This window comes from Coloeus monedula (assembly GCF_965178545.1).
Source record: "Coloeus monedula genome assembly, chromosome: W".
NCBI classification, from domain to species: Eukaryota; Metazoa; Chordata; class Aves; order Passeriformes; family Corvidae; genus Coloeus; species Coloeus monedula.
The window spans coordinates 3119745-3191833 of NC_138821.1; the positions used below are offsets into that span (position 1 = coordinate 3119745).

Sequence of the window (72089 nt, forward strand, 5' to 3'; positions counted from 1 at the left end):
AAATTGGTATGTGTTCTTATATGCAAAATGTAATAAGGATGAGTTTGGTTCTGAATCGCACACCACAAGGTCTTCAACAATGAGAAAAGAGCAGCATTATTAACTTCCTTCAAAAGTGAGCAATTAAGGAATTGTATAATGTCTGCAACATAAGCAGAATCAGTAACCAGATTCAATGGTACATGAGAAAAATGCTGAAATGCCATGGCCACAGCTCTTAATTCAACAAGCTGGGCAGAGCCTGACTCATGGCCTTCCAGTGTCTGCCACCCAGGCTCATCCTTCCAGGTGACAATGGCCTTTCCTGTTTTCCCTGATCTATCAGTAAAAACAGTGAGTCCTTGTAACGGCACACAATTGTTCTTAGGTCGTAAAGACAAGCTGGTGGATTTTGCCAATTGCAGCAATTTATGGCTGGGCAGGTGGTAAGCAATCTGCCCTGAAAAGTTTTGCAGTGCACTCTGTAAAGGAGCACTGTTTGCAAAACTGCATTCAAAATATTCTTGTTGAATGGTAAGTATGATTTTTACAGGGTCTTTGGTCATCAACTGCAGGCATCTCTGCCGGCACTTGACAATCAGTTGGGCAATGAGCTCAAACAGCGTAGGTGCTGTTTTCTTAGGTTGGTGAGGCAAAAAGACCCATTCTAAAATTTGCAAAGGGTCAGGCCATTGATCATTCCATTGTCCAATGATGCCTGTAGGATGGAAATCTGGGGTAACAAGAAACACAATGATATCAATGGTGAGGTCCACCCTGTAGACCTGACGGTTGTAAATAGCTTGTTGCACCTCTTCCAGCGCTTGTTCTGCTTCAGGGGTTAACTTCCTCGGTGAATGTGAGAAATGAGACAACTCTTAAAAAGATTAATTTATTGAAAACAGAAAAATTGAAAAATTACAGAAATTAAAAAAATATATAAAAATTTGGGATCCTATGGCTCGGTAGATGGTATGCCCCAGGAGCGCAGGGATATGAGATCTTCTGGCTGAGACAGCACTAGACCTCAGGTAGAGAAAAAAAACTTGCAGTGCTGGGTTGACTTTAAAAAATTACTAAAAGCCCCTTAAAAGGGGTAAGGCTTTTAATGCCCAGCACTGACGTCTCCCACAGCTAGTCTGGAGAGAGCAAGAGGGGAAGAGAGAAGAGAGCCCACCTCTTTGCTTCGTCCTTTTTATAGTTTTTGCTCCGCCCCCAGTCCGCCCACAGCCCGCCCCTTCGGTCCAAGGCGATTGGTGCTTTCCCTTTGATGGATCATCTCCGTCCACCAATGGCTCATCGTTGTCAAGGGGGGTGGTATCAGTTAGAGATAAGGGAATACAATGCCTTCATTAAAATTCAGGTATTCAGGTTGCCATGGAACTTGCCTGCAGAGTAATGGCTCTGTAGCTAAAAATAGCTGCTGGCTATTAAGACTGGGTGGGGGGTTTGGCCTTGGAATCAAAATGCAAGTGAAACACCTACAAAAAGTATTAAAATACATCCAACACACCTCAGAACACTTGTAAAAGTATACAGTAAACACAGGAAAGGTAACTCTTATGGTGTACTAGTGGTTTGTAGCTTCAAAAGGGGCAAGTTTGTGATTTTTAACGGAAAATTTTAACTGGGAAGGGTGCAACTCTATTAAACTTTAAACAAATGGAAACACTGATAATGGAACTGGATTTTTGTACCTGGGCTGATGGGTTAATTGTAACATTCAATTTAAAAATAATTAACTCAAAATTAATTATTTAAAGCACTTAATATGCAAAGACCAAGCACAAATAGGGATTTCATGTATGACAAGTCCCCCCTTTTTCTCTTATGCTCGCATCTTTGGTCTTTGCATTTAAGTGAAGGTGGGTAGCTTCTTCAGGGATGGATTCAAGCTGTTTAAAACTGTCCCACACTTGCTTGGCAATTTTTCTTTCCTTTTTGGTTTTCTTATTATTATTGATATACATAATCTTTTGAGTGGATGGTGGATCCTGCTGTTGTCCTTGGAGTTCTTGGATCAGTGGCATGCTTTGGACGACAGTGGTGATTAAACGGATGAAACAAGGGATTAAACAAGGGAGAAAAATAAGTCCTGTAAGGGAAAGTCCAACAATAATTAAAGCTTTCTTCCACCATTGTTCTTGGAAAATATTTTCCCACCATTCAGAAGTGATCAAGGGCTGCTATTTCTGCACTGGAACATGGGCTAGTTTCCTGATGTTTTGGGTAATCTTGGTGATGGCTTCACCGTGATCATCAATGTGGATGCAGCAGTCTGAGGTGTTAAACTTGCCACATACTCCACCTTCTTCTGCTAGTAAATAGTCCAATGCCAGCCGATTTTGGTACACGGCTGTTCGAGTTTGCCCTTGCTGTGTGTTAAGCAGTTCAAGAGCAAGGGAGGTCTCATTGGTGATTACCTCAATTAGTGCTTGCAGTCTGATGATCCGGTTTAGCATGTAGATGGGAGTTTGGTACCCCCAGCTCTCATCCTGTGCCCATGTAGCAGGTCCATAAGTCTCTAGGATCCTCTCGGCTGGCCATTCTTCCTCTCCCCATCTCTGGGTCCCCCCTATTACATGTCTTTTGGTACGGGAAAGTTCGTCATAAAGGGAGATTCCAAGGTGGGCTCCAGCGTTTTCAGCAAGTAGGAAGAAGTTTGGCTGAATGGCTCCAAGAGTGCAGCTCCCTTTCCAGCGAGGTGGTAAGCTGGAGTAAGCTCGGTTACCACAGATCCAATAGAGGTCTTGTGGTGCTTCCCAGAAGTGGGGTTGTATACTTGCTGCTGTGATCCAGTATTTGGAAATTTGTGGCAGGACAGAGTATGGATTTCCTTGATCCCAACATTGCCAGAGTTTTTTAACGGGATTAAAAATGCAATTTTTGTTTTTAATCTTTTCTGCAGAGCAGAATACATCTGGTTCTTGGGGTATCCACCAGTGTTTTTGCCCATCAGTTACCAGGTACCTTTTGCATATTGTCTCACCAACTTCTTCTAAGAATTTTCTTCCTTTCCTCCAGATGCATTCTTCTCCAATAACAGAATTGCTTAGCAGCCAGGTTTCATTATCATGTCGGGTTGTGGGGGAAAGATTACTCAGTTGGAGTAAATCGTGGGGTCCAAGACTGACTCCCCGCCAAGGCCAACTTTCCGATTCTAAAGTTCCTCCACACACCCAGCAATTTGTTAAATTTAGCTGTTTTCCAATCCTTTCTGCCAGGTCAATAAATAAGTTTTTCCTTGACATTAAAGGATTGTTTTCTTTTTGCTTTTCTTTTTCTTCTATGACCACCTCTTGGATCAGGTCAGTGTCATAGGTCTTTCTTTTTAACAAATCTTCTGTCCTGGTTATGTATTTAAAATTGAAACAGAGCCAATTGTCTTGGGAGGGGCACTCTCCCTTCTGCTTATGTGTTTGGGTGCCAATGTTTTTGCCAATCCAATACTTGTGACCTTTTTCTGAGCAGATACCCAGCTCTGTTATGTTGTAACAAGATGGATTAACATAAGTATGTGCTCGGAAAAAGTGTCGAATTTGGAATGAGCTTCCTTCTGCCTGATACACCGTCTTTTTACATTTGTTACAGCGGCTGTCGGCTGCTTGTGTGAAGAGAAGCCAGAGGACCCAGAGACAGATGACATTTAGTAGCAGGATGTTGCTCACTTTCCCCTTTAGGCAGACCCGGAAGCAGTTGTTAGCCTTTGGGTTGCCCCTGCTGGTGGGGCTTGTCATCTTTGCTTCTTTTGTCCTTTCTTTAGGCTTCTCACCTTCAGATGGTTCTTCTTCAGTGATTTCAGGCTTCTGGAAACTCGTGGTTATTTTGGGGTTGGCCTTGTCAAAGATTAGAGTTATCATGCCCATAAATTTGGAGTCTGATTGGACTGTTATTGAAAGAGAATGCTGGCTTCAAATGGACCCTTACTATACAGCTGATGTGACAATATGGTTGTGTGAAGGCAGAGTCTGTAAAAGGGAATAACAAGGAACAAAATTAACAGATAAACATTTTCAACTTAACAACTTGTAGCTAGCACTTATTACCGAGGTATAACAGGGGATAAACTGCACTTATTAACGGGGTATAACTGGGAATAAACTGGGAGTACAGGGTTTTATTAACTTGGACTGAGGGATGCTGAGTGGAGCTTTTAAACAGGGTGTTCAGTTTGATGGTTTGTCCGGAGGTTTCTTTTCTTCAATTGGTGCTGCTACCGGACCCTTCACTCTCTTGACATGCGTCCAGCCCTTTTCAAATGTTTGGACAGCTGTTTCGGTGGTTAGCTGGACCTGAAATGGACCTTCCCAAGATGGGGTTAATGACTTTTCTTTCCAGGATTTTATTAACACCCAGTCACCTGGATTAATGTGATGTAAATTAAAATCAAGTGGGGGTGTTTGTGGAAGAAAACCTCTTTCCCTTAGCAACCCCAGATTTTTGGCAATTAACTGTACATATTGTTGTACATTGGTGTTTCCACACTCTTTTGCATTCAGCTCTTGTGGTGTAGCAAGGTAGGGCAATCCATACAACATCTCGTATGGTGAACAACCCAAATCAGATCTTGGCTGCGTTCTAATTCTAAGAAGAGCGAGTGGAAGGCATTTTACCCAGGTCCATTTTGTTTCCAGCATTAATTTTGTGAGGGTGTTCTTGATTGTCTGGTTCATCCGTTCCACTCTCCCAGAGCTTTGTGGATGCCACGGGGTGTGTAATCTCCAATTTGTTCCTAATTGCTGAGCTAATTGTTGTACAATTTGGGAGGTAAAATGTGTACCTCGATCTATGTGGTGGACTATCCCGTACCGTGGGATAATTTGCTCGAGGATCACCTTACTCACTGTCTGGGCTGTAGCGTTGACAGTTGGAATAGCTTCCACCCAGTGAGTAAGGTGATCAACAATTACCAATAGGTATTTCCACCTCTGGACAGAAGGCATTTCTGTAAAGTCAATTTGAATGTTTTGGAAAGGCCTGATTGCTAATTCAATTCCTCCGCCAGTGTTCTTTTTCATTACCTTTTTGTTAACTTTTTGACAGATTACGCAGTCCTGTGTTATTTGGTTGGCTATTTCATAAACACCAATGCATCCAAAAGTTCTGAGGTAGTGGTCCGCCAGAGCCTTTGAACCCCAGTGATTGGTTTGGTGGATATTTTGTAGAATTTCTCAGGTTAAATTTTTGTTTAGAATTTGGCGTTTATCTGGTAAATACCAGCGGCCTTGAGAATCCTCATTAGCTCCAATTAAAACTAATTTTTGTTTTTCCTGATCAGTAAAAATGGGTGTGGGTAAAGTGTTAGTTTGTGGAATAGTGTCAGTTGTGGTGGTGTTGGTTGGAAGTTGGTTCACTTCCATCACTTTTACCTCTTCTTCCACTGCTGCTTCTTTTGCTGCCAAGTCTGCTAGGCTGTTTCCTCGAGCTTCTTTTGTGGTTCCTGATTGATGGCCTGGAATATGCACCACTGAGATCACCTGAGGCAGTTGTAGTGCTTTTAGAATTTTTAGAATCAATTCCTTATGTAGGATATCTTTTCCTTTGGTGTTTAGGAACCCCCTTTCGGACCAGATTTTTCCAAAGGTGTGGACTACGCCATAGGCATATCTCGAGTCGGTGTAAATGGTCCCAATGCTTCCGGCTAGTCGGTGGAGTGCTTTTTCTAGGGCATAGAGCTCACAGACTTGAGCTGACCAGGTTGATGGTAATTTGCCCTTTTCTAGCATGCACATTTGGTGTCCATCAACCACTGAATAGCCAGAGCATCGTTTTCCATCCACCACTCAAGATGACCCATCAATGAAGAGGATTTCCCCTTCATTGAGGGGACAGTCCACTAGGTCCTCTCTAACTTTTGTCTGGATGTCAATTATATCAATGCAATTGTGTTCTATTTCATTTTCTGAAGGGGTCCCATAAAGAAATTGGGCTGGATTTTGGTGTGCACATACAACTAGCCTTAGGTGGTCTGAGTGCATGAGAATGGCTTCATATTTGACCATCCTTGGGTCAGTTAACCACTCTGCAGCCCTGTGTGCTAAGATGGTTTTTATTGAGTGTGGTGTATGTACTGTCAAATCTCCACCAAAAATGAGGTTTTGGCTCTCCAAAACCAGAACGGCTGCTGCGGCGACGGACTGGATGCAGACTAGCCATCCTCTGGACACTGGATCTAGTAATTTGGAAAGGAAAGCAACTGGTTTCCTGACTCCACCCCACTCCTGGGTCAAGACGCCATAGGCAATTCCCTTCTCCACATTAACAAATAGATCGAAGGGTTTTTCTAGCGAAGGGAGGCTTAAAACGGGTGCTTTTGTTAATTTCTCTTTTAATTTTTGTAATTTCTGTGTGTCTGAGTTATCCCAATTAAAAGGTTCCTCTTCCATTAATTTCTCATATAAAAATTTGGCAGATTGTAAATACTGATCGATCCACAGTCTGCAGTATCCAAATAGGCCTAATAATTGCCGAATTTCTCGTTTTGAAGTTGGAGGCGGTAGATTTAGGATCCCTTCTACTCTTTCGGCACTGAGTTTTTTTGTGCCATGGCCAATTAAGTGTCCCAAATACTTCACCTCCTGTAGCACGAATTGTAATTTAGGTTTTGACACCCTCAGCCCATTCCTCCCTAGAAAATTCAGTAACTGAATTGTAGCAGTTCTTATCATAGACTCCTGTTCCCCAGAGAGGAGCAGGTCGTCTACATACTGAGTTACCTGAACCCCTTCAGGTGGAGAAAAGGAACTTAACAAATCTTCTAGCGCTTGGCCAAAGAGTGTGGGTGCCTCGGTGTAACCTTGAGGCAGGCGAGTCCAGCGCAGCTGCTGCTTCCGTCCAGTGTCCGGATCCTCCCAGGTAAATGCAAAGATGTCTCTGCAATGAGAATCTAGAGGACATGACCAGAAAGCATCCTTAAGGTCAATAACAGAGAACCAGGCATGTGTTGGGGGTACCCGACTCAGGAGTGTATAGGGGTCCTGCACCAACGGATACCTGGTTTGGACTCTCTTATTCACCTCACGCAGATCTTGTACCAGCCGGAATGACTTATCTGGTTTCTGGACAGCCAAAATTGGAGTGTTGTAGGTGGACTTGCAGGTCTCGAGAATTCCATCTCGTAGTAAGTCCATGATAACAGGCTTCAGGCCCTTTCTTTTGTCCTTGGAGAGGGGATATTGTGGTACGCGTACTGGCTGGCTGTTTGGGAGCAACTCAATTGTTAGAGGTGTGATGTCCATTTTTCCCCGGTTGCCAGGTCTGGCCCACACTACCAGGTCAATGTGTTGCTCATCTACTAAAGACAAAACAAACAATTTAGTAGTCATTTTTCCACCTTGCGGTACCACTCCCACTCTCAGAGGTATTTGGAAGTCACGTCCTAAAAGATTGATCCCAGCTTGAGGTAGATATAGAATGTCTCCTGTATGGATGTGCCCTTGTATGGAAAAGGTTACATTTTTAATTACAGGAACAGGGAAACTTTCACCATTAGCACCACATATGTCTAATGTTTCTTGAGAAATAAAACATCCTGGAGGTATTTTAGTGACACAGGTTCTTTCAGCACCTGTGTCCACTAAAAACTCCACTTGTTGTCTCTGGGGTCCAACTTCTAATTTTATCAAGGGCTCTTTAAGATGTTTTTGCCCCAGAGAATAGAGCCCCTGACCCCTTCAATTGTTCAAAATTTGTCCCTCCATTTGGAGGACTCCTTGGTCTCTCTGCCTTTTAAAACAGTACCAGTGCCCGTGGCCTTGTTTATTACAGTATGTGCAGATTAACCTCTTAGGTCCTTGAACAATTGAGGTAGATTGTAGGGTTGGTTGTATATTGCAGGTGCAAACTTGTGGCTGTTGGTGAGAGCAAATTTGGGTTTGCTGTTGTGGGATGCCCCCTTGGAAAGTTCTTTGTGTAGGAGGGTTGTGGATTGCGGTATTAGTGCTGTTATTCATTATTTGGCTTTTGGCCTTCATCCTCTCTTCATCTCTCCTAACAAAGACCTTTTGGGCTTCCTCCAGTAATTCATCCAGTTCCCTCTCTGGCTATTTTTCTAATTTTTCCAATTTTCTCCTGATGTCAGGCCAGGAGTGAAGCACAAAATGTACTTTTAGCATAGTTTTGCCTCCTTCACTGTCTAAATCAATGACAGAATAAAGTTGGATGTTGTTCCTTAACCGAGCCATCCAAGCTGTTGGGGACTCATCCTTTTCTTGTTCCCCACAAAATGCCTTTTTCATATTATTAACTCGGGGAACAGCTTCTCTGATACCTTTTACAATTAGATTTCTGTAATCTTTTATATTCCTCCTGCCCTCTTCAGAATTTGGATTCCATTCTGGATCTGTCAGTGGTAGTTTTTGTTCTCCAATTGGGCCCTGATTAGAATTATTTTCTCTGTCCCAGACTGTCACTCCTGCGGCTCTAATCAATTTTCGTTCTTCAATGGTAAATAAGGAATGTAGGATGGATTGTATTTCTCCCCAATTATAAATATTAGGGCCGAGGAATTGATCAAATTGATCAGCTAGTCCAATGGGATCAGTCATTAGACTTTTCATTTCTTTTTTAAATTCTCGTACCTCAGATGAAGCCAGAGGTACAACATAACCAATTCCTCCTTGAGCATTTCCCATGGGTACCTCTCTAAGAGGTAAAATTTTAGACTCATGGGGAGTGCTAAGGCAGGTGGGACAGTCAGGTGTTTTAAATGATTTCTTTCTAGTGCAAGATGCTGGGCCATCCTGACTAGAAGAAATCTTTTGTCCGGTTGTCTTTTTGTGAGAGCAGGAAGGAACAGAAATCTCTTTTTCAATTTCATTCTCACTTTCTGAGTCCCTTTCAGTTGGGTGACTTGATGAAGGAAGGACCCTCCTTTCTGGAGGATTTACTGGAGGAAGGTAGTCTAGGGGGTCCCACTTTGGTTGATTTAGTTTTTCTTTTTGTTTTGGTGCTTCTGCAATGGAAAAAATTTGGTTTGAATTTTTATTAAGTCCAATTGAAATAGATTTTGTTTCCTCTTCCAATTCTCTTTTTTTGTCTTGTTCTTCATTTTGTTTTTGCCAGTAATTTAACCAAATTTTAGCATAGTCTAATTCATCAGAATGTTTTGGAGCTTTGTAATTGTAGTGGTTTGGTCCAAAATACTCATTACTGCTTATCTTCTGTGAGATAAGAATTAGGAGAAATGCAAAGCAGGAACCAAACTTGAAAGAATATAAAGGAGTTTATTAACAGACCTAAAAGAGGGAGAAAAAAATTATACCATATCTTCAGAACTCTCCTCCCCCCACCTTCCTCCCTTCTCCCACTGACAATGTAAAAAGACAACCCTTAAGATGTTCAGTCTGTTTACCACTTCCATAATAACCTTGTTCAGTCCATTTAGAAAGAGAAGTCTCTTCTTGCTCATGCTATGAAAACATTATCACAACGAGACAGCCGCCCACTTCCAAATATTGTTCAGTCCATTTAGGAAGAGGAGTCTCTCTGCCTGCGTGTGAGTCCTTTCCCCCGACTTGCAGCTTTTCCCGCAACTGCTTTCGAGGGTCCACTCTTGAAGTTTCTTGGGGTACAATTTTAAGGTTGAGCCGTTCAGAAACAAAAACAGAGGCCCTTCTCCTTCCCTGGGAGCAAAGGGTCTTCATCATCTTCATCATTAAGACTATCTCTGGGAGCATCTCTAGGTACTGAGGTTTTCTCCTTTCCCGTTTGGAGCAAAAGTCCTCATCTGGTTCATCTCTAGGGACTGAGGTTTTCTCCTTTCCCGTTTAGAGCAAAAGTCCTCATCTGGTTCATCTCTCCCTGTCCAAACTTCTCATGAAATTACAGCTGCGTCAGCATCTGCCTATCTCGGCGCAGGTGCTTTTGCTTACGAGTTGAACACTCCACCCCCCATATCTTCATGAAATTACAACGGGATACTCTGATATATCATAGCTTCACAACAGAATTTCAGCTTTAAGCATCTCCTCTCTCTCTCTTCCCTCAGGTTTTCAGCTCTTCACAGCAGTAAAAGGGTTAATCTCACCTCGGCCTTGCAGCTTTGCAGCTGGAATGTTGAATTTTTCTTATCGCAGTGGAGAGGGGGGAGAGCCGAGCCGCTCCGGCTGCCCACGGCAAGGCAGTGGGGGGGGTTCCACGGCTGGAACAGGTCCATGGCTCCAGGATGGCCGTGGCCCGGCCCGGCCTGGCCCAAGCAGGGCCTGGCCGGGCCCGCTGGCCCCCACACGGGGCCTGCAGCCACCTGTCCCAGCACCGGAAACGAGAGAGAGCTTGGGGGGGAGTTTGCCTATTCTTAAATGTGGATCACAGAGGTGTTCACAACTTTAAGTGGCTTAGAGAATTGTCCATATTCAAACTGGCCAGCTGATAGGTTCTATCAGTTCCCAGAGGAAACTGTAAGCACCCCTTAGCAAGGACGTCCCTTCCGCTACTATGCTTGCTAACCTATGACATTAATGTACATAAGAATGCAAAGCTTCACAAAGCCACTTTTCAGAAGACCCATGCTTGGGCCATTTAAGCCCATCTTTGTTAATTTTATGTTTTGGCCACTTAAAAACACAGTATCTAATCATTTGGCATTGGTCTTTTTCTTTAGTTAAAAGATTTTTTTCCCACTTTAGGAGCATTTGTCCTAATGGACTCTCTGGGAAGATTTGATATTTCTTCATTGGGTCTTTTCTTTTGCTATTTGCTTGTCCCATTTTGTTACTGGGGAACAAACAAGTAGCTTGTGCAGAAGAGGATTTTTTTTTTTAATTATATTAAATAAACCAAAGTATTATATTGTATAAAACAACCAAAATACTGTAAAATAAGATAATATTATGAAATAGCTTAAAATCACTACACTATCACAATATAAAATTATAACGGTAGTAGATTTATAACCATAAAATACAATACAACTAATGTAGAGAAAAGTAAGTAGGGATAGTAGATGTAAGAGAATTAATGATGGTGAATCTGTGGGAAAATTGAATATGGTAGGCAGTGAGAAAAACAAATATGGTGTACAAAAAAATTAATTTTAATTAAAATAAGAATAATTAATATGCATTTAAATTGTTTAAAGTATTATTGGAATTTAGACAGCTTTATATATATATAAGAGACAAAAGTTGTCCTAATTAGCAAAGGAGAGGCAAATTTAAAATATTTATAATCGAATTAAAGAAAAAAGATTATAATGAATAACACAAAGAATAATCCAAAATACCAAAGTGGTATCTTATTATTAAAGCAGATAAAGCAAATTACAACTATAATCCAATAACTCAAACAATCTGAACTAACAGAGAGTATAAAGGTGCTAGATAGCACTGACTAAAAGAGTCAAACTAAAACAAGTTCACACATTCACTAAGAACAACAAAAGGTGCAGTTCAGATTACAAGGACACAAAATGGCGGCCGCTGCCGCTGAAAATTGAAATTTCAAAATGGCGGCCGCTGCCGCTGAAAATACAAAATGGCGGCCGTTCGCGCCGAAATTCAAGATTACAAAATGGCGGGCGCCCCCGCCGAAAAGAAAGAAAAGAAGGGGTTTAAAATGAGGTTTCTCCTCGGTTCTAGACCCGAGGAGACTGAGACACTGAAAAAACTGAATTTGGGGCTGCGCGCACCCCTAAAACGTGGAAACCTCCCCCAAAAAAGGCTGACCACCACACTCGATCTTATCCTCTGTGTCTCTAAAGGGTGATCCCTCTTGGTGCCCCTTAAAAATGAATCCTTTCAAGCACACTCACACACACACTGGGGCGGCCAAACCCACACTCACTCTCACAAAAGGAATTCCACCCGGAGGTTTCCCCAAAAGCTAGTAGCCCTTAAAAAGGGTAAGTCCTAACTAAATTCCCCTTTAAGAAGGGTTCAAGCCTTACCTCCAAGTCCTTCTCCACCGGAGGTGTCCTTTCTCCACTGCAGTAATCCTCGTGGCAGCCCGGAAAATCCAAGGGAAAAAAAACCAAAAAAATCGCAAAAATTCAAAAATAATAAAATTAACCAAATACCCTGGATTTTAGGGCAAAAAGAAGGATCCCGGACGAGTCCCCAAAAGAGTTGTGAGAAATGAGACAACTCTTAAAAAGATTAATTTATTGAAAACAGAAAAATTGAAAAATTACAGAAATTTAAAAATATATAAAAATTTGGGATCCTATGGCTCGGTAGATGGTATGCCCCAGGAGCGCAGGGATATGAGATCTTCTGGCTGAGACAGCACTAGACCTCAGGTAGAGAAAAAAAACTTGCAGTGCTGGGTTGACTTTAAAAAATTACTAAAAGCCCCTTAAAAGGGGTAAGGCTTTTAATGCCCAGCACTGACGTCTCCCACAGCTAGTCTGGAGAGAGCAAGAGGGGAAGAGAGAAGAGAGCCCACCTCTTTGCTTCGTCCTTTTTATAGTTTTTGCTCCGCCCCCAGTCCGCCCACAGCCCGCCCCTTCGGTCCAAGGCGATTGGTGCTTTCCCTTTGATGGATCATCTCCGTCCACCAATGGCTCATCGTTGTCAAGGGGGGTGGTATCAGTTAGAGATAAGGGAATACAATGCCTTCATTAAAATTCAGGTATTCAGGTTGCCATGGAACTTGCCTGCAGAGTAATGGCTCTGTAGCTAAAAATAGCTGCTGGCTATTAAGACTGGGTGGGGGGTTTGGCCTTGGAATCAAAATGCAAGTGAAACACCTACAAAAAGTATTAAAATACATCCAACACACCTCAGAACACTTGTAAAAGTATACAGTAAACACAGGAAAGGTAACTCTTATGGTGTACTAGTGGTTTGTAGCTTCAAAAGGGGCAAGTTTGTGATTTTTAACTGGGAAAATTTTAACTGGGAAGGGTGCAACTCTATTAATAAACTTTAAACAAATGGAAACACTGATAATGGAACTGGATTTTTGTACCTGGGCTGATGGGTTAATTGTAACATTCAATTTAAAAATAATTAACTCAAAATTAATTATTTAAAGCACTTAATATGCAAAGACCAAGCACAAATAGGGATTTCATGTATGACAGTGAAGTTAATTCTGGCTCCCCTTTAAGGATATTAAACATTGGGGATAATTGTGCTGTAGTCAACCCTAAATAGGGTTGTAGCCAATTTATGGTACCCAAAAGTTTCTGTGCATCATTCAAAGTCTGAATTAATTTTTCAAATTGAACATTTTGTGGCTGTATTGTTTGCTCAAATATTTTTACTCCCGGATATCTCCAAGGTGGTTGCTGTTGCACCTTTTCTGGAGCTATCTGCAAGCCATAATTTTGTAGCACTTTGAGCAAATGTGGTTGGATTTGTAACAAATCCTCTTTTGTGGGCGTTGCTACCAGGATATCATCTATATAATGATAGATATATGCTCCAGGGAATTGTTCCCTAATTCTTGACAAGACTTGTGCAACATACCATTGGCAAATGGTTGAGCTCTTTTTCATGCCCTGTGACAAGACTTTCCATTGATATTGTTTCACAGGTTCAGCATTATTAACACATGGCACTGTAAATGCAAATTTTGGAATATCCTTTGGATGCAGTGGAATGGTGAAAAAACAGTCTTTCAGATCAACAATTAATATATCCCATTCAGCAGGTATCATTGTGGGGGATGCCATTCCAGGCTGCAAAGCACCCATACTCTGTATCACTGCATTAATTCAACGTTAATCATGGAGCAATCTTCATTTCCCTGATTTCTTTTTGATTACAAAGACAGGTGTACTCCAGGGGCTTGTAGATGGTTCAATGTGCCCCTGTTGTAATTGTTCTTGAACCAATTCATGAAGGGCGTCTAATTTCTCTTTTGTCAGGGGCCACTGGTTTTCCCAGATAGGTCAGTCTGTGAGCCACTGCAAAGGCAGCGTAGGGTACTTTGCGCCCTTCCGCACAGAGGCCCCCTTTAAAAATTTGTCCCCATTCTCACCCTCCAAGCTGCTAGAACATCCCGTCCCCACAGATTGAGAGGTGCCACAGTGACATAGGGACAGACAGTAGCTGTCTGTCCCTCTGAGGTTTTGATTAATACAGGATTGGCACTCAAGCAGCTTTGTGCAGCGCCCCCAAGGCTGGCAACAGCAGACCCTACCAGCATCGTGAGCCACGAGGGCGGCCATGCAGAAGTAGAGACGATGGTAACATCGGCCCCTGTGTCTATGAGTTCCTTGAGTCTTATTTGTGACGGAGTCACATCTTGCATAGTCAAAGTACAAACCATTTGTGGTCTCTTGTCTGATATGTCTTGAGTCCAATATACTTCAGGTGGTCCCATTGATCCGAAGCCTTGATTCCCTCATAGTCTGGAGTCTGGTTTTGGGACACAAGACTTAAAAGGAACAAGTTGAGCAATACGAGTCTGAGCAGGTATAGTAACAGGAGAGGTGGGTGTGGACACCATTGCATGTATTTGTCCCGTGTAATCAGCATCCACGACCCCTGGATGTACAAAAATACCTTGCAATCTTGCACTTGATCTTCCTATTAGCAAAGCACTTAGACCCCGTCCTATGGGTCCATGCACCTTTGGGGGACTTTATGTACCTTCAATGAGTTTAAAGTTACTGTGTTGGTGGTGGAAACATCCATGCCGGCTGATCCTCATGTCCTTCCAACGAGCTGGTCTCATAGGCTTGTGGCGCTCGTCCTCCTGTTTCCCTGCTCTCTGAGAGGATGTCCATTTGCATGGAATGTGAATTTACATCGCTTTACACGATGTCCTGGCTTTCCGCATCTCTTACACTTTTCTGCAGGGTTTTTTAGTGCCTGATTATTGTGGGGATAATCAGTTTTGTTGTGACCTTGCTGTCCACAGTGAAAACAATGACGTGTTACCTTGGCTACAGCTGCAATAGACTCTGCTAGCATAGTTATTTGGTGGGAGGCACTTCCCACTTTAGCACAAGTATTTATCATCTCCTCTAAGGTAGGGTTTTCTTTTGGTAAAAAGTCTATGGCCTTTCTACATTCATCGTTTGCATTGTCTCTGGCCAATTGCAGTATCAATAGATTTTTTGCATAGTAATCTGCTACCTGGTTCTCCATGGCATCTCTCAAGCATTTTATGAATTACATAAATGGCTCCTGAGGTGCTTGATCATTGCATACCACAGTGTAGTTGTAGACAGGTGTGCAACTTTCAAGAGAGCCTTCATACCTATGTCTTGAGCCTGGGCTAAGACAAAAGGATTCAGGTGAGCCTGCAGCTGTGGATTATCAACACGGGGTAGCCCCATCAGCTGAACCAGGCCTGCTCTGAATCAGGGGTCATCCTGTGATATCTCAAGATTGGCTAGAGACCTCTCCTCTGCAAGTCACTGCCATGTCGTCTCAAACATCATATATTGAGTTGGAGAACAAATTAGTCTGGCTATCTGTTTCACATCAAAGGGAGTAATCTCCTCTGCAGCTAAAAATTAAAGCATCTTCTGTACAGCAGGGGATCTCAAGCCATGCTGTGCAGACAACTTACGCAGATCTGAAAGGACTTGCCAATTAAAAGGTGATATTGGTCAGGCATCTGACCTCCTCCTCTGATAACAGAGAATGCTGCAGGCATTCCGTCAGATCTCAATTGCTTATTCCCCATAGTAGATTGCATGGGTCCTACTATACAGTCAGCCATTTCAAGATCTCAGTTAGTAATTGCTAGTGTTTTCATATGTTTCCAAAAACTCACTGGGTCATAGGCAGATATAGTGACTGAAGCCGGTTGTATAGTAAATACATCTTCCGGAGGGTTAGTTGGTGGATGGCAGTCGGGTCCCCCCATGTGTGGGTCCCACAGGTCTATGAGAGAGGGGGGGTTACTGGGCCGTTTCGGTCGCTCTGGCGCTGTGAACAGCAACCGTGGAGGTGCGGGGCTACCCGCTCTGGGGACTGGCAGAACTGCACGTCCATTTTCGGAAGGCAGCTGCGGGGACACATGACAACTTCTGGAGGACTGTATGGGCGGAAGTCTATTTGAATACTGCGCATGCGCGGCCATGCAGTGAGGGCAGGGGGTGGGTGGGACCTGTAACGGCCGTGCCTCTGATAATGGCAGCTGCAGCGGGTGATGCAGTGGTAGAGGCATGTCCAGGACATTTGGACCAGGAGGATCTGCAGGTATGAGCTCATCTTCGCTGTCGATCCAAGAATGATTAGGCAGGGGTGAATAAAGCGGATTCGTGGGAACGGGAGGGTCGGGACGATCTGTGCTAAGGTTGATCCCTCCTCTAGCACCACCCCGCCCAGGTGCACGGTCGCCATCTTTACCGAGTCAGCCCGGCGCGGAGCCGCCATTACCGAGGCAGTCCGGCGCGCCGCCATTACGGTCGTAATCTCGCGGGGGGAGGCGCTGATGCGGTGGGCAACGAAAAAGCCGCTGGCAAAATCGGAGCCTTGCAAAGCGTTTGCTGGGGGGGGGGGGTGCAGCCCGCCTCCTCCACCTGCTCGTCTGTTCCGCTCCGAACCTCTGCATCCGCAGGGGTTTGATTTTCCACATCCCATTCCTTTTTTAGTGTTCTTAAAGTGTCCAAGACCACCTGCCAAGTTATCATGACAGATTTGTCTGTTTCGTCTCCCCAAGAACCAGATTCAAGGATAAGTAGTCCCACTCGCTCCCAGGTTGTCACACTAAAGTCATTTTCAGAGTTTGCTTCTATACCTTGGCCTTTGCACCATAGGAGCAGAGCCTTTAACTGGTGCTTATCATATTTAATACCCCATTTAGCTAGCAATGATGTCCAAATATTTACAATAAGTCTCTCTTCCTGAGATACTTGGGATCCCATTTTTATCCTCTCAGCAGCTCACCTTTAAAACAGGTTAAGTAGTAGCAGCCCCGGCTTATCACAGCTTTCCAGCCGTTCTCATCTGCTGAATGTCCATCTCCAGCCACTTGATCGTGGCTTGGCTGCGTGATACAGCCGTAGAGTTGGTGTTCCATGTCGGTCGGGATCACCAGATGTCGCAGTTGAGACGGACGTGACACTCACGAATAATGCACACCAACTCCGTTCAGAAGGCAAAAGGACATAAAAGGACATTTTATTCTACAAATTCTCCATTTATATAGTCTCTTAGCACTCATGCTGTGACCTCATAGGCTTCTACATTAAAACCTCTTAAAACTTATTGTTAGGTTGCAACCACCACCCATCAGAAAAACAAATCTAAGCTAAAAACAACACCCCTCAGACAGCTGCGTGTTTTCTTCCCCTTGTTTTGGTTTCTTGCTTCTGTTGATGCTAAAGTTCTCATGGGTACAAGCTGAATTCTGAAGAGTACAGAGCAATTGTGCTCAAATCAATGTCTGTGAAACTTTCTGACCAGCTGTCAGTTTCTACACTAGTATTCCCTTTTGTCCTTATTCCTGTCTAGTAGTAGTCTGTTTTAAGTCTTATGTCTGTTAGTTTTGTGTCTATTAAATAAATAATTAATTCTATAATAGACTGAATCAGCCATTATTAAAGAATTTGTGAACGAGACTGGGTTTTGGGGTGCTGGCCACCTCAATAAAGCTACTGCCTGCTGCTGGAGGCCTGGGCAAAAGGCAAGGACTTATCTAAACTCCCACATCCATTCATAACATGGATAAAAAGTAAAACTTGTGGGTTGAGATAAGAACAGTTTAATAATTGAAACAAAGTAAATTATAATAATATTACTAATAATACTAATGATAATACACTATCATAATAATGATATGATAATAACATGATGATAACACAATAACATGATGATAACAATTATATGGTAATAATAACTATAATAATAATATTTTTATTTAAAAGGAGAGAGATAGAGAGAAAACACAAGAAAAACAAGTGATACACAACATAATTAGCCATTACCCACTGCCAATGCCCAACCAGTCCCGTAGCAGTAATCGGCAACTCCCAGGCAACTCCACCCACTTTGTATACTGAGTATGATGTTCTATGGTATGGAATATAGCTTTGGCTAGCTTGGGTCAGCTGTCCTGGCTATGCTCCCTCAATAGCTTCTTGTGCACCTGCTTGATGGCAGGGCATGGTGATGCCTAAAGATCTTTAGCTTTTTCATATATTTGTAACTTTGTAGATTTTAATATATAGTTGTATAGTTTCTAGCACTTTCTTACCCTTTCTCACACTTTAGAACAGCAGTTAACCCTTTATGTCTGTGCCGGTTTGGACAAATTTGGAAATATATCCTCTGAGAGAAGGCAGGTTACAACCATCCCTTCCCCACCAGGTTTGGGAAAAAAAGAAATTTTTCCTCGGAGGATAGTGAAAGAGATAAAACTATTTATTTAACAAACACACAGAAAAAGGATAATAATGCTAAATAATAGAACCTCTCATTGTAGAGAGAAAAACCTGGGAAAATTTCAGTGTCCTTCTATAGGTAGCCTCCCCCTCCTCCTCGGAGCTGGGTTGTGGTGATGGGCCCACCTCTAGGGCCTCCACCTCGGTGGAAAACGTCCCGATGTGTTCTGATGTTGAAACAGTCCAAAAAAGAAGAAAGAAAAAAAAACCCCACCAAAGTCCCAGGAAAACAAAAGTTCAACTCTGTCTCTCTCCGGAGAAAAAGTAGCTGAAAGCTGGCTGAAAAAGCAAGCAGAGTGCTTCCTCCTGCTCCTCTCCCCACAGCAGAATGCCAGAGCCATCTCTATCTCTGTGTGTCCTTGAAACACTGCTTTGAAAGTTCTGCTCAGTCTTTTTGTCTTCCCCCTCTCAGGCTCAGTTTAAAGGCATAGGAAGGCACAAAATTAATTTCTGGTTATAGGGCAGCAATATGGGATACACATCATAAAGTCACCCCAAGACATTGTCGCATTCTTGAAGTTCTGTTAAGTCTTATATTCAAGAAAAGAATTTCTAACAAGGACTCTCTGTTTTGCACCAGGACTTGAGAGACATAACAAGAAATAGGGCAAAGAACCCCCTGGAGAGTCTCCAAGGGGAAGACCCAAGGGTGGGTTACCAGGGCAACTGTTCTCCTATTGGATGTACCTGCTAGATATACTAATTAATTAGTCTTATAAAAATTGTGAAGATCTCATGCTGCGTGTGCACATAGCTTTATTTGTACACCTGAAAACTTTCATTAAAGAACTGCTCTTTATATTACCACTTTTAATATTGTTTGGAAAATTTTTCTTTCCATTCTAGGCAACAACAGGAAACTGAAACATCCTTGACTTAAGAGTAAGCACTGATGCGGAAAAACTGAAACATCATTGCGTTATAGAATCGTACCAACATAAAATCATTTAGATTGGAAATTACCTCTAAGATCATCAAGTCCAGCCATTAACCTAACACTGCCAAGACCTGTGATACATGAAGGAACGAGACCCATCAACAGCAGAGATGCAGGTGAATCTAAGGTTTATTCAGAAGCATCAGTATATATATCCTTACTTCTAAGAGCTTTGTTGGTTACAGTTTACAGACGTGATCACAGTCTTACAATAAATCTGTCTTCTTGACATTTTCCATTGTTGTCTCCAAGACCATGGTAAAAGTAGCATGAAGAGTGTGTGTAAAGCGTGTGTGTCTTATGTTGAGTAGAAGTAGAAACTCGTTCGTTCGATTCTATCTCAGGTGCATGCTGGGTCAGAGAGACCTTTCGCTGGTACTGCTGGCGCTGCTGCTGTCATTCTCTGTTTAACTCTTTCCTTATACCAACACCTGTTAACCCAACAACTCCCCCTTTTTTATTTTTTTGAGTAATGGACAAAGCAAGTGCAACCATAGCTTGTTTTTCTGTGCCTTTGACTGCTCTGATTATGTTGAAAAGGACAAGACAGAAAATTAAAAAACATATCACTGCTAGACAACCTAATCCAATAAAAACCCAAACTTGTAAATTTATTCCTGAAAACCAATTTTTTTTATTTATCCAAGTAAGATCATTTTTTAAGTCTGTCAGTACCTTTTACTCCTCTAGAGTTTGCAAATCTCTAAGTTGATCTTTTAACTGAGTGTGAAGTGAGTGGATATCTTGTCTTAGGGCTTTATCAAAGGCTCCTTGGAGGTGGTTTTTGATTGTTTCCCAATTTTGTTCCGTTTCATTCCACGGAAGAGGAGTAACACATAAAGAGTTATGTATGTATTCCCAATCGCAATATAAAGATCAGTGGGTTTTTTGAGCCTCAACCCTTTCGCTGATCCACAAAAGAGCACTTTCCAAGGCATCTAATCTGGTCATTATTTCTTTGTCAATTTGCTCTTGTGTTTGTAATTCTTTTGTAATATTGGTTAGAGCTTGTCCCACGGTGTAGGCAGTTTGAATGGAATTAGTTAAAGCTGCAACAACTGCAGAGGCTGTGGTTAAAATTATTACAGCAGAAATGATGGCAAAGATCAGCCAACCGAGAAATTTGCAAACTCGTTTCTTACTCTTTTGGATTTCCTCCTGGAGTAATCAAGCCAATTGTGAGAGTCCGTCTTGTCCTTCCCAAGTCCTAGTCAGATTTGCAGGTACCTAAATCTCCAGTCTTCTCTTAAATGGAAGAAGAACAGAAAAGTTATTCATATCTTCATTGGTTACACATGATTTAAAGACAAAAGAATTAGCAGACAGAAAATACAAGCCATTCCTATGATCAATTGAAAAATTATTCACTAAAGCAAAAACATATGGATGTGAAGTACAAGTCATTAGTGATTGTTTCTTTAGCAATGTTAAATTTGCAATGGTAGCATTCTTATTCAAATTCACCTGGTATATGGTATTACCAAAGGCAGGTAACAGCATTTTCCACAGATGTTTATGAACATGTGATTATTATCTAGGTAATATTGAATCAATGGTCTGGCCATTCCAATATCATGCCAAACAATGCTGCGGTTTGCCTTTTGGAAGGGAAGAATGGTTTTATTTGTCCCCTTTTCTCTAAGGATACTATGTGGTCCTCAGTCAATTATTTTCCCATATTGTAAGAGTTGTTGTTGTGGTTGTTGTCCTAAACATGATGTCCATTCCAAACGTCGTAAATTGGAAATGGACGTAAAACGACATTTGGGATAATGAGGTGGGGTGGCATCCACAGCATTGTTAGAGATAGACAGAATGGTCGGCAATGCAATAGCAGTTAAATTTTTTCCATAGGATTCATATATCAAGTGCAATTGCATAGAAAAATTGGCACAAGGTAAAGGTAAAAAGGTACTCATTTGATTCCACATTAAACAAATAGGCAGTAAATCAGTAACATAAGAAGCATTAGTAATATGTGTATTTACAACATCCTGATATAGGGGAGGAAGCCAAGTTCCTCCTATCCATTCTGTTCCATTGTTGCTGAGGGGAGGTTCTGGATCCCACCAGGTCAGAGGCCAAAACAGCAGTGGGTCGAAAATGTGTGCCCAGTAGATTCTTCCTTCCACCATTTGATGGCAATATAGCAGAAGAAAGATGACAGAACTCATTGTTATCATCCTTGGCTGGGTTTGATGTATCTCGCTGGAAGCCAATATGGTCCCGTGGGCAAAGAAACACATCCATAACCTCTCCCCTAAGCTAACAGTGGAACTGGACCTTTCCACTGACCACTGTGTATATCCTTGTATGTGACTTCTGGGTGAACTCCTTCTCCATCAGTTGTTTGACCTAGGCGCCTTTGATGTGTCATGAGGTCACCCCTTGTGGAAAGATTCAAAAAATTTAAAACATAGGTTGCTTTATCAAGCTGCTCCTGAGGGACCATGCCTATGGGATTCCCCCTTTTTTGTTTTTGTAGCATGTCTTTCAATGTGTAATGGGCCCTCTCCACTATGGCTTGGCCTGTTGGAGAATGGGCAATACCTGTAACATGTTTGATCCCCCAAGTGTGGAGAAAATCTTGTGTTTTTCGAGATGTGTATGCAGGTCCATTATCTGTTTTTATCTGTTGAGAAATGCCCATAGTAGCGAAGGCACACAGCCAATGTGGGGTGGCATCTCTAGATTTTTCAGCTTTGTGAGCTGTTGCTACTATGAAACCTGAAAAAGTATCATTGGAAACATGCACATATTTAAAAATCCCAAAACTCAATATGTGGGTAACATCTGTTTGCCAAATATCATTAGGTTTTAACCCTCATGGGTTTGTACCCAATGTTTGTGGTAAGGAAAAGGTTTGCTGGCATTGTGAACAAGCATTCACTGTATTTCGAGCTTGTGGCAAGGTTAAGCCAGATTGTTTTGCCAGTGCTAGGGCATTTTGATGGTAGAAATCATGAGAAAATTTTGTCTGCCCTAATTTCTGTGGTATAGTGACTGTCATGGCAAGAGCATCTGCTCTCGCATTATCTTCCACTATAGGTCCGGGCAGGGTGGTGTGTGACCTAAGGTGGTGTTCATGAGACCTGTGAAGTAAAAGGTTATACAAGGTGTTTAATAACACAAAAAGATTTTTGTTAGAGACTTCCTTCAGGAATGAATGTTCTGTTCTCTCAACGATTCCTGTAACATAAAGCGAATCACAAACAATGTTAATAGGTTCCTGTGAAAAAAGACAAAATGCTTCTACCACAGCTGCCAGTTCAACTAGATGGGTAGATCCACGTTGGAAAGTTATTGAGTGTTCCCATTGTCCTGTATAATTTTTCCACAGGGTTACATCTTTGTGTGTTTTTCCCGATCCATCAGTGAAAACAGTTTTTGCATCAGGAATAGGTGGTTTTGATTGTAGACGTCTTGGTTGGAATGGAAGTTCTTTGAAAGATTGAAACAATGCATGTTGAGGCATTGTGTGAATAAACTGTCCATTATAGTCTGCAAGGGCAATCTGAAATGACAGCGAGTCCCTGAAAAGATTTTCTAATTCTGCTGCAGTAATAGGGAGGTGTATCATTGCTGGGTCATATCCTGTCAGGTTCTGACATCGGAGTCGTCCCATCAACAGCAGTCAAATAAGCATTTCGAGTTGAGTGGTTATAGTTTTTGAAAAGGTATGTGGCAAGAAAATCCATTCTAATAACCAGAGACGACGCTCTTGCACATCACATTGGCCAATAAGAGCATAGGGTTGGAAAGACTGCAGAATCAGGAACAGCCTCAAAGGCAAATATGGGTTTTGACATGTGGCAAAGGACTTGTTGATTTTATCACTTACAGTCTCTAAAGCCTTTTGGGCAGTTTTTGTCAATTGCCATGGGGAAGAGAGGTCTGGGTCCCCTTTTAGCAACTGAAATAAAGGAGATAATTCTTCTGTTGTAATTCCCAGTAGAGGGCGAATCCAATTAATGGTTCCCAGTAACTTTTGCAAGTCATTCAACGTGCGTATATTAGTTTTCAAAGTTACTGGCTGTGGAGTGACTGTTGTTTCAAGTAGTTTAAAACCCAAGTATTTCCAAGGGGGTTCTGTTTGAATTTTGTCTGTGGCTATGCACAGACCTCTGCTGGTGAGTTATTTTTAAAGCTGCAAGGCAATCACGCAACAGTGTCGTGCTGTTGGAGGCAATTAAAATATCGTCCATATAGTGATACAGCAAAACAGATGGCTATTTTTGCCGTATTGGCTGTATTGCTGAATGAATGACAAATTGGCAAATGGTTGGACTGTTTTTCATACCCTGGGGTAGGACAACCCAGTGGTATCATTCCATGCGGGTTTCATGACTGGCAGATGGTAAAGAAAAGGCAAATTTAGGTGCATCATCAGGATGTAGTGAAATTGTGAAGAAACAGTCTTTAAAATCAATCATTGCCAATTCCCAATGTTCGGGAATCATCATGTGTGGATACAAAAATGCTGCTAACAAGAAATTTTCCTGCTTCTTTCTAGGCCCGGGAGATACTTTTCTTTCTCACAAAGATATTTGCAGAGTTCTGTAAACTATGAACACCTGCAACCTTGTAGAACTATGTTTATGGTACAGTAGAAAAATATTTTGACAATGGATGTTTTAGGATTCTAGCCAATCACCCCAGGGGGTGGCTGATCCTTTGTCCAATTAGACTATGAAGAAAAAAGTCTATAAAAGAGTTTATAAAATAATTAAATAAATCAATCTTGCTGCACAATTTCTGCCTGCTGGATCTCTCTCCTTCTCCCTACCACTGCGGGACGCAGTGATAATTGGTGCACCCGATGTGATCTGCATGCTGCGACGTGTCCTGCACATTTATCTAGAGCCACATTTATCTAGAGGTACGCTGTTGTTCCCCCCCTCCCCAGATCGGGATGTCTGATGGGACTGAGAGAATGGCAAACAGCGGCTTAAAAACCGACGTTGTGTTAACAATCTGGAGAGGTGCTTTCAGTTTAATGAAAACCTCCATTCCTGAGAACTCACTTTGTGAGTTATTAGATTGGGCTGCCCTACATACAGCGTCTCCCCAAATGCAGACACTGCCCTGGATTTTGGGCTGTGGCAGGAACTCGGCTCTGCGCTCTGGTGCGAGTTTCCGCCTGGGGATCCGCCAGTGCTGGAATTACTACGCACGTGGCGGGGTTTATTTAATCTGCTAATAGACTATAATTGTGGCAGCAGAGCTGGCTCACCTGTTTCGGTGGCGAGTGACGGAGAGATATCCGAAGGAGACCCCACTGACCTGGCTCTAGGGGCGTGTGGTGGCAGATCCAAAAAACCCCCCTGGCTCCACGGGTGGAGAATGCCCCGGAGCCTGCACCAGGTTGCCCTGCGCTGCCGTGGAACCCCTCACCTCCTGAGGACGCCATGCCGGCGGAGCAACTGGCGGGGGTGTCAGGGCAGCAGGATGGCGTGCAGCCCACCCTGCCGTTTGGCTCAGTGGCAGCCACCGCTTTTTCGGGGCCGCAGTTCAGTGGGCTGGTGTCTTGGACGCCTGTGGCGGCTCCTAGCCTGTCTGCACAGGCACCTGCCGCGCCGAGAATGCCCGGATGGACGCCTTTGGCTGGCATAGCGCGGGACAGTGCTGTGGAAAAGCAGAACCAAGCAATCGACCTTCTAATAAGGCACCTGCCTTTGTTGACAGAATTGCCGAATATATCACGGCAGCTATTGGAACTGCTCAGCTTGCAAAGGCAGTTGTTGCAGCTGCCAGAGACATCCCGCTGTGTGGGGCCCGTGCCACCCGCGCCCCCCCCGTGAGAGGCGCAGCGAACACGCAAGTGGCGTGGCCGGCTGCTGCAAACCCAGAACCCGCGGCGGCAGTGGCGGCGGTCCCGGCGTTATCCGCTGGCACAGTGCCGGTGCTCCAGCTGCCAACGGAGCTGAGACCAGCGACAGAAGCAGCCGACACGGCGGCCATGCCCCGGCCGGCGACGGCTCCGGGTGCGACCGCAGCGCAGGGGCCGGCAGCGGCTCCGGGCGCGATAGCAGCACCGGAGATGGCTGCAAGAGCTCCAGCGCCAGATCAGTCGAAACCGGCCGAGATCGCATCCCGGAAAGAGGCTGCGGTTCAAACCACAGCACAGCCAACTGCAGCCTGTGATGTCAGTTTCTCTTCTGGTCAGTCCATTCCTCCCCGCCCACCTCTCTTCATTCACAGCTCCTCAAAGCTGCTCATACCTGACGATTCATCGTTGGGCAGTGAGGCAGAGGAGGCTTTGGCCCCGGGGCGTAAAGCTGCCGTAGCCGGGCAGCGAAAGAAAAGGCTGCTTCAGTCTCGCCCCTGGACCTTCCCGGACTGCACTGTGACAGTGCATCCAACCCACTACAATCGTTTCTGGGAATCTTTTAAAATGCGGGCTCTGGAGGGGGGCGACTGGGATTTATTGGAAGCTCTGGGGATGCCAAAGAGATTTGAGGATTCTGGGAGTAATCGGGAAGCTGCTACACTGCATCCACAGGCTGTGCCAGTGGTTCAGGGTGATAGTGACTCCCCGAAAGGGGAGATCCAAACTTTCCCAGTGTATAAGGCTCTCCCAAACTCAGGTCAGCATGACAAGCACTAGGTAATTGCCTGGAAGGTTGCACAGGATCTGAAATCCAAGGTTGCACAATATGGGCTCGGTTCTGCTGAGGTTATGCAAATAATAAGGGTGATAAATACAGATTTGCTCGCTCCATTTGATATCAGGCACTTAGGTCAAATCCTATTTCAACCTGTACAATGTGCAGTTTTCGAGAATACCTGGAGAAAGCTGGCCGACAAGGCTGCATTAGCGAATATGCAGCTCCCTGCTGACACAATCCTAGATGTGCAGTGGGAACGGATGCTCTTATGGGGACTGGTCCCTTCTCTGATCCCAATCTACAGGGTACCTTTCCCTCTAGCATCCTGCAGCAAGCTCAACAGGTCGGCATGGCTGCCCTGTTGAAAACCATAGAGCTATCTGCTCCTAGAAAGCGATATACTAAAATAATTCAAGGGAGATCAGAGTCATACCTCTCTTTCATAGAAAAAGTAGCTACTTCTCTCGAGAAGTAGGTTGACGATAACGGGTTAAGGCACTTGTTGTTAAGGCAGTTAGTGAGAGATAACATGCACGAGGAGTGCAGAAAAATCATAGATGCCTTTCCAGGAGAACCTGAGCTCACAGACATGGTCGAGGCCTGCTCTAAGGTGGGATCTGGAAACCAGAAAAGGTCGGCTTTGGCTGTGCTTCTGCAGCCTGTTCATGCATCTTCTGATCGTGAACCAAAGCAACCCAAACACATGAAAAAACAGAAGCGGCCTAAGCCGAGCCAAAAAGAGAACACTCCGATCCCCCAGTGCAAGAGGTGTGGCAGACCAGGGCATTGCTCGGGCTACTGTAGATCCCAGACTCATGCCGATGGTCGGCCTTTGTGGGGAAACTTCCGCCGGGGTGCAAGAAGGGGGAATTACTCTCCGATGCAGTCGCTCCCCCAGAGGGTGGCACAGGTACAGGCAGAGGCCTACTCAGCCACCCTAGAAACGGCACCCAGGGATCAGATGGTTTTGACGTCCACACCACAGCCGCAGTCATCTTAGACTCTAGCGGTATTTATAAGGTTGCCTTGGATGCATATGGACCCTTAGCCCAGGGATCCAGCGCGATGCTGGTGGGAAAACCTGATGTTACCCATCAAGGAATCTTAGTGCATTCAGGAGTTATTGATGCTGACTTTAAAGGTCAGATTTGCACTATGGTCTCCACACAAAAAACCCCCATCACTATTCCTGAAAAGACCTGCCTTGCTAAATTAGTACCTTTTAAGTCTTGTGTCCCCAGGATAGAACAACAAACTCATGGAGATAGTGGCAGTGGATCTACGGGACTTCCGCAGGCCTTCTGGACTGCAGACATCTCTGACCAAAGGCCACAGATGACATGTACCCTGATCCTACCGAATGCCCATTCGCCCCAGACTCAGCTTCGAGGCTTGATTGATACGGGTGCTGATGTAACTATCATCTCCTTCTCTTCGTGGCGTCTCTCATGGCCTTTAGCACCGGTGGGATCGGCCATCGCAGGATTAGGAGGAACCACACAGAGCTATTTAAGTGAATGGCCTGTGATGGTGAAGGACCCAGAGGGGCACACAGCTACAATTAGGCCTTATGTTACTACCTTTGGGGACGGGATGTGTTGGCAGCTTGGGGCATACGGATTGGGACAAATTTTTAGCAGGGGTCACTGTGTGTAAGGGCGCACAGTATCCTACACTGCCTTTGCGGTGGTTGACTAACACACCAATCTTTGAGCTGCAGTGGCCCCTACCAAAGGAGAAGTTAGACGCTCTTCATCAGCTAGTTCAGGAACAGTTAAACAGGGACACACTGAGCCTTCTACTAGTCCCTGGAATACTCCTGTTTTTGTAATTAAGAAGAAATCAGGGAAATGGAGATTATTGCAGGATCTCCGAAAAGTTAATGCAGTAATGGAAGTTATGGGGGCATTGCAGCCAGGCATGCCCTCTCCCACCATGATTCCTATGAGGTGGGACATCCTGATCATGTATTTGAAGGATTGTTTGTTCACAATTCCTTTGCATCCTGATGACAAACCAAAATTTGCCTTTTCTGTGCCTGCCGTTAACAATGCTGAACCTGCTAAGAGATACCAATGGAAGGTCCTCCCTCAAGGGATGAGGAACAGCCCAATTATCTGTCAGTGGTATGTCACCCAAGCTTTATCCAGAGTTCGCAAGCAGTTTCCTGATGCATGCTGCTACCATTACATGGATGATATCCTGGTGGCAGCATCCACCCAGGACAACCTGCTGAGAATACAGCCTCAGCTGCTCGCTGCTCTGCATGCCTATGGATTAGAGGTAGCTCCGGAGAAAGTTCAACAGCATCCTCCTTGGAAATATGTAGGAGTAAAAATTTTGGACCAAACTATCCAATGCCAAGAGGTGCAATTCTCAGATTCTATTAAAACCTTGAATGATGCCCAGAAACTGCTGGGTGTCATCAATTGGGTACGACCTTATCTAGGTCTAACTGCAAAGCAACTTTCCCCACTTTTTAATATATTAAAGGGGGACCCCGATCTGAATTCACCTCGGGAGTTGACTCCGAAAGCGCGACGAGCGCTGCAGGAGGTCCAACAGGCTGTTTCCGCTCGTCAGGTTTATCAAGTAGACCCCTCCATTGCTATCACTATTTTCATTACTATTCCAGACCTCCATCCTGCAGGTATCATTGGCCAGTGGAATGCACAATGGCCTGATCCTTTGCATATCCTAGAATGGGTCTTTTTGCCTCATCAGCCGAAAAGGACTGTGACCACAGTGTTTGGTCGCATCTCTAATAATCAAATGCCGTCAACGGTGTTTGCAACTGATGGCTGCGGATCCTGCAGTAATTATCATTCCGATCTCAAAGGAATACTTTGAATGGAGCTTTATCCATAGTGCTCCTTTACAAAGTGTGCTGCAAAACTTTTCAGGGCAGATCACTTACCATCTGCCCAGCCATAAATTACTGCAGTTGGCAAAATCGACCATACCTTCCTTGTGGCCGAGAAATAGTCGAGTGCCGATGCAAGGACCCACCATCTTTACGGATGGTTCTGGGAAAACTGGGAAAGCCATTGTTACCTGGAAGGAGGGATCTGAATGGCAGGTGCTGAAGGGCCATGAGTCAGGCTCTGCTCAGTTAGTTGAATTAAGGGCTGTTGTTACAGCGGGGATTACTGTAAGACGCATATATCAAACCAGGAGTCCCGTGGAAAAGAAATATATATGGACAGATTCTTGGTAGATGTTTCAGAGATGTTTATTTCTCCAGCCGCATGGCCAGGGCTCTGCCGAGGAACTCTCACAGTTCTGGGCCGAGCGTCCTTGCCCGCGCAGGGAAACACAAAACCAACCAGTGGGGAACGAGGCTGACCAGGGGCTTGGGAACCCTGTGCCTCCCCTCAGGGCCCCTCTCCCATGGCTACATGGCGGGGGGAGGAGACCCCGACAGGCTGTTACCATGGCTTTTCAATGATTCTCACAGGAACCTTTGAATTTGGTTACTGATTCTGCTTACATAGCAGATATAACGCAATGCTTAGATTGTTCACTTCTGAAGGAGGTGAACAATGCGGCTCTATTTTCACTGTTGCAAACCTTGTGGTCTTCAATTCAGGCTCGAGTGCATCTGTATTACATTCTGCACATTCAAAGCCACACCGATTTACCAGATTTTCTAACAGAAGGCAGTGTCAGGGCTGACATGCTGGCCAACCCTGCATGGGTAGGGCCTCAGCCTGACAAAATTGCACAAGCCAAGGCATCGCACAGTTTCTTCCATCAAATTGCACATACCCTGCAGAAGCAGTTTCATTTAATGCCAACCAAAGCGCGTGACATTGTCAGCGCTTGTGCTGACTGTCATGGACTCGCTGCACCTTTGCCAGCAGGGGTAAACCCCAGAGGGCTAAAAGCCTTGCAGATTTGGCAAACAGCTGTAACACACATCCCTGAATTTGGTCAGCTTAAATATGTGCACATGTCTATTGACACTTTCTCCTCAGCTATGTGGGCTTCTGCTCACACTGGAGAGAAGGGCCGTGATGTCATTGCCCATTGGAAATTGGCTTTCTCGGTCCTGGGCATGCCAGCTACTGTGAAGACCAATAATGATCCTGCCTACGGCTCGGAGAAGACGTGGCAGTTTTTACGCCTATGGGGTGTAGACCATACCTTTGGTATCCCACATTCTCCTACTGGCCAAGCCATTGTCGAACGTGCTCATGGTACCTTGAAGCGTGTTTTGGACAAACAGAAAAGGGGAATGCATGGAGAAACCCCACAAAGCCGACTAGCAAAAGCTTTGTATACAATTAATCACCTTACAGTACCACAAAATTCAAATAATCCTGTTATTCTGAATCATTTTCTCTCATTACAGTCTGCAGGCGACACATAACTGTCCCGGGCAAAAGTCTGGGTACGGAATTTACTCACTAACCAGTGGGAAGGCCCACATGAGCTTATCGTTTGGGGTCGTGGGTATGCTTCCGTTTCCACAGATACTGGGGTATGGTGGCTACCTGCAAAATGCGTTCGCCCTGACCTATGGCACCAGAGGCAGAACAGGCAACCTCCAAATGATGACCAGAACGCCAACCATCCAAATGGCGACCAGAATGTAGATCATCAGCTTAATGACTCTTCTGATCATGACCAGGATGTCAACCATCAGGCGGATGGTCCTTCCATAAGCAATTACTGGGGTGGTCCTTCCACAAGCAGAGACTGAACCTTAAATTTCTTGTTATGGAGTCAGATAGTAAAGCCTTAAGGACATATTTAGAATGAATAACTGATGTAAATTTCTATTTAGGATTAATAGTGGAATTGTTATCTTATAAAACAAAAAGGGGGAATTTTGGATACAAAAATGCTGTTAGCAAGAAATTTTCCTGCTTCTTTCTAGGCCCGTGAGATACTTTTCTCTCTCATGAAGATATTTGCAGAGTTCTGTAAACTATGAACACCTGCAACCTTGTAGAACTATGTTTATGGTACAGTAGAAAAATATTTTGACAATGGATGTTTTAGGATTCTAGCCAATCACCCCAGGGGGTGGCTGATCCTTTGTCCAATTAGACTATGAAGAAAAAAAGTCTATAAAAGAGTTTATAAAATAATTAAATAAATCAATCTTGCTGCACAATTCCTGCCTGCTGGATCTCTCTCCTCCTCCCTACCACTGCAGGATGCAGTGATAATCATGGGGTTAGGTATTCCTGGTTGTAATGACCCCATAGGTGACATGACTGCATTGACTGCCCTGAGATCCTGTATAAATCTCCACTTGCCCGATTTCTTAGGAATAACGAAGATAAGTGTGTTCCACGGGCTGGTGGAAGGGACTATGTGACCCAATTGTAGTTCCTGTACAAGGATTCGGGCTTGGTGAAGCCGCTCACTTCTTAAGGGCCACTGGTCTTTTCATACCAGCTTATCAGTAAGCCAGGTAAGTTTCAGAAGTGTCATTTCATCAGTGGCCTCTATCAAAAATGTGTTGAAATGATCAAGCCGCATTGAGTCAGTAAATCTCACCCCCACAAACTGTCTGGGATCGGGAGTACATACGGTCACAAGGTGGCTGTCTTGCCTTCTGGTCCAACGATGTGTAGTTCTCTGGCTGATTGCCACAGTATTTGATGTCCGCTGACTCCAGAGACAATTGCCCTAGAGGGTGCCAAGGGCCAGTCAGGAGGCCACTCCTTCTGCCCTATGATGGATACATCGGCTCCAGTATCAACCAATCCAGTAAAAGACTTAGAGTCTATTTGGGAGGTGAGTAATGGCTGTTGTGTTCCAATTACTTTGGACCAAAAGATCTGAGGAACACCTGTGCTCCCAAAGCTCCCATTGTTTCGTTGCTGCTGCAGTATTGGCACTGGACAAGGAATTGCTGGCAGTGGTGAGTTGTGCCAAACATGTCCCTTCAGGCACAGTGCAAGGGGGGTTAGGAGTCCAAGCCATAATTTTGATTTCCCCTTTATAATCTGCATCAATAATTCCTGGTAAAATAAACAGTCCAGTTCAAGTGGTAGAAGAGCAACCCAATAATAAAGCATGAGTTTGAAATGGTAGTGGACCAAAACCAGCAAGTGGGTAATAGATGAACAGAAGCGTCTTTTAAGACTGTTGTAGAGCTGATGGCCACATCCAGGCCAGTGGAGCCTGGGGTGCCCCTTGCCAAACCTGAGTTTGCATTGGGGATTGGCTGAATTGGGCCCCGTTGGGTTGAGGGGCACCGGCCCGTGGGCCCCTGTTCAAGTTTCCCTGCTTTTGGAGTGGGTTGCCATCCTTGTTGAACTTATGACTACTCCAATGAAGGCCTTTTTTGCAGCAAGGACAGGGTTTGTTTGGCTTTTTACTAGTTTTCTGTCCCTTTGGGCATTGTTTCCGAATATGCCCCTCTTCTCCGCATGCAAAGCACTTAATAGTTGCTTTAGCTGCTTGCAAGTGCTGGGCAGTTGCAGTAGCAATTAGGTCTGGCTTATATTGTACTGAGCCAATATTAGCACATGCTTTGATGTAATCAGCAAGTTCAGCATCAGCATGGTTGTGTATTGAAACTAGGGCTTTTTTACATTCACTGTTAGCATTTTCATAAGCGAGGGATTTTAAAACAACATCAGCTGCTGCTTGCATTTCAGTTTGCTGTCTGACCGCTGATTGCAGTTGGTCAATGAAGGCGATATATGGTTCTTGAGCACCTTGATGAATGGCAGCAAATCCTGGCTCTAGGTTTTTTTATCAGGTACTTTCCTTAGAGCACACAAATCTATAGTTGTTGTTTGGTCCCAGGCTTGGGGTTGTAATTGTAGCTGGGCATGGGCAGTGGCATACATGCTGGTCCCTGACAGCTGGGGTGCCATAATATTAAGTGGCAGATTGTTGCAGTGGGGATACTGCAACATGCATATATCAAACCAGGAGTCCCGTGGAAAGGAAATATATATGGACAGACAGATTCTTGCTAGATGTTTCAGAGATGTTTATTTCCCCAGCCGCATGGCCGGGGCTCTGCCCGGGAACTGTTCCAGTCACGGGACCAAGGGTCCTTCTGCCCGCGCAGGGAACACAAACCAACCAATGGGAACGAGGCTGAGCAGGGGCAGGGAAACCCCGTGTCTGTCCCCTCAGGGCCCCTCTCCCAGGCTCCATGGCAGGGGAGGAGACCCCAACACCTCACCCGTTTTATTTTAATAAAAGGAGAATGAAAACAACTGGATAAACATAACAAGAACAGTTTCAAGACAAAACAAGCCACCCTCCTGAGTCTTTAAATGTCCAATCAGATTCTGTGGAACATCTTAGGGCTGACAGAAGGGAGACAGAACTCTCTGAGCATGCTTTGTGGGGAAACTGAGGCAGGAGAGGGTTTAACTTCTTCCCTCCCCCTTTTCATCCCCCACTCGGCATTGGAAAGGGATTTTTGGGGAAACAATTTGCAAAAGCATGGTTTTGTGAGGGAAACCATGGATAAAAAAACAGATTAGGAATACACTGGGGGTAATAGGACATAGGGTAAAAGGGAAAGGTGGGATTAGGAAAGGGAGACTGTAGGGGGGGCTTACAATGGAGATATTGTCTAACATGAATCCGATTTTTTGCATATATACTGCCTTTTACAGGAACACCATCAGGCCCAGTGACCTGCGATGCTTGTAACCCTTTTCTCCCTAGCACAATTTTGAATTCCACTACCTCTCCATCTCCCAAGCTTGGGATGCATTTTTCAGGGTTATTCTTTTTAATAGCAGTTCTATGCACGAATATGTCTTGCTGGTTGTCACACCTTGTTATAAAACCATAATTTTGCTTAACATTATACCATTTTACTATTCCTAAGATCTTAGTTACTATGATCTTTTCCTTTTTCCGAGTGGCTGCTGTTTTCTGTCTCGCTGCGTCTTTGCTCTCTCTTTCGGTCGCTCCCGTGTTGGAATTGTCGGGGCTGCTGGTGCCTGCGCGCTCTTCCCGGGGTCGCTTTCGGGGCTGCGCAGGCCGGGCCGGGCCGCGCCGCTCAGTTCTCCGTGCGTCGCCTCCTCTAGTCGCAGCTTCGCTGCCGCTGCCAGGTGCTGTACCCACGTCTCGGCCGGGCCCCCGAGCGACGACTCCCCCGTGCCCTGCTCCAGCGCGCATCTCAGCTGGGCGCGGCTCCGCTCCACCGCCACCGCCGCCAGCTGCCGCCCACGCGCTGCCCCTCTCGTTCGGGCGTTCCCGGGGCTCGCTCCACCAGGCGCTGCGCTGGGCCGTGCGGGCACCGCCGGGTCCCGCCGCTCCCGCCGCGCCTCGCTCCGCCACCGACACTGCGGCTCGCGTGGCTCCGCCTGCACGTGGCCTGGGCCGCATGGTCCCTGAGCCAGGCTTCCCTTCGCCAGGACACAGCTGACATTGCTCAACAGTCTTGGTAATTAAATAATATTCACGAAAATATTCTTCCATCGGCATATATTTTGACTCCAATATTAACTGTGTCCAAACGGTTTTCCAAAAGCCCTTGGTAATAATTAAATCCCAAGAAACATAGAAAAAGTTCTTAAACAACCATGCCAGGAAGTGTTTCAGTTCTTTTTGTGCTTGAATTAAGCTAAAATTTACAAATCGTTGTTTAAGAATCATTTTAAGTTTGAGATAAATGTCCATATGCGGCTCTGAAAGCCAAGAGTCTTCCCACGGTTCTTCCATAGTTTAGATATGGAATAGCAAAACAAAACCAAGAAGAGGAATCCAAAGTTTCCAGGGTTTACTCACACAAATCAGTCGCTTAGGGATCGGGGATCGTTCTGCTCACAAATCTCCACCATTATGTTGCAGTGGGGATACTGCAACATGCATATATCAAACCAGGAGTCCCGTGGAAAGGAAATATATATGGACAGACAGATTCTTGCTAGATGTTTCAGAGATGTTTATTTCTCCAGCCACATGGCCGGGGCTCTGCCGAGGAACTGTTCCAGTCACGGGACCAAGGGTCCTTCTGCCCGTGCAGGGAACACAAACCAACCAATGGGAACGAGGCTGAGCAGGGGCAGGGAAACCCTGTGCCTGTCCCCCAGGGCCCCTCTCCCAGGCTCCATGGCAGGGGAGGAGACCCCAACACCTCAGCAGATTTTGATTGCCATTATTTAATGCCTGGGTTTGAGCCAGATCTACAAGTTCCATCCACCACACAGAGTATTGCCCCCCCGTTAAAACTGTTTTAAAAAGAGATTTCCAGTCCACTGGTAGCATGGTATGCGATTCAGCCATAGCATCTATTAAATTCATAGTAAAGGAGGAATGCAAGCCATTTTCCTTCACCAATTTCCTTAGTTCTTTAACCATTTCATAGGGCAACTGTTCATGGTGTGGATTCTGATTGTGGTATATCACAGGCATAGGTTGTAAAAATTCAATATCTCCCTTCTGTAGAGCTCTCTTGTGGCAGCTTTGTATGAACCTTTCTGGCTCAGGTTCAGTGGGTAACATGTCCTCATGGTCATTAGGAAAGCGAGACGTTGCATAGGGAGGAGGACGAGTGGGAGAAAGGGTTGCAGCTGCCTTTTGGCATGCTGTCTGTAATATTTCTTCTGTGCTTGGAGCAGTGGCTGCCATAACGCATATTGGGGCCAGAGGAGGGTATAAATCTCGTTCTTGGTCAGGATTGACCAGCCCCAGATCAAACGGATCTTGGCATTCCAGATCATCCTCCTCAGGAGGAGATGATAGTGGTTCATCTGAAGGGACATGGTCCACTTCCTTAAATTGTTGCAAGGCAGAATAGATGGCACGCCAAGTCACAATATCATCGAGGTGAACGTCATGGTGAGTAACCTGATGAGTTTGTAAGCATTCTCCAACTTTTTGCCAATGACTAAGTTCATAAGAACCATCAGAGGGGTACCAGGGGTAGTTTTGTTGAATCCAAATGAGTAAGGATATAAGTTTCTGTGGTATTACTTTAATCCTTGCTCCCTGGTAATGCACAACAAAGAGTCTTTATGGAGTCTTTGAGATTTGGTTGCGCCTTGCCCCATAATTAAAGAAAAGTGCTGCCCAGCCGCTCGCTTTGCTAACCTGGTTCTATAGCCGTGATGAGAGGAGCTCCTCGGTGATCTTGCAGCCCCAACACAGTGGTTCATCTGGTGTGTATCACAGGACTGGATCACCGTAGCAGTCGTTAGCCCACATAATTGAGCACCATTTGTGATACATGAAGGAACGAGACCCACAAACAGCAGAGATGCAGGTGAATCTAAGGTTTATTCAGAAGCATCAGTATATATATCCTTACTTCTAAGAGCTTTGTTGGTTACAGTTTACAGACGTGATCACAGTCCTACAATAAATCTGTCTTCTTGACATTTTCCATTGTTGTCTCCAAGACCATGGTAAAAATAGCATGAAGAGTGTGCGTAAAGTGTGTGCATCTTATGTTGATGTAGAAGTAGAAACTCGTTCGTTCAATTCTATCTCAGGTGCATGCTGTGTCAGAGAGACCTTTCGCTGGTACTGCTGGCACTGCTGCTGTCATTCTCTGTTTAACTCTTTCCTTATACCAACACCTGTTAACCCAACAAAGACCTACACATCTTTTAAATACACCCAGGGTTGGTTTTGCATGGCCTGGTTTTTGGTAGCGTGGGTGGGCCACAGAAGTGGCTTCTGTGAGAAGCTGCTAGAAGTTTCCACCATGTCCGGCAGAGCCAATCCCTGATGGCTCTGAAGATGGGCATGCCGCTGGCCAAAACTGGGCCAGAGAGAGATGATGGTAACAACTCTGTGATAACATATTTAAGAAGAAATCAAAACAAAGTGGAGGAAGAGTTTTTTCTAGACAGAGAAGAGGAGGAGGTGAGAACATGTGAGAGAAAACAACATGGAGGCACCAAGGTCAGTGAAGAAGGAGGGGGAGGAGGTGCTCCAGGTGTCAGAGCTGAGATTCCTCTGCAGGCTGTGGTGATGACCATGGTGAAGCAGGCTGTCCCCCTGCAGCCTGTGGAGATCCATGGGGGATGCAGAGATCCACCTGCAGCCCGTGTGGGAGGTGCCCATGCTGGACCGGGTGGATGCCTGGAGGAGGCTGTGATCCAGTGGGAGACCCGGTAGAGAGAGGGGGCCCTTGCTTCCAGGCTGAAGCAGCCTGTCCTTGGAGGACTGCACCCTGTGGAAGAGTGACCCATGCCACAGCAGTTTTGGGAGGACTGTTTGCCCATGGGAGGGACTCATGTTGCAGCAGTTTCAGGAGGACCGCTGCTCATGAGATTTGGAACCATGCTGGAGAAGTTCAAGGAGAACTGTCTCCTGTGGGAAGGACCCCACAGTCTCACAGGGGAAGGACTCCTCTCCCTGAGCAGTGGAAGAAGTTGTCAGGTGACGAACTGACCAAAACCTCCACCCTGTCTCCCTGCACTGTCGGTAGGAAGGAGTGAGGGGTTGGGGGAAGAAACGGTGTTTTAAGGGCTTATTTTACTTCTCATTATCCTCCTCTGATTTTGTTAGTGATAAACTCACTTTGTATCTCTTAGTTGAGCTTGTTTTGCCCTTGGAGTGTTTTCTTCCAGTCCTTATCTCAACTCATGAAGCCTTCATTAAATTTTTCTCTCTCCTCTGCCCAGCTGTGGCAGGGGAGGGCGAGTGAGTGACTTTCGTGGGTGCCTGGTGTTTGGCCTGTGTCAAACCACGACAGTGACTCAACCACTTCCCTGAGCAGCCTGTTTCAATGCTTGACAACTCTTTCCATGAAAAAAAAAATTAATATCTAATCTACTTCCCCTGGCACAACTTGAGGACAATTCCTCTTTTCCTATCCCTTGTTACTTGACCTCCTTTCAGGTTGTTGTAGAGAGTGAGAAGGTCTCCCCCAAGCCTTCTTCAGGCTAAACAACCCCAGCTCCCTCAGCCACTCCTCATAAGACTTGTGCTCTAGGGCCTTCACCAGTTTCATTGCTCTTCTTTGGACATGCTCCAGCACCTCAATATCTTTCTTGTAGTGAAGGGCTCAAAACTGAACACAGTATTTGAGGTGTGGGCTCACCAGTGCCTGGTACAGGAGGACAATCACTTCCCTAGTCCTGCTGGCCGTGCTATCTCTGATACAATCCAGGATGCCATTGGCCTTCTTGGCCACCTGGGCACACTGCTGCCTCATGTTCAGCAGGCTGTCAACCAACATCGACAGGTCCTTTTCCACTGGGCAGCTTTTCAGCCACTCTCCCCTAAGTCTGTAGCTCTGCAGGGGATTGTTTTCATCCTACTGCAGCATTCAGCACTTTGCCTTCTTGAACCTGAGCCAATTGATTGAGACAATCTAGATCCCTCTTGGGAGCCTTCCTACCCTCAAGTAGATCAACATTCCCACCCAACTTGGTGTCATCTGCAAACTTACTGATGGTGCACTCAATCCCCTCATTCAGATAATTGATAAATGTATTAAACAGAACTGGCCCATGGAACTGCACAATGCCCATTGTGTAAGAAGGAGAACTGGAAGGCAATCAGCCCCATTTTCTGCCAACTATAGCAGTTCACCAGGCAGTCAGGTATGACTTTGGGGTTCCTGACCACTAGGGACCACCACAGAGACCACAGGACAGAAGAACGCATGCATAAAGGGGAGGGAAAATATGTTAATGATTTTTGGGAAATGATTATCATATGTATGTTTATTCTGGGACAATCAATGAATATGTATGTAAAATACAGTATATAAACAGAAACTTTCCTGTGCTCAGCATGCATGGTATTTCAGAGGGGATATTCCCTCATGCATTCAGCTGAATAAAGAATGCCTGCTTCTTAATCCTACATAGGTGTTAAGGAATTTCTTTTATTTTTACTGAATTTTTGGTAACAGTTTTGGCAACACAGATGGAACATACTCCTGAATTTCAAGGGATCCGAGGGATCATTGGACTTCCAGACGGCACCACGGCATTCTTGAGGAGAACCCTTGATCCCCCGTCTGAAGGAAATCTGAGCAAGACCCCTGGTAAAATAAAGGCATTCTTTATTTAAAAGTGTTTCCCTGCCTGTAAGGCACAACAAAAGCCTTGCAGGGTTGGGTTTAAAGGTACCTTGAAACATAGATTTAGAGGAAACATAAAGATTTTAGTCATAGGCTTGGGATTTCAGTTGTAGGCTTGGGCCCAGTGAGGGTTAATCAAAATAGTTAGGAGAGCTGGACCTGAAATAGAGTTTTAGATGTTAGTAACTGATTACCAAATAACTGATGATCTGTCATTTGCATGTTTGTTTAGCTGTGCTTAGAATAAGGAGCAGAAACATTGATAAGTTGGTGTATAGAATAAAAATTACCAATTTCCTCCCTTTGTGGGAACCCATCCAAAAGTCATGCAAGAGGAAACTTAGAGGTCACTAAAGTAATTAGGATTGTTAAAACTCAGAAAGGCAAAAAGGTCAAAGTGAGGAAGATGAGTTACTTCATCTTCCTTAGGACCACTGACCCAATTCAAGACCACCGACTCAATTCAGAACACACACTACGCATGCCTAATGACATGTAAGCTCATTTCCATATGAAGCGGAGAATGGGAGGTGTTAACACTATGAATATGCATTTGCATTTTGGATATTCATAATATTTGGGAATAAAAGGTATCATGTTTGCTTGTATCGGGGCCTGCGTCTTAGGGAGCTATCCCACGCAGTGCCTGGCGCCAAATAAAACATGCACTTTCTAACTCTAAACTGTTAGAGAGTTTTTGTCTGTCTCAGTTGGATATCGATATTAGATCGATATTCATATTTTGGTAAATCATTTTGGCGACTCTGGTGGGACCCTGCTCTATCTGGCCGTGGGGCCAGGGGTCTGGGGACCACCCCTCGGGCACCTGCCCCGCACTTTTGGGGAGAGGGGGCTCCTTGATCCTCTGACACCCCGGGGAAAGACCAGGACCTGCCAGAACCACGGACAAAGAGGTATGTTTTATAAAATTGAAGGGTACCTGTTGGGGTTTTAGTTTAGTCTTAGTTTTTTTCCTGTTAAAGGAATTTTCTCCCATATGCATGTTGCTCGGGGACAAATAGCTGTACTTAAGAAAGACAAAAAGGGAGTGGGGCGGGCCTGGCTACTCCTTTGTCTACACCTGGGTGTAGGGGCAGTTCGCTCTGAGCGTCCGGAGAGAGAAGCTGCAGAGAAAGGAGCTGCTGCTTCTTTCTTTTTGGCCGTTCTTTCTTCCTGCTGGAAACAACGCCGGGACCCCAAAAGCCGCTTTCCCTGCCCTGCCCTGCCCCGCTGCTGCTTCGAGCTTTCGCTACGCTGTAGCCCTGTTCACCCTGCCTGCCTGGGCATCCGTGGGGTTCTCCCGTCTGGATACATCTCGCCTGCCACCCGGGATTTGCGTTCGTCCCTGCCGCTCCAGCCTGCCGCTCTAGCCTGCCGCTCTAGCCTGCCGTTCTATCCTGCCGTTCCAGCCTGCTGTTCCAGCCTGCCGTTCCAGCCTGCTGTTCCTGAGAGTCCGGGATCGGCTGCCCAGGGGTTTGTGAAACCTTTGTTCCTTCCCTTCCCGGGATCCCAGGGCACGGGTGCCGCGTGTTTCCCGAGCTCTCTCCGGAGCGCCCCCTGCAGCCGCACCTGCCCTGCTCACCGGGAGCGGCCAGCGCCCCTGCCGGCTGCTAGCGGAACTGCACCCGAGGGGAAAGGGCCCGACAGCCGAGAAGGCTTGGACTGGGTTTGTGTTTGCTGTTACTGCCATAGTTGTTGTTGTTTTGTTTGACTGGTTATACACACACATATATATATATATATATAGTAAAGAACTGTTATTCCTATTTCCCACATCTTTGCCTAAAGGTCCTTGATTTCAAAATATAATAACTTGGAGGGAAAAAGGGTTCTATCTGCCACTTCAAGGGGGGCTTCTGCCTTCCTTAGCAGACACCTGTCTTTCAAAACCGAGACAGTACCTTAAGGAAGGCAGCTTGTAAGACACAGCGGGACGCCCTGTGCGAAGCGGAAGCCTGGGAAAGTTTGGTTGTAAGTGTCCGCGGAAAAAGGGTCTGTTTCCCGTGAGGGGAGCAGAGCTGCCTCTGTTTCCCAGGGAGGGGAACGAGGCACAGGGACTCTGCCTTGGTCTCTTGTAGAGGAGTGCCAGGCGCGCAGCGTGAGTGGCCGTATGGCGTGTGTGTGTGTGTGTATGTGTGTGTGTGGGTGCGGGGTTTTAATGGCGGTGAGAACTCCGGCTTGGTTCGTTCCCGTAGAGGGGAGCAGAGACTGCGTGCCAGCATACCAGAGGAGTACAGGCGGTGGCGACGGGAGCATCGTCGGCTCCGGTCCGGTCGGTGGCTTAAAATCAGCATTGGCTTGTAGTTTGGAATACGAGTGGTGAACAGAGAGAAAGAGACTAACTTTGAGTCCTGTGCGCATGCATTAGAGATGTGCTGGAGGTCTACAGGGACCTCTTTGGATCAGAGTACGGACCCCCTGGGCTGCACAAGCGTGACAGGGGTACGGTGGCTGGGTTATGCCAAAGAGTGCGTTGAGATTATGAATTAGCAGTGTGTAGTGTGTGTGTGTTTAGTTAGTTGGTATTTTGATTCGTGTGTATTTGAAGCGGATTAGCTACGTATTCGTGTGAAAAGGTTGTAAGAGTTTGCGTTTAGTGGAGTTGGCAGAAGGATTTTTGTGTTTGAGAGAGCGGAGGAATTTGATCTTTGTGTATGAGTTGTAAGAAAGGCACTAAGTAGTGTGTGTGAGTTTTGAGTTGTGTGAAGGGTGACGGTGAAATTTGATTAAGAATTTAATGAAGAGTGGTAATTGTGTGTTTGAAAGTTGTTGAATTTGCGCTTAAAGGAGCGAGTGGAGCTAGTTTGAAGTTACGCCCGGCGTCACCTTGACGACCGGCAGAGTGATTGGAGTTTGTAGCCTTGGATTTTTTTTTTTTTTTTGTAAGCCTTTAGTATATCTTGAAAAGTTTGATTGTAAGTGAGTTTAAATTTGGTAGTTTGGTGCAGGGTAACATCCAGACGAAGGGCTAATAATTTTAACCTTAGCAGCGAGGCAGAGCAGCGTAGTGCAGAAGCGGCAGGGGCTAAACCTCCCCCCCGCTCGGCAGAGTGAGTGAGGCTGCAGCACAAGCTGTAACTCGCCAGCTCGCCAGATTTTAGCGGAGCCTTGCGAAACCCCAGCAGAATATTTGCTCGGGGTTTCAAAAGGCTTGCAGTAGGTTTTATAAGTTTAAAATTGTTGGTATAACTGCTTTGAGTAAATTGTTTTAAGCATTTGAATATGTGGAGTGAGTTTTATGTGCTGTGTGAATTTTTTTAGATTTGAATAAAAAGAAGGGGTTTTTGGGGTTTTTTTTGAGTGGTGGAGTGTGTGAGTGTGTTGTGAATTTTATTAACAAGCTTTTTGTGAACTTTAAAATGGGGGCAAACGAAAGCAAAGAGGCTCCTAAGAGTAGCCCCCTGGGATGTGTTTTGACACACTGGAAAAAGACGGTGAATCAGAGTGGTGCAGAGACCAAGAGAGAGCTTATTTAGTTATGCACCCAATGGTGGCCGCTTTATAAACTGGAAAGGGGTGTGAAGTGGCTGCCTTCTAGTACACTGGATTGTGAAACATTACTGCAACTAATGCTTTTTCTTAGACATGAGCAAAAATGGTCAAAGGTTGTTTATGCTGAATTATTTTTCACTCTTCGAAATCAACCTGAGTGATAAAAAGAGTGTGGGATCAGACCACCCTCTGATCCCTTAGTATTGGCTTTTGAAAAGGAAAACAAAGTTAATAATGAAAAACCTAAGCGATGTTGCAGTGCATGTTCGGTAAACCAGAGGTGTACCCATCCTGACAAGGTATATCAGGTAAAAGCCCAAGAACAAGAACTGGCAGATCTACTTAAGTCACCCCCTGAAAAGGGAGATGGGGGAGGGGTAGCAAATGATACAGAATCAGAGTTACCATCATCTCCATCCCTGAACCCCGCTCCACTTTTTATTTCATCTCCCTCTGGGAAATCGATAACAACTAACCTGTACCCACCTTTACCAAGCAGTGACAGCAAAGAGGATGAACCACCTTCCCCACAGGGTCCTATAACATTAAGGACCTGGGGGCAAACTAAAAGAAATATACAAGCACCTTTAAGGGAAGCAGTAAATTATGAAGGGATTCCTATATTAGTTAAAATCTCCTTTTTATTATAGATATAGAAGCCTGGGAAAAAGTGGTCAGAAATTACCGGAGTGACCCAATAGGGGTTGCTAAGAAATTTAAATTTATGGTAAAGCAACACAATCCTGATTGAGCTGATATTCAGTTACTGCTTGATGCTCTAACTGAATCAGAAAAGCAATTAATTATAAAGACAGCTGTGAATATAGCTGAGGATGATTGCAGGATAACACAGGAGGATGTTAAAAAGGTACTTCCTCTTCAGGATCCAGAGCGGGGCCCTAATGAGCCAGATGAAATGGCACAGTTAAAAAGGTACTGAGGATTCATAATAAAAGGGCTAGAAAGAGCAATCCCATAAGCCATAAACTGGTCAGCCCTGTATGCTATTAAGCAGGGTCCCTCTCAAACACCTTTTGAATTTTTAGACAACTTGCAAGATGCGATACATCGCCATACCACCTTGGATCCTGGATCAGAAGGAGGAATGCAGCAATTAGTACATTTATTTTTAGGACAATCCACAGGAGACATCCGGCAGAAGCTTCAGAAGATGCAAGGTCCAACAATCCAGAATCTAGAGACTTTGCTTAATGTGGCATGGAGAGTTTATAGCAATCAGGAAGAGGGTTACAAACAGGGGATGCAAAAATTAATAAGGGTGGTAAAAGAAGAAGAAGAAAAAAGAAGACTGGGCCCTACCCTAGGGGACCCTCTGGTTATAGTTAAACTAGGGAACAAAGAAAAGAAAGTGGAATTTTTAGTGGATACAGGAACAACATATTCAGTGTTGAATAAAGCATTGATACCCATATCAAGTGATTATGTTGTAGTGACAGGGGTAACTGGTCAATCTGAAAAGGCATACTTTTGTAAACCACTGAAATATAAGTTGGGAAAACAGTGGGGAATTTATCGATTTTTATATGTGCCTAATGCTCCATCTGCACCTTTGGGCAGAGATCTGCTAGAGCAGCTGGAGGCATAAATAATATTTAAAAATGGAGAAATCAGTTTGGAAGTAAAAGACCAACAATATATAGAGTTGCTGAGCCTAATGCTAATAACTAAAGAAACTGAAATAGTAAATGAAAAATTATTAAGATAATGAATTAAGTATTCCCTGCAGTATGGGCCTCTGATACCCCAGGGAGGGCAAAGACTGCCCTGCCAATTCAAATTAAGCTTAAAGAAGGGAAACGGCCTGTAAGGGCCAAGCAATATCCCTTGAAAAGGGAAGACAGAGAAGGGATCAAGCCAATTATTGAGAACTTTTTGCAAATTGGATTGTTAAGGGAGTGTCAATCTGATTTTAATACTCCTATTCTACCCGTGAAGAAACATGATGGGTCATACAGGTTAGTATAAGATTTGAGGGCAGTCAATAAAGTAACTGAGGATTTGTACCCAGTGGTTGCTAACCTTACACCTTGTTAACTCGTTTAACACCTGAACTAACCTGGTTTACCGTTTTAGATTTGAAGGATGCTTTCTTTTGCCTCCCTCTCCATGAAGCCAGCCAGAAAATTTTTGCATTTGAGTGGGAGAACCCCAAGAGTGGACACAAAACTCAACTCACATGGTGTGTATTACCCTAAGGGTACAAGAACTCTCCTACTATATTTGGAGAACAGCTTGCAGAGGATCTAGAATCCTGGGAACCCCCACCGGGAGAAGGACAGCTGCTTCAGTATGTGGATGACCTTTTGGTATCCACCCAGACCCAAGAGGCATGTATGAAGTGGACGGTAAGCCTCTTAAACTTTTTGGGCTTGCAAGGGTATCGGATGTCCCAAAGGAAGGCCCAGATGGTAAAGCAAACAGTTATTTACCTGGGCTATAAAGTAAGTGCTGGACAAAGAACTTTGGGACAAGAGTGCAAAGAAGCAATATGCCAGACCCCAAAACCCCAGACAGCAAAAGAGCTGAGAACTTTTCTAGGTATGACAGGGTGGTGCAGACTGTGGATTAATGATTATGGGTCGCTTGCTAAACCTTTATATGCATTGACTGCGGAAGGAAATAAGAGTCTGCAGTGGACAAAAGAAGCAACACGAGTCTTCGACCAACTGAAGAAGGCCCTCATGTCAGCTCCAGCCCTGGGACTTCCAGACGTGAGTAAACCATTCTTTTTGTTCTCCCACAAAAAGCAAGGAATTGCCTTGGGAATACTGGCACAAGACTTGGGCCCCTATCGGTGGGCAGTAGCCTACCTTTCCAAACAGCTGGATGCAGCAGCTAAGGGATGGCCAGGGTGCCTCAGAGCCGTTGCAGCAGTGGCAATAAACATCCAAGAGGCACACAAGTTTACCCTGGGCCAGAAAATGACTGTGCTAGTGTCTCATACAGTATCTGCAGTCCTGGAGGCGAAAGGGGGCCATTGGCTCTCCCCTCAGAGACCACCAGCCGAAAGGTAATAGAGTCTGGACCATTGCCAATGAACACCTCTGCACAAAAGGCTGAAATAATTGCTCTAACCCAAGCCTTAGAATTGGAAAAAGGGAAGAAGATAATTATTTATACAGACTCAAAGTATGCATTTGAAGTAGTTCATGCACATGGAGCCATCTGGAAGGAGAAGGGACTGTTAAACTCACAAGGGAAGAGTATCAAACATGCACCAGAGATACTAAAGTTGTTGGATGCGGTTCAGTTACCTGAGAAGGTAGCTATCATGCACATTAAAGCACACCAAAAAGTGAGTTCTGAATTGGAAGAAGGAAATATGCTGGCAGACAGAGAGGCAAAAGACGCAGCCAAAGGTGAAGTACCCAATGAAAAGGTAGAGGCAACATTAATACCAGATGGAAAGATTTGCCTTGAAGGTAGGCCAGAATACAACAGGAAAGATAGGAAACTTATAAAAAAGGAAAATGCAAGTTATAATGAGGAGGGATGGGCTATAACTAAGGATAACAAGCTTATAGTACCTCCTTATTTGTTGTGGTCGCTGGTGCAGAAAGAACATGAGAAAACACATTGGAGAATGGATGCTTTGTACAATTATTTGAAAGACAGGATTATGGCTAGGAGATTGCAAGGTGCAGTGATACAAGTAACTCCCTAGTGTGGTCTTTGCCTCCGAACTAATCCTAAGAATATTCCAAAACCTAACGTTGGTCAAATTGGGGAAGGATGCGGACCTGGGCAACAGTGGCAAATTGATTTCACAGAGTTACCCAGAAAAGGGGGGTATCGACACCTATTGGTACTAACAAATACCTTTTCAGGATGGCCAGAAGCCTTTCCCACTAGAACAGCTAAAGCTCAAGAGGTGACCAAAGCATTATTGCAAGAGATCATACCCCATTTTGGAGTTCCAGCCACCATGTCCTCAGATAGAGGGCCACATTTTATTTCAAAAATTGTACAACAAATCAGTCACCACCTATAGACTGGGAGTTACATACTCCATATAACCCTCGGTCTAGTGGCCAGGTAGAAAAGATGAACCATTTGATTAAGCAGGAAATTGTAAGATTGGGACAAGAAGCAAATTTGCCTTGGCCCCAGGCTCTCCCATTAGCCTTAGTGTGGATTCGAACAAAACCCAGAACAAAGGAAAAGTTAAGTCCATTCAAAATCTTATATGACAGGTCATATGTGGTTCAGGAAGGAACTTCATCCATTCAGGTGGGAGAAGAAACCCTGCATAGATATATGGTGGCCTTAGATAGCTCAGAGAAATTGAAAAGTATATGGCTGGGGCCCAAAGCAGAGAATTCGATGGGCCAGTACATGATGTACAACCTAGGGATTATGAGTATGTTAAGTCTTTTGCAGAAAAGACTTTGGAACCGCAGTGGGAAGGACCATTCCAGGTACTCCCCACCACCTTCACTGCAATCAAGATCAAAGAGCAGAAGGCCTGGATTCATCACTCCCGAGTGAAGAAGGTCCCTGAGAGAGTTTGGGAGGTAACGCCAGGCGATAACGAACTGAAGTTGAAGCTGACCCAAAAAGGCGATTGATGAATTCAGTTATGATGGGCATTATGTGGAAAGTTGGGACTTTACTAATTATTCTCACAATTGTAACAAGAGTTAAAGCAGTGCCACGCTGGTTTAACGTGACTGAAATATACCGTTGCCAAGGGAAGGCATATGATCCTCACTTTCGGAAGGCTTTGAACAAAATGCTCAGAGTCACAAATGCAAGCCTGTGAGAAGGAAAATATGTTTAAAGATGTAAATATGTATTTGTGCAGGATGGATTTCATGAGGCTTACCATCCGCCCATGAAGCTTATCCGATTTGGCCCTGAATGCTGTGACAAATGCTTGAGCAATTAAGTTTAGGCTTAAAATTGAAGGGTGTGCAACAAAAGCATATGATGAACAAATTGACCGCAGTAAGGAGTGACTTAATTAAATTGCAGCAATCCTCCTTGCTGGTCCTGGGTGATAACCATTGGAAACTGTCCAAAATATTACCAGATTGGGAAGATACAGAAGAGCAAGACCATGAACTGTATTATACCCCTCTGAACATAGAATGTGGGGACAAGAAATTAAAAGCCAGTGGCAAACCATTAAGGGAACAGTTAGGGTACATATGTGGAAGGATTTTTGGTAAAGACATTTGTTTGGACACAGACCAAAGCATTTGCCACTTTGAGGTGCATTCAATTAACCAAACAATGCTGCTAGTGTATACCGGAAAACGTTGCATCTGCCTCAGGATGGCATGTCCCACCATAACAATAGACAATTTAATCGTAAATGATAACCCAACTTAATTTGTGTATTTGGAATTTTATGAAAATTGAAGGATCACATCAGTATATAAAGGCAAGCCTGATTACTGTCCAAATCTTGCCTGTCCCTATAGGAATGACATTTGTCTCATCATTGGTGGGATGTGCTTTTCGGATGGTCACCGACAGCAATTGGTATACTCAATGTCTTGATTCATCCTATTATTGTACTGCTCATTTTAGTAAGTACAAGTTGGATTTTATCCGTGGTGATGCTTGTTTGGTATTGGAAGATGCTGCGGAGAATAGCAGCCTTGACATCACTATCCAAAGCGTATGGTTTTGCCTTGAATGAGAAAAAGGCCGACCATGCGGTTTGGATAAATGAAAAATCTGTGTATTGAGTAAAAGAATTTACTCACTGTTAAAAGAGAAGTGGGGAATGAAACATAGATTTAGAGGAAACATAAAGATTTTAGTCATAGGCTTGGGATTTCAGTTGTAGGCTTGGGCCCAGTGAGGGTTAATCAAAATAGTTAGGAGAGCTGGACCTGAAATAAAGTTTTAGATGTTAGTAACTGATTACCAAATAACTGATGGTCTGTCATTTGCATGTTTGTTTAGCTGTGCTTAGAATAAGGAGCAGAAACATTGATAAGTTGGTGTATAGATAAAGACAATTACCAATTTCCTCCCTTTGTGGGAACCCATCCAAAAGTCATGCAAGAGGAAACTTAGAGGTCACTAAAGTAATTAGGATTGTTAGAAAGGCAAAAAGGTCAAAGTGAGGAAGATGAGTTACTTCATCTTCCTTAGGACCACTGACCCAATTCAAGACCACCGACTCAATTCAGAACACACACTACGCATGCCTAATGACATGTAAGCTCATTTCCATATGAAGTGGAGAATGGGAGGTGTTAACATTATGAATATGCATTTGCATTTTGGATATTCATAATATTTGGGAATAAAAGGTATCATGTTTGCTTGTATCGGGGCCTGCGTCTTAGGGAGCTATCCCACGCAGTGCCTGGCGCCAAATAAAACATGCACTTTCTAACTCTAAACTGTTAGAGAGTTTTTGTCTGTCTCAGTTGGATATCGATATTAGATCGATATTCATATTTTGGTAAATCACCTAAGGTGGGAACAAGGAAAGGTTAGAGTCCCTTCTAGGAGCTCCTCAATGGCAATTGGTTATAACAGGAAACAAAACCTCAAAAGAGGTATAACAGGTGTCACCGCTGGGATGTATCTTGAAACATTGGAAACAAATTGGGGTTATCCCCTTACACGAGAAATACTCATAAAATATTGTAATCAGTGGTGGCCACTGTACATATTGGGAGATCAAGAGAAGTGGCCTAAGGATGGAACTTTACAGTATAATACCATATTGCTCTTAAGGTCGTTTTGTAGAAGGGAGAATAAGTGGGATGAAGTTCCTTATGTTGACTTGTTTTTTACCCTAAGAAATCATCCAGAATGGCAAAAGGAATGCAGGAGGGCTCCGCAAGATTCATTAATTTTAGCACTTTAAAAAGACAAGAAAGGCAAAGGGCTGAAGAGATGTTCTGCAGGCAGCATAGGACAGAGGTGTTTAACGTGTGGGTGAGAGGAGAAGGAGGATTTAGAGTTTATGGTTGCTCCCTGGCAAAGAATGGGGGAGGGAGATGATGAATCACCAGGAAATACATTTAGACGTATGAGTAGGTCATGGGAAAGTAGACTAGAAAAGAAAGAACATTTTAGGGAAACCGAGGATTTTAGTCTGATTGCGGGACACACTAGAAAGCGGCAAGGAGATGTTGGGGGAGATGCCAGGGAAGTTCTGATGGCCCCCCTCTGACAGCCGAATGGGAATCGTGGTCCAGTAACAGTAAAAACCCATTTTCAATAGTGGATTTAATGTCATGGAGAAAGGCGGTGCATTGCCCCCCCCCCCCCCCCCCCCCCTTTCTTTCCAGGCTTCAGTGTAATCTGAGAAATGCTTGTTAGGCCTTGCCCTTGAAAACAGCACCTGGGCTCAGCTCTTTCTGAGCTTATCAGAAATACTGTCTGCTCCCAGGAACTGCTAACAGGCTGCTATTTTCCTTATGACCAGCCTTGGAAAATATTCCTCTTGCCTGAATGGCATAACATTTCTGTTCTCACACTTTCAAAGAAAGTGGCTACCCAAACTGTGGCCAGGTGTTGCAATGTATGTGAACCATGACAGTGTGCCCCAGCCAAATCATCTTCAGTTATTCTTATCAGAGCCCTCAGGAATTCATCAAGGTTACTGAAATGTAAACTGTGCTAAATTGGGAAAGAAAAAGCTGAGAAGCAGAATACCAAGACAGCAAGTAATAGATAAAGAAGAGCTGTGCCGCACTGGACTAGAACCAATTGTTTTCTGAAAAGTGCGTGCAGAACGCGTGGACAAAATAGAGGCACCAATCAAGTAATGCGTGATCGCGTGTACAGTGGTTGCAAAATGCATAAGTAGAGTGTAATGCAAACAATAAATGTCTTCTGCGAAATCATATTGATTCGTTGTTCAGAAGTCCTGAGCTCCCACAGCCAGGATGAAACACTGCAATGGCTAAAGCCTGCTGTCTTCTGACCCTATAAACAGTGGTCCAAAATAGGGCCCTTTGAGCTCTCCTCAACTGCAGAAGGCCTGCTACCAGCAATCTCCCTCTGAGTGGGATGCCTCTCAGAGCTAGCAAACCTTCATGTTTGTTATACTTGGAGGATCGCCAAAACAGAACGTGTCCTGGGCTGATACCTTCACTCCTCAAAGCCTGATCCTTTGCCCGTCAGAAGATGCAAAAGCATCAGAAGTGAGTATTTTCACTGATCTCTGAGGGGAATTTTTCACAGGTACCTTGCTTGTACCACTTCTATCTGTGTGCATGCACGTGCTCATATGCTATAGCAAATCTGAGAAAAATACTGCTTTCTTAGATGTTTAAGTACCTCAGATATCTAAGTATTCAGGTCTGTAAGTAAGGTTAAGTTATAAGCTTACTTAAGTGTGGCTGTTGTTCTCTTGCTAAGTTGTTAAACATAAGCTAAGTGTCCTTTTGTTAAGTTGCTAAGTTCGACATTGAAGTTATAAGTTAGGTTAAATGCTGTTAAGTGTTATTCCTCTGTTAGATTGTTAAGGTTTAGCTATAAATTAAGGTATAAATTAAGTTGGGTATAAGTGTTTTCCCTATGTTAAATTGCTAGGATTAAGGTATAAGTTAAGTTACTGTGCTGTTAAGTTTGAGTGTTGTTAAGCTTTTAGGCCATATTCCCTTTTATCCTTGCCTGCCCTGTCTTCACACACTGCCCCCACCCAGGTAGTTTTCAATCCATTTTGTTTGGTTTTGTTGTTGCTTGTTTTCCCTTGTTGTGCCTTAGCTGTCCTGTAAGTAGTAGAGTGAATCTTGCCAATGAACTTATCGTGCTTTGTTGCTTAATATTAAATCTGACTTTTGCTCATACCCTTGTTGGTGATTTTTTAAGCGATCTCAAACACTCTCATTCATGACAGGCAGCAGGAGTTTATAGAGAAGATCCAGATAGAGTTGCCATAGTATTTGAAACCATAATTAGGACTCAGGACCTGTGGCAGTTCTCGACCCCCACATGTCCTCCCCAGATGGGGGAGTGTATTGGGTTGACCCTGAGTTGATGGACAGTCTTTAAGACCAATTACGCTTCTCACAATTTACATATTTAAACCGCACAGAAAGGCGGGACTTCCCTTTGGTCGGAGCTCGCCTGCTGGGAGGTGGGGGCAGCTCGGGGCCTCCCGGCCCCGCCGGGCCGGGCCGGGGCCACTGCCCCTTTCCCCCTTTCCCAACGCTGCGGCACGGACCCTGGGTGGCTGGGGAGGACTGCCTCAGAGCCACAGGCAGCTAAAACCAGCCATGGACTGCTCACAGCTAAGCCCATCCAGCGCGGCTTCTGGGGACCGGCGGGTCCCTCTCCTCTCCACGCGGGGCCGGCGGAGTCAACGGGAGCCGGCAGAGCCTCCTGTCTGCAGCCAGCACACTTCGTGCTGAACTGAAGAAGACACCACGCAGCCAGCAGCACAAAGGGAGCGAGGCTTTCCCCACCGTAAAGGCTGAACAAGAACACTCTTCAGCATGGCGGTGTCAGTCAGAGAGAAAGAGAAGTGAGTCACATGGGACGGAGCTGAGCATGGCGACTGGGAGAAAAGAGGGCGGTGCCACGATTCTGGCGGGCAGCTTAAAAGAAACCTTCTTGCATGCCGTGGTAAGAAACTGTAATACCACAAACTGTTTGTCTCTTTAATCCATTTGAAGAACATGGGGGGATGGAGTATCTTCGTGTGCCTGTGAAGATTGTGAAGAATGCCGATGCCAGGCTTTATAGTAGTAAGAGGCTGTTAGAGACTTGTGGCAAAGAAGAGCCTTTGTGTGCAGGCCAAAAGAACTTATCCTTAAAAAGATGAATAACCCCATGTGATGGCCCATGTTTTGCAGTGTGAAGGAACTGTGAGATTTTTCATGGGAGAGATGTTCTACACACAGCAGATTGTTTGTTTCCGGGCGGATCTGCTGTTAGTGGCAGTTTGGGAACCACGTGCAACTGAAGGAAAAACCCTTTTTTCCCTTAAGCATAAGAGAGAGACTTTTCAAGAACTGGAACACTGACTAACATCCCATGTTTTGTTATCCCTTGTGTGAGCTAGGTAAAAGGAGAGAAGTGCTGGCTGGAGGGGGGGGGGGATTTGCTTTAATTTTGTTTTGTTATTGTCTCTTTACTTTTAATTCTATTAGTAATAAAACTCTTTCATTGTACTGCAACTGTTTAAGGTTTGTGCCTGCTTTGCTTTTCTCCTAATTCTTATCTCACAGAAGGAAAACAAGTAAGTAATGAATATTTTGAACCAAAACCACTACAGGGAGAAAGTCCTTGCCAGGAGTAAGAGACGAACAGGACTTTTGGATCTTCTCGGTCCTCAGATTGTTTATTATATCTTATCAGTAATTTACATGCCTCTAACATAGCATGAAGCAGAACAAATACCAAAAGACAAAATGCAGGAAACTCAAGGCCCTTTTAAAGATAAATCACCCAATTGTCACTAAGAACGTACATTATTTTGACTTTTCTACCAATGCCTAATGAACTATCCATTCACGTAGCCCTGTACTGCGGCATTTCCTAGCCAATCATTCTGTGCTACCAACACTGCAGAAAATGGAGTAGGTGAAGAAGAAGGAAGAGACCTGAAAAACAACAGGGATCCTCCATCTTGCCTTCATCTACTTACCATACTAATAAACCTAAAACTTTAAATTTTTCACCCTGTGACAAACTATATATTGTACTATCACCTCACTCACACCCTTGTAGATTCTAATTCATCCCAAAGCCTTGGCAGCTTTCTCCATGGACGAAGGTTAAAAACAGTGTTTCCCTGGGGGGATGGGTCCCTCAGGACAGGCAGAGAAACATTCCCTGCACTCTGGGTTCCAACATCTCCCCCTCCTGTTTGAACCATGAACACTGCTTTAACTGCTTTGTTAGACCATTGTCAGATACACTGAAGTAGACAAGGTATAAATACCATGATGACTAAAATGACAATCAAAACATACATGCCCAATTTCAAGAGCCCTCTCCACAGTGGAGCGAGGCTCAACCAGTCAGACAGATCATCCAACCATTATCCTCCTTCAACTTTGAGTTTGGTGAAACCTTCTTCTAATTGTTGAATGCTCTTATGTATTGATACTGAATGGTCAGAAAGGTTCACACAACACATTCCCTCAAAGTCTTTGCATCCATGTCCATGCGCTAGCAAAAGATAATCTATCACTGCTCTGTTTTGCAAGGTTGCATGCCTTACACTTTGAACATCTGTTAAAAAAATTGCTGAATGCGAGAGAAATGGCATGAGAGTTCTTACTTAGCCAACAGCCTAATTGATCCAATTGTTTCAAGGCTGCTCCTGCAGCAGCCTGAGGTAGGAGAGCTGCAGCAAACCTTCCAAAATTCCAAGCTTTAAATTTATCATTACAATCAGGTGTATATTGATGGATAAATCTTTTTTCTCTATGCTTATGTTCTTTTTTCATTTCTACATTAGGTTTTCATAAAGTAAGTTTCCCAATGCTACATGGTCCACCTTTAGGGTTTGATGGAATGGCAGGCCAAACTCTATCTCCACAAATGAAAGTCTCCTTGTGGTAATTGTAAAGGAACATGGTTGGGTGCTGTGTGTAAAACTGAGGTGAAATTGCACCAAGATGTCGCATTTTCGTACAATGCATGATTTGCAGTGACATCTGTGATTTTATTTTTATTCTGTTTTGACTCAGGAGAATTAAATATTAAGCAAAAATTCATTCTTACTTGTTGCTGCCTGTTCTGAGCTTCCCCTCCCGCTCCCAAAGACACTTGCCTCTGCCACGTGCTCTGAGCTCCTTTGTTCTAAGCGCTGGCAAAACCAAATGTAACTCAGACTCTTTAGCAGTGTCCGATTGGCCGGTTGTTGCAGTGGGGATACTGCAACATGCATATATCAAACCAGGAGTCCCGTGGAAAGGAAATATATATGGACAGACAGATTCTTGCTAGATGCTTCAGAGATGTTTATTTCTCCAGCCGCATGGCCGGGGCTCTGCCGAGGAACTGTTCCAGTCACCGGACCAAGGGTCCTTCTGCCCACGCAGGGAACACAAACCAACCAATGGGAACGAGGCTGAGCAGGGGCAGGGAAACCCCGTGTCTGTGCCCTCAGGGCCCCTCTCCCAGGGCTACACGGCAGGGGAGGAGACCCCAACAGCCGGTCACCCCGGGTCCTCCCCCAGTCCTCCCCTTTCCCCTTCTCCTAATAAAAGAGATGGTCGAGGGAGGCCCCGCCCTCTCTTGGCTCAGCTATCTTCCTGTGAACATCTCTGGTTGTCTGTCTCATTTGAAAGCTTCTAACTGCAGGAAATTGAGTGAGCAGAGAGCTATATTTCTCCCTCTTTGCTTCTGCTGATGGTATTTGCTTTGCAGCTGATACAGGTACCAATTTTAGAGCTACTAAAGTGCTAGATCGCCCGTGCTACCTCTCTAGGCTGCTCGAGGCTTTCTAAGGCATTAAAGTACTAGCCTAGCCGGTATAAAGCTGAAAAGATACCTTCCACACTTACTGAGCCAAGGATTTCCAATTCTTGGGGTTCATAGGGTGTCTCAGGGAGAAATTTAGTCCACACAGTCCATTCCTCTGTGGGATTCATGAGGAATTGTGAAAGATCTGAAGAAACATTTTTTGGTATTGGCCAATTGTCTACCGGTAAACTGACTAAGCAAGTTGAAAATGGTTTTTCTGGACTTGAATAAGTCAAACAAATGGTATCCAAGCCTGAAGCATTGGCTAAGGTTACCCAAACATTGGGTTTTGGTTGACTCACGGGCAGGATCGCATTACTTAAGGCAAATAATGAAATAATAAGGCACAAGTATGATACCTGATTTAGTTCCATGTTTTTCTTTGGTTTCTTTTTTCAGTCTCATTTTGAGACAAGCCAATTGTAAGGAGTAGGGCACAAAAGTTATTTCTTTCGCATTCAATTTTGCAAATTTGGACTTCTTTGGATTCTCACTAAAGTTTTCTCCAATTACCGTGGAGATGAGGACTGTCCTCTCTCGTGTCTTAATATAATTAAAATTTCAATGGCCTTTCACTTTGTATATAATTCTACGCCTTAAAACGATCCACACCACGCACTTGTCAACAAGGCTTTACGATACCAACAATTCCCACACTAATTAACTGGCACAAAACCCAAAGTTCACAGCTTCTGCATGTGGGATAAAAGATGTTTAGCATCAGCTGCAATCTTTACGCAGTTCATGTCTTTGTGCTTGCTCCTCTGTTTCCAGGGGCATCTGGGTATTCCTGTGGTTTGTAGGGCTTCACGTTTTTTGCTGGAATCCACTTCGGTCCTGTACCTGTTGAGACACAAGCATACCCTTTGCCCCAGGTTATTAATTGAAATGGACTCTCAATTTTCCCTGTCTCTGGATTTCTGATCTAAACCAAACGATTTTCCTTTAACTTTGCCTATATGGTGTTGGAAAAATGTCTAATTATAGGCGGATTTGGTTCTGCAAAAGAGCTGTTTAAAAAATTTAAGACGTACAGCGCTTTATTCAAGCGCATTTGAGGCGTAGCCTCTGCCTCTCACCTTTTTTGTTTATCCAAAAGGGATTTTAAAGTTTGGTGTGTTCTTACAATGATTGCTTACCCTGTAGGAGAATGAGGAATACCGAAGGAGTGACGTACACCCCAATTCATTAAGAATTTGTGTAGTTATTTTGCTATGTAAGCTGGACCATTGTTTGTTTTTATCTCTTGAGGTACACCTAATAATGCAAATGCAGAAAATGCTGAGTGCATGTTTTGCTGTTTCTCCTTGTCGCGGGTTCAGTTTGCAACCGGGCGGAAACACCAATTTAGTGTAGTGGTTTGGTCCAAAATACTCATTACTGTTTATCTGCTGTGAGATAAGAATTAGGAGAAATGCAAAGCAGGCACCAAACTTGAAAGAATATAAAGTTTATTAACAGACCTAAAAGAGGGAAGAAAAAAAATTATACCACCTTCAGAACTCTCCTCCTCCCCCCACCTTCCTCCCTTCTCCCACTGACAATGTAAAAAGACAACCCTTAAGATGTTCAGTCTGTTTACCACTTCCATAATAACCTTGTTTAGTCCATTTAGAAAGAGAAGTCTCTTCTTGCTCATGCTATGAAAACATTATCACAACGAGACAGCCGCCCACTTCCAAATATCGTTCAGTCCATTTAGGAAGAGGAGTCTCTCTGCCTGCGTGTGAGTCCTTTCCCCCGACTTGCAGCTTTTCCCGCAACTGCTTTCGAGGGTCCACTCTTGAAGTTTCTTGGGGTACAATTTTAAGGTTGAGCCGTTCAGAAACAAAAACAGAGGCCCTTCTCCTTCCCTGGGAGCAAAGGGTCTTCATCATCTTCATCGTTAAGACTATCTCTGGGAGCATCTCTAGGTACTGAGGTTTTCTCCTTTCCCGTTTGGAGCAAAAGTCCTCATCTGGTTCATCTCTAGGGACTGAGGTTTTCTCCTTTCCCGTTTGGAGCAAAAGTCCTCACCTGGTTCATCTCTCCCTGTCCAAACTTCTCATGAAATTACAGCTGCGTCAGCATCTGCCTATCTCGGCGCAGGTGCTTTTGCTTACGAGTTGAACACTCCACCCCCCATATCTTCATGAAATTACAACAGGATACTCTGATATATCATAGCTTCACAACAGAATTTCAGCTTTAAGCATCTCCTCTCTCTCTTCCCTCAGGTTTTCAGCTCTTCACAGCAGTAAAAGGGTTAATCTCACCTCGGCCTTGCAGCTTTGCAGCTGGAATGTTGAATTTTTCTTATCGCAGTGGAGAGGGGGGAGAGCCGAGCCGCTCAGGCTGCCCACGGCAAGGCAGTGGGGGGGGGTTCCATGGCTGGAACAGGTCCGTGGCTCCAGGATGGCCGTGGCCCGGCCCGGCCTGGCCCAAGCAGGGCCTGGCCGGGCCCACTGGGCCCCACACGGGGCCCGCAGCCACCTGTGCCAGCGCCGGAAACGAGAGAGAGCTTGGAGGGGGAGTTTGCCTATTCTTAAATGTGGATCACAGAGGTGGTCACAACTTTAAGTGGCTTAGAGAATTGTCCATATTCAAACTGGCCAGCTGATAGGTTCTATCAGTTCCCAGAGGAAACTGTAAGCACCCCTTAGCAAGGACGTCCCTTCTGGGACTATGCTTGCTAACCTATGACACTCCTGTATGCAAGGAAGCAAAGACTGCATTGGAAAATGTATCCACTGGCAGACGGATATTTTTATATTTTCCAAAAATAAGTATTTAGTGATATCTGTTTGCAACTCTGTCAAGAGCCTTTTGAGCCTCAGGAGTAAGAGTCCTGGGAGACGTGATGTCACACTCTCCTCTTAGCAAGTCAAAAACTGGAGCAAATTCATCATTGGTGGTCTCCAAAATCAGCCTGTTTCAATTAATTTTTCCTAAGAGCTGCTGTAGATTTTGCAGATTGTTGACGCAGGTTCTAATCGCTGCATCTTGTGCAGTGATTCGGTGCTCTTGCATTCTCTGCAAACTCTGGGCAAAATCTTTTGATGTGTCTAAATTTTCTGCATTTAAAACAGGGTCCTCCAGCAAATTCTGTGGTCATCACTTCTGTGGTGTTACTTTGTTGCAAATCTGGACGAAGTGCTGAGAGAGTTTTTGAAAGTCTTTCATCCTGTGCTTGAAGAAGTTTTGCGATTTCTTGTCCTAAAACGCTTGCTTGGATTGTTGCAATATGCTGAGATGTGCCCAACTTATTGCATGCCTCTATCATTTCAGCCATGGTCGGTTGACCAGGCATGGCACTAATTATACGTTTGCACTCTGCATTAGCATTTGCAAATGCAAGACTTCGTAGCAGATGTGGTTTCGCTGCTTCATCACTTACTTGTCTGTCCACAACGAATGAGGTGAAGGACTCAGAAAGACCTTGTTTTACTTCTGTGTAAATGCCTTCTGGGGTTTCGACTGGTGGAATTTGTAAGATTGCCTTTTGTGCCGCTTCTTTGATGTCCGCAAGCACATCTCGAGGCAAGAGCACTTTTTGGTCTTCAGGTTTATCGTGGGGTTCATCACCAGCTAATTGCTCTAGTGTGAGAGCTGCATGCGGCCTGTCATAGGTTAGCAAGCATAGTCCCGGAAGGGATGTCCTTGCTAAGGGGTGCTTACAGTTTCCCCTGGGAACTGATAGAACCTATCAGCTGGCCAGTTTGAATATGGACAATTCTCTAAGCCACTTAAAGTTGTGACCACCTCTGTGATCCACATTTAAGAATAGACAAACTCCCCCTCCAAGCTCTCTCTCGTTTCCGGTGCTGAGACAGGTGGCTGCAGGGCCCGAGCAGGGCCCAGTGGGCCCGGCCAGGCCCTGCTCGGGCCAGGCCGGGCCGGGCCACGGCCATCCTGGAGCCGATGGACCTGTTCCAGCCGTGGAACCCCCCCCACTGCCTTGCCATGGGCAGCCGGAGCAGCTTGGTTCTCCCCCCTCTCCACTTCAATAAGAAAAATTCAACATTCCAGCTGCAAAGCTGCAAGGCCAAGGTGAGATTAACCCTTTTATTGCTGTGAAGAGCTGAAAACCTGAGGGAAGAGAGAGAGGAGATGCTTAAAGCTGAAATTCTGTTGTGAAGCTATGATATATCAGAGTATCCTGTTGTAATTCCATGAAGATATGGGGGGTGGAGTGTTCAACTTGTAAGCAAAAGCACCTGCGCTGAGATAGGCAGATGCTGATGCAGCTGTAATTGCATGAGAAGTTTGGACAGGGAGAGATGGACCAGATGAGGACTTTTGCTCCAAATGGGAAGGAGAAGGGCCTCTGTTTTTGTTTCTGAATGGCTCAACCTTAAAATTGTACCCCAAAAAACTTCAAGAGTGGACCCTCGAACATGGGAAAACCAATTGCTATCTGTGTGTGACCTTGAACAAGCTGCAAGTCGGGGGAAGGGACTCACATGCAGGCAGAGAGACTCCTCTTCCTAAATGGACTGAACGATATTTGGAAGTGGGCGGCTGTCTCGTTGTGATACTGTTTTCATAGCATGAGCAAGAAGAGACTTCTCTTTCTAAATGGACTAAACAAGGTTATTATGGCAGTGGTAAACAGACTGAACATCTTAAGGGTTGTCTTTTTACATTGTCAGTGGGAGAAGGGAGGAAGGTGGGGGGAGGAGGAGAGTTTTGAAGGTGGTTTTTTTTTTGGTTTTTTTTTTCCCTTCTTTTAGGTCTGTTAATAAACTTCTTTATATTCTTTCAAGTTTGGTGCCTGCTTTGCATTTCTCCTAATTCTTATCTCACAGAAGATAAACAGTAATGAGTATTTTAGACCAAACCACTACACGGCCCTCTCGCGTATCTTTCTCTCACCTCACGAAGCACTCTCCTCCATCTTGCATCCCATAGTAGGAATTGTGCATCTGTAAAAATTGTTGAGGCAATGTTCCTACAGTCAAAAGGTACCATGTCATGATTGTTGGACGTGCCTCTTAAAAGCTGTTTAAAGTATGGACTTCCCAATCCATGGTTTTTCACTGCGTCCATTAAATCTTTGATGACTTGATGATCCAGAGGTTGCCATGCAGGATTTTGATTGTGTCTCCCATATGTCACTGGCAGTACAATACTATCTGTTTCTGCCATATCAAAGTCTCTCTCTTTAAGTCCTTTTTTTCCTAATGCTTGCCCAGTCTGTTGAACTGGACCTAGCTCTTGAGACATATTTGTTAAATGGAACCAAATCCGTACCAGCATTCTGTGGATTTGTAACTTGCCAGGATGCAGTTTCTTCTTGACCGAAGAATCTATGCATTCCATCTCTCCTTCCCCCTCCTGTTTGAGGAATAGGGAAAGGTATCTGTGGTTGTGCACTGTGAGGAAGAAGGGGTGGAATGGCTGAAACCACCATTGCTGGAACTGTAGATGGCATTGATGTAGACATAGAAGGAATATTTACAATGGATGCAGGTAGGGTTCTGCCACTGTGTTCCAAGGATGAGGGTTGGGGGCCCAGTGCACCATGTTGAGGTAGAAATTCTTTAGCACATTCCTTGAGTTGGAGAAAAAGCTGATGTACAAAGTCTTTTGGAAATTGAAAATTGATGTGTCGAGGAGCTGGAGTGTTGTTGTTGAAAGTGAACTCCAGGAGTAGGCATTGGAAAAGCCAGAGTGGTACTAGTTGTGGTATAAAAATAAGGTGAACCTTGTGATGATATAGGAATGCCTTGTGAGGCTGTAATGGTTATAATATTTTAATCACTAAGGGTTTGAGCATGTACTTGTGGTTGTAAAAGTCCCATAATGTCAGCTGAATGATGTTGAGCAGTTTGTAGAGGATGTGCTGTAAATGATATGTCTCGTTCCGAGACTTCCCGTTTAATTGGGACAATATTTATTTTATCTTGTTCTCCTGGAGGAAGAATAGAAGGAAATGTAGGCTGCATCGTCTTTGATTCCATGATGTTGAATCTGCAATATGATTGAATTTGCTGCAGTTCTTCTGTTGTTCCACTCGGTGACGCTGTTGCTCCATAGACTGAATGCTGAGGGTCTAATGCAGGTTCGGATGAACAGCAGATGTCACAGATGTAGCTGGGATGGAGGCCGGAGCCGCAGCTGTGCCGGGGTTGGGGCTGGGGCCGGCCCGCGCCATGCTTGGCGCGGTGGAAGACACGGGCTGGCTAGACGCCGCAGCCGCTGTGAGGTGGCTCTGGTCCGGGCAAATCGCAGTTACGGAGGTAGCCATGGTAACATACGGCGGAGGAGCTATGGGGGATATCCCGTGCTGCGCGGCTGCAGAGATGAGGTGTTCCAAACCCAGAAGAGACGCAGTGTGAGACGGGAGATTGGGAGCCGCAGGAGTGGTGATGCAAGCAGCAGGCGACGGGAATCCCGCAGTCTGTGCCGCGCTATGGAAGCCGAACCCGGAAGTAGTTGGGAGAATGGGGAAACGGGACAGCTCCTGGACCATCCCTGCAAAACAGGGCTGCGAGGGAACGACAGGAGTGATGGGTGCCGGTCCCGGGACCGCCTGTGGTGTCAGAGAAGGCGAGCTAACATCTACGAGTGGCGCGTCCGCCCCGCTTGATGGAAGGATCTCGGACGACGCCGGTAAAAGTCCCCCTGTGGCTTGGGCAGTAACGGAGGTTGCGGGCGGGGTCAGAGACTGCGGAGGTGGTGAAACCACGCCCTTGGAGACAGTCTCCGCCGTTTGGGAGGTAGCAGGAGCGACAGAAAAGGAAAATTCAGCCGCCCCCCCCCCCCCCCCGCCCCCCCTTTCCCTCTTATCACAGGGATAGAGAGAATTCGAAAAAGGTCATATCATGTTCTTCTGTGGGACCGATTAAAAGTTTTAACTCTGGGTCTGGCACAAGACGCTTTTTTGGTTTCACTACAGCTTGCTCCTTCCCCTCCACCGATTTTTCCGACTGCAGGGATGGCTCATCGTCCATGCTAAGAAGGGTTGTTGCTGCCTGCTTTGAGCTGCCCTTCCCCTCCCTGGTCAAACAAGCCAGGACTTGTCTCTGCCACGTGCTCTGAACTCCTTTGTTCCAAGCGTGGGCAAAACCAAATGTAACTCAAACTCTTTAGCAGTGTCTGATTGGCCAGTCACCCCAGGTCCGCCCCCAGTTCTCCCGTTTCCCCTTTTCCGAATAAAAGAAGAACCCGAGAGGGGGCCCGCCCTCTTTGGCTCTGCATTCCTTCTGCGAACATCTGTGTGTCTGTCTCTGAAAGCTTCTAATTGCAGGAATCAGGCAAACCAAAAGCTATATTTCTCCCTCTTTGCTTCTACTGGTGGTAGCAGCTTTGCAGCTATCATTTGCCGCTTTCAGAGCTACTGAAATGCTAGATTGCCCGTGCTACCTCTCTAGGCTGCTCGAGGCTTTCTAAGGCATTAAAGTACTAGCCTAGCCAGTAAAAGCTGTGAGTATTCCACATTTGGTGCCCAGCATGCTATCTCTGAACCTCAGTTCTGAGAGACTTTTAGGGTGTCCCAGCAGCTGCTTGTCTGCTGGAGTTAGCTCTGCACGTCCTCCTGTGCCAGCTCATTGTAGCGAGCTGTTACATTTTGCGTAACAGCGACCCCAGAGCTTCAGCCTGTAACCTCCCCCACACCACGTGGCGAGGGAACGGCTGGTAAGCAGAAGACCCTCTTCACTTATTTTTTTCTCCGGACCTGCTTTCCTGTGGTAAATCCAGAATTCTGGTGAGTATTTCCCTGCTGGTTTAGGGGCTCCTGTCTTAAGTGTGTTCCGGTGCAAATTTTCTCTTTTTTTTCCCTTTTTTGAAATTTGGGACTGAGGTTTGTGGTGGTGCATTCGTAATGGAATCTGAGGTTTCTGCACACCACAGAGAAATATACTACCAAGTTCAAAGCTACCTTTCTTGTACTGGGCATAAATACCCTAAAAATCTAGTTCAATCTTTTGTGCAATGGCTTTTCCAGTACTTTCCTAATCTGACCTCTGAGGACATAAGATCTCCTGAATTTTGGGATAAGGTGGGGAGAAAACTCTCCTCTCTCAGACAATCAGGAGATGAAACAGTTTCAAAATTCTTTCCTCTCCTGTTACTAAGTTATACTTTGCCTGAGAAAAAAGCAGTACATGAAAAGCCACTGCAAAAACACTCTTTTAATTCCCTTATACCCTCTTCTAACCCCTGTGTCCCTGACCCCTCTTCCCCTACGCTGGAAAACACAGCTAGAGCAGACTGCTTTTTAGCACAGGAGAGCTATCGTCCTCCTGGCTCACCCGTGTTTCCTCAGTACCCTGCCTTGGACGGGAATCTGGAGCCAATACAAGGACCTTTCCAACCCCTGTTCTCCACTCCTTTGTCCCCAGTTTCTAGCCCTCATGTTTCAAGCGTGCGGAAAAACCCCTTCTCCCCTGATCTCTTTGTTCCCAGGGACAGCCATTGCCATGTTCCCGCATCCCATAAAAAACCCCCTCCCCCCAACCCCTTTTCTCTGAGTTTGTCTCCAATAATGGCGGATGCAACGTTTCTTCATTTCTGAACTACGCCTCCCACAATCCCTTTCTTCCCCACCCCACAAATCCCTTCTTGTCCCCACCCCCTCATACTCCTGCGTCAGAACCTAACCCCGCCCCTAACCCTGCCCCCACAGCGTCGTGTTTCACTCTGTTCCCACCCATGACTCAAGTACTGCCCCTGTCTCCCACAACCCTGCCCCCAACCCCTCCCCTCCTCCCACCACGTCCCCACCTCCACTCCCCGCCCCTGCGCCTCCACTCCCCGCCCCTGCGCCTCCACTCCCCACCCCTATTTCCCACTGTCCCGCCCCAGGTTCCCACAGTCATGTGACTACTCCCTTAAATCCTAAAACCCATGGTTACCAGGAAGTACCTCCAGCTGCTACTACTACACTCTCTTGTACTAGCACAGGAGTGAACCCTGGCTGGATGCCCTTTCCTTATTCTAATATTAAAGATTTGTGCAGGGCAATTAAGGAGTTTGGGATGCATAGTAACTATTTAAAGAGACTTTTAAGTGCTACTTTTGCAACTCGCTTGTACCTCATGATTTAATTACAATTATGCAAACTCTTCTCACACCTGGTGATTTTGTGTTGTGGAAACAAAAATGGAAAATAATTTTATCTGATTTATTGCAAATTTTGTGGCAAACTCCAGATAATTACCTCGACTTTGACAACAATTATATCACATTAGACCATTAGAACACATTAGATAAAAATCTGGTGATAATAATATGGCAAACCCTCAAAAACAAGCAATGCTTATCCCTCATCCAGTTCTTACTGAAATCACACATGCTGCTGAAAAAGCCTTAAGATTACTACCATCTCAGACTCCTGCATCTCATTATACCAACATCAAACAATTGCCAAATGAAAATATTATTCACTTTTATAGCCGTTTGCGTGAAGCTATCTTTTCCCAGGTCCCTAATCCTGACCTCCAACAAGCACTCCTACTCGAACTTCTCCAAGTTAATACGAATGATGCTTGCAAACGAGTCATTCTGAGTCTTCCTTTGTGCCCAACTCTGACTGTTGAAACCATCCTCGAAGTCTGTACAAAGAAGGTGCAGCTGAACACAGCTGTTCCCTTTTTGAAAAAAGTGGGGATGGTTGGGGAAGTTGTGGAGAATGCTATGGATACAGGGGAAACTCAATCACGTAGTAACTTTATAGGCTATCGTTGTCAGAAAAGAGGACATGTAGCTCGCAATTGCAGAACAATTATAATTGCTGATAAAAACTCTCCAAAGACTGTTTCTCCAGGTCAATAGCAGGGAAACTAGCGACTCAACACGTCCTAACAGTTCTGCGTTCAGACAAAAATAGAGCTGCAGACAAAGCAGCTTGGACTTCTAGACTCAGGTTTAAGGTAGCCTGTGATGAAACACACCATTTCAACAACAACAAACAGGCTGTGATGCCCATCTCATTTCAAAATGTGGACTACATGCCAGACTTTACATACCTTTTTGTTATTGGGGACACTCGGGAAACACCTGCTGGGATAGAGGTTAGGCGCACACTCATGAAAGTGGATCAGAACGGGTGTTCTAACGTAATTGTACAATGTATATATCCACCGTACTTTATGCCAAAGGGTCAAGTCATTGCACAGGCCATTCCACTGCCCAAATACCTGCCCACAGATGGTCATATCCCAGCCATCTGTTGGACTGAGGTTTTGGAAAATGATAAACCTGTAATGGAATGTAAGCTTCATCACAAATCACATAAAATCAGTATAATGGGAATGATAGACACAGGTGCTGATGTGTCTGTCATTCCATTTGATAAGTGGCCTGCGTAATGGGAATTGCAATCTCAGGGCATCATACAAGGGATTGGAGGTACCCAAATTGCAAAGCAATCCAAAAACACCATTCAAATTGAAGGTCCAGAAGGACAAATAGTGACACTTCGTCCGTATGTCCTGGACACCAAATTCACCCTCTGGGGCGGGGATGCCATGTCTCGGTAGGGAAGAAAAATGGATATCACCCCTAGACATCAAAATTTTCCCTTGCGGCCGCTGGAGCAGAGTGCCAACCACAAAAGATAACTTGGAAAATGGATGAACCAGTGTAGGTTAACCAGTGGTCGCTAAAAGAAGAAAACATAGAGGCATTCAAAACATTAGTAGCTGAACAATTGGCTAAAGGGAACCTCGTACCAACTAACAGCCCCTGGAATATACCCGTTTGTAATACAAAAACCGGGAAAGAACAAATATAGGCTCCTTCAAGATCTTAGAGAAATCAATAAGGTTACTGAATGTTGAAAAAGTTCGACGACTTCGGCGGGGGAAGACATTGCAGACAACCAATGTGATTGATAAAAGCAAGCTCCGTTTATTAGCAATCTAGAGGCACTTATATAGTATACCAGCTTGTTAACTCTTAATTGGCTTAAACCTATCAAAGCGCATTTCTGCTTCTACATAATTAGACTACATTGGCAAGTTTCTACTAGTTATGTTATGATTAAAGAATTCAGAGTTCACCCTCCCTTCTCATGGTCAGTACATCTTATCTGCACAGCTGCACATCCTCAAAAGTCCCTTTTTGTTCTCAGGCCTGTTTCTCACACAGGTGCTTTCTCATGCAGGCAGTTTCTCACACAAACCTTTGCTTGCAGGCCTTTTGCTTGTACAGTTCTGTTATTGATTTGTTCCCTTTATCAATAATCCATGTCCCTGATCCTCTAATCATTTTGCAACAATTGAAGACATGGGACCCCCTCAACCAGGTATGCCATCACCTTCAATGCTCCCACAACATTGGCATTTAGCTGTTCTTGATATTAAAGATTGCTTCTTTCATATTCCACTCCACCCTGCAGATGCCCCTCAGTTTGCATTTTCCGTGCCCTCTATTAAACTCCCATGGAATGTTACCATTGTCTTGTGCTCCCCCAAGGTATGAAAAATTCCCCACCTCTTTGCCAAGAGTTGTAGATACAAAAATGCTGCTAGCAAGGATTTTCTTGCTATTTTCCAAGTCCGTGAGAGACTTTTCTCTCTCACAGAAGAGGTAGCAGGGAATGTAAACAACCAAGCCACCTGCAACCTTGAAAAGTCTTGTTTATGGTATAGTAGAAAAATATTTTGACAAGGATGTTTTAGGATTTTAGCCAGTCACCCCCAAAGGATGGCTGATCCTTTGTCCAATTAGACTATGAAGAAAAAAGTCTTTAAAAAAGTTTGTAAAATAATTAAATAAATCAATCTTGCTGCACAATTCCTGCCTGCTGGATCTTCTCCTCCTCCTCCTCCCTATGGCTGCGGGACACAGTGATATACCCTATTGCCCAGGCCTGCGGTAATATTTGGTGACCCTGACGTGATCTGCACACTGCGAAGTGTCCTGCACGCTGCGAGCCAAGCTGAATTCCTCTAGAGGTACGCTGTTCCCCTTCCCCCCCCCCCGGGACCGGGAAGTCCGACAGGACTGAGAAATGGCAAACAGCGGCTCACAAACTGACGCTGTGGTACTGGTCTGGAAAGATGTGTTTAGTATAATGCACACCTCCATTCGTGAGAACTCAGTTCAGGAATTATTAGACTGGGCTACCTTAAAAGGGATTTCCATGGACAGAGATACTGCCCTGGACTTTGCCTTATGGCAGGAACTTGGCTGTGCTTTCCAGCACGAGCTCCTGTCTGGGGAGCCAGCAGCGTTAGAATTATACAAAACCTGGGGTTCATTATTTATTCTGCTTACAGACCTTGACTGTGACAGCAGGGCTGGCTCGCCTATTTCGGTGATGAGTGACGGAGGAATGTCCGGGGGGGACCCCGCTGACCAGGCTTCTGCGGCAAATGATGGTGGATTCGAAAAAACCCCCCCGGCTCCACAGGCAGAGCCTGCGCCTGCTCACCCTGCACAATCGCAGGACTCTGCGGCCCCCAGGGACCCTGCGTCTGCAGAGGCGGGGGGGTCGGGGCAGCGGGAGGGTGCACAGCCTGCCTTACCGCTTGGCTTGGCGGCGGCCACGGCTTATCCAGGGCCGCAAATCAGCGGCTTAGCAAACTGGACCCCCAGAGCAGCTCCTAGCCCGGTTGCGTATGCACCTGGATCTAACTTCTTAGCTGGCGCAGTGCCGGGCGTGCCTGCTTTGAGACTGCCTGGGTGTGGTCCGCTGCCCTCCCTGGCGCTGGACTGTTCTGCGCAGTCGCAGAACCGAGCCATCGACCTTTTAATACAGCATCTGCCTTTGCTGACAGAGTTACCGAACATATCCCGAAGGGTGGAGGACCTGTTCAGCTTGACACTGCAGCGGATGCCCGAGGCACCCTGCCGCGCAAGGTGCTCCGAGCTCGCGCCGCCAGCACTGCCCGTGCTGCCCACAGGAGACACGGCTCCAAACCAGGAAGCAGTGCGGCCGGCAGGGAACCCGGAAGCAGCGCCGCCGCAGGAAACCCTGGAAGCGGCAGCGGCTGTGGAGCGGCAGCCGGGGGCGGCGGCGCTGGGCGCAGCTGCGGATCACGGGCCAGCGATGGCGCCGAGAGCGGCCGGGGAGAGAGAAACAGTAGCGGAAGCGGCGACCGCACCGAACGCAGCCGCGGTGCAAGAGACAAGCGCGGCGCCGAGCGCGGCCGTAGCCCCAGAGACAGAAGCAGCAGCTTCAGTACCGGTTTGGTCGGGACCGGCCGAGACAGCATCCTGTAAAGAAGCTGCTGTCCAAACTGCAGCACAGCCAACTGCAGTCTGTACTGTCTGTTCTGCCTCTAGCGAACTTAGCCAAAGTGCCCCTCTCCGTCCATTTCTGTTCACTCCCAGCGTCTCTGAGTTGCCTTTGCCTGATGACTCATTGTCAGGCAGTGAGGCAGATGAGGTTCTGGCCCCAGGTCATCAGGCGGCTGTAGCTGCGCGACGAAGGAAAAGGCTGCGCCGGTCTCACCCCTGGACCTTTCAGGACTGCACGGTAACAGTGCGTCCAACCCACTACAGTCGCTTCTTAGAGTGAGTTAACATGCGAGCATTGGAGGAGGGTGACTGGAGGTTATTGGAAACACTTGGAATGCCAAATAGATTTGAGGATTCTGGGCATAACCAGGAAGCTGTTACACTCCATCCACAGGCTGTGCTTGAAGTTCAGGATGGTAGTGATTCCCCAAAAGTGGAGATCCAAGCTTTCCCAGTGTATAAGGCTCTCCCAAATTCAGGGGAGCATGACAACCATGAGATAATTGCTTGGAAGGTTGCCCAGGACCTCCAATCCAAGGTGGTACAATATGGGCTAGGTTCTGCTGAGGTTATGCAGATAATAAGGGTGATAAATATAGATTTGCTTTCTCCATTTGATATCAGACACTTAGGTCAAATTCTATTTCAACCTGTACAATTTACAGTTTTTGAGAGAACCTGAAGAAAGCTGGCCAGCAAGGCTGCATTAGCAAATATGCAGCTCCCTGCTACTGATCCTAGACGGACAGCAGGAATGGATGCTTTGATGGGGACTGGTCCCTTCTCTGATCCCAGTCTACAGGGTACCTTGTCCTCTAGCGTCCGGCAGCAAGCTCAACAGGTCGGCATGGCTGCCCTGTTGAAAACCATAGAGTTGTCAGCACCCAGAAAGCGATATACTGAAATAGTTCAAGGCAAATCAGAGTCATTCCTTTCTTTTGTAGAGAAAGTTGCTGCTTCTCTCGAGAAGCAGGTTGAGGATGATGGGTTAAGACAGTTGTTGTTAAGGCAGTTAGTGAGAGATAACGCAAACGAGGAGTGCAGAAAAATCATAGATGCTTTGCCAGGGGATCCTGAGGTAACAGACATGGTCGAAGCCTGCGCTGAGGTGGGATCTGGGAACCAGAAAAGGTCTGCTTTGGCTGCGTTCCTGCAGCCTGTTCACGCATCTTCGGGTCGTGAACCAAAGCAACCGAAACAGGTGAAAAAAAGGAAGCGGCCTAGAGCCAAACCAAAAAGCAAATACACCGATCCCCCAGTGCAAGCGGTGTGGCAGGCCAGGGCATTGCTCGGACTATTGTAGATCCCTGACTCATGCCGATGGTCGGCCGTTGTCGGGAAACTTCTGCCGGGGTGCAAGGAGGGGGAATTGCTCTCCAATGAAGTCTCTCCCCCAGAGAGTGGCACAGGTACAGGCGCAGGCCTACCCAGCCACCCTAGAGACAGCACCCAGGGATCAGACAGCACCCAGGGATCAGACGGGTTTGATGTCCACACCGCAGCCGCAGTCATCTTAGACTCTAGCGGTATTTATAAGGTTCCCTTGGATGCATATGGACCCTTAGCCCAGGGATCCAGTGCAATGCTGGTGGGAAAACCTCACGTTGCCCATCAAGGAATCTTAGTGCACTCAGGAGTTATTGACGCTGACTTTAAAGGTCAGATTTGCACTATGGTCTCCACGCAAAAAAACCCTGTAACTATTCCTGAAAAGACCTGCCTTGCTAAATTAGTACCTTTTAAGTCTTGTGTCTCCAGGATAGAACAACAAACTCACGGAGATAGCGGCAGTGGATCTACGGGACTTCCACAGGCCTTCTGGACTGCAGACATCTCTGACCAAAGGCCACAGATGACATGTACCCTGATCCTGCCGAACGCCCGTCCACCCCGGATTCAGCTTCGAGGCTTGATTGATACGGGTGCTGATGTAACTATCATCTCCTTCTCTTCGTGGCGTCTCTCATGGCCTTTAGCACCGGTGGGATCGGCCATCGCAGGAGTAGGAGGAACCACGCCAAGCTATTTAAGCGAACGGCCTGTGATGGTGAAGGATTCAGAGGGGCACCCAGCTACGATTAGGCCTTATGTTGCTACCACTTCCCTTAACCTTTGGGGATGGGACGTGTTGGCAGCTTGGGGCGTACGGATTGGGGCAAATTTTTAGCAGGGGTCACTGTGCTTTCTATTCAATTAATCACCTTACAGTACCACAAAATTCAAATAATCCTGTTATTCTGAATCATTTTCTCTCATTGCAGTCTGCAGGTGACACGCAACTGCCCCGGGCAAAAGTCTGGGTACGGAATTTACTCACTAACCAGTGGGAAGGCCCTCATGAGCTTATCGTTTGGGGTCGTGGGTATGCTTGCGTTTCCACAGATACTGGGATAGGGTGGCTACCTTCAAAATGTGTTCGCCCTGACCTACGGCACCAGAGGCAGAACAGGCAACCTCCAAATGATGGCCAGAACGCCAACCATCCAAATAGAGACCAGAATGTAGATCATCAGCCTAATGACTCTTCTGATGATGACCAAGATGTCGACCATCAGGCAGATGGTCCTTCTACAAGCAGAGACTGGGATGGTCCTTCCACAAGCAGAGACTGAATTTTAAATTTCTTGTTATGGAGTCAGATAGTTAAAGCCTTAAGGACATATTTAGAATTAATAACTGATGTAGATTTCTATTTAGGATTGATAGTAGAGTTGTTATCTTATAAAACAAAAGGGGGGAATTGTAGATACAAAAATGCTGCTAGCAAGGATTTTCTTGCTATTTTCTAAGACCGTGAGAGACTTTGCTCTCATGCAGAAGAGGTAGCAGGGAATGTAAACAAGCAAGCCACCTGCAACCTTGGAAAGTCTTGTTTATGGTGTAGTAGAAAAATATTTTGACAATGGATCTTTTAGGATTTTTCCAATCACCCCAAGGGGTGACTGATCCTTTGTCCAATTAGACTATGAAGAAAAAAGTCTATAAAAGAGTTTGTAAAATAATTAAAGAAAGCAATCTTGCTGCACAATTCCTGTCTGCTGGGTCATCTCTCCTCCTCCTCCCTATGGCTGTGGGACACGGTGATATACCCTAGGGCCCAGGCCTGTGGTAATAAAGAGTATATTGCTAAAATTCTGTCTCCCATCCGTGCCAAAGCAGAGAAAGCCATCATCCTACATTACATGGATGATGTGCTGGTATGTGGTCCCAATAATCAATGTCTCAAGCAGACACTTAACATGGTGATTGAGGCCCCAGAGGCCAAGGGCTTGTAATTACAACCTGAAAAAATGCAGAGAACATGTAGGAACAAAAATGCTGTTAGTGAGGATCTTCTTGTTATTTTCTAAGTCTGTGAGAGATTTTTCTCTCTCACAGAAGAGGTAGCAGGGAATGTAAACAACCAAGCCACCTGCAACCTTGGAAAGTCTTTTTTATGCTATAGTAGAAAATATTTTGATAATGGATGTTTTGGGATTTTGGCCAATCACCCCCAAGGGGTGGCTGGTCCTTTGTCCAATTAGACTATGAAGAAAAAAGTCTATAAAAGAGTTTGTAAAATAATTAAATAAATCAATCTTGCTGCACGATTCCTGCCTGCTGGATCTTCTCCTCCTCCTCCTCCCTATGGCTGCGGGACACGGTGATATACCGTAGGAACCAGGCCTGCGGTAATATTTGGTGCTGCCTGATGTGATTTGCACTCTCTGACGTGTCCTGCTACTGCGAGCCAAGCTGAATTGCTCTAGAGGTACGCTGTTACTTTTCTTCCCCCCCGGGACCGGGAGGTCCGACAGAACTGAGAAATGGCGAACAGCGGCTCACAGAACGACGCTGTCGTACTGGTCTGGAAAGGTGTGTTTAGCATATTGCGCACCTCCATTCCTGAAAACTCAGTTCGGGAATTATTAGACTGGGCTGCTTTAAAAGGGATTTCCATGGACAGAGATACTGCCCTGGACTTTTCCTTATGGCAAGAGCTCGGATGCACTGTCCAACACGAGCTCCCGACTGGGGAGCCGGCAGCGTTAGAATTATACAAAACCTGGCGGTCGTTATTTATTCTGCTGACAGCCCTTGACTGTGATAGCAGGGCTGGATCGCCTATCTCAGTGATGAGTGACGGAGGAATGTCCGAGGGGGGCCCCGCTGACTGGGCTTCCGGGGCAAGTGATGATGGATTCGGAATAACTCCCCCGGCTCCACAGGCAGAGC

The 72089-nt window shown here is 45.4% G+C and overlaps 1 long non-coding RNA gene across 1 annotated transcript; it reads left to right on the forward strand.

The window, feature by feature from the left end:
• The first annotated feature begins 15982 nt into the window (after positions 1-15982).
• LOC309584658 lies at positions 15983-51701 on the forward strand. Its single transcript, XR_014227260.1, has 4 exons — positions 15983-16079; positions 19112-19318; positions 38619-50422; positions 51121-51701. It is a non-coding gene; the product is annotated as an uncharacterized lncRNA (long non-coding RNA).
• Positions 51702-72089: the final 20388 nt, after the last annotated feature.